Source organism: Eutrigla gurnardus (genome assembly GCF_963514095.1).
Source record: "Eutrigla gurnardus genome assembly, chromosome: 9".
Taxonomy (NCBI): Eukaryota; Metazoa; Chordata; class Actinopteri; order Perciformes; family Triglidae; genus Eutrigla; species Eutrigla gurnardus.
In genome coordinates this window covers 27,222,723-27,294,811 of record NC_139923.1, presented here as the reverse complement: position 1 = coordinate 27,294,811, position 72,089 = coordinate 27,222,723, and the positions used below count along the sequence as shown (strand labels likewise).

Sequence of the window (72,089 nt, the reverse complement as noted above, 5' to 3'; positions counted from 1 at the left end):
AATTAAGTCTAAACATAAACTGTAACTAAGAAGTGGACGTAGTCTTGGTGACGTCACCCACTGGTGTGTGGACTACGGCTTTAAAGCCGCAAGTTCAGCATTTTGGCTGTGGCCATCTTGGATTTTTTTCAACCAGTGAAAGGATGTGACCATATTTGGACTGTGGAGGAGTGACGGGTGGATCTGATGAACACAAGGGCAGACCGGCAAGCTAAATGGATCGTCCACGGTAGCAACGATAGCAACGGTAGCGCTTTACGGTCTATTTGACTCTAAATGGACCATAATGTACTAAATGAACATCATGCTGGATTGAAGAAGACTTGAAACTAGAGATTGAGACCATAAACTCATATTTACAAGAAAGAAGTTGGGTCATTTTCTCACAGACTTCCATGAAAACAGACTTCTTTTTGCAACAAGCGAAGCCGCACCTCTGATGCCAGCAGAGAGAATGCAAGTTTAAGGCACTTCAGCATTGGCTTCACTGGGGAGGAACGGGGTCTCCCGGTGCAACTGTAAACCCGTTAGCAACCCACCCAAGCCACCTAAAAACAGTGTGTGACTTGATACAGCCAGTGAGTTTTCTATGCTCCTAACGTTGCTCTCAAAGTGCATCAAATTGACACCTTTGACTTTAAAATATACATAAATGTCTAAAAATTACTGTATTTTTTTCATATCGCAATACATATTGCAGACAAAAAAATATTGGAATGTCCGTTTTGTGCAGATATTGTGCAGCCCTACTGCAGCTGGCGATGTCATAAAGGTTATACAGTTTATGACTTTACCACATCAGACGTGTTGACTTAACAGCTGGGATCGGCTCCAGCCCCCCCGCGACCCTGAATACAGGATAAGCAGTAGACAATGGATGGATGGACGGACGTGTTGACTTATAGCAAGAAAAGCATTGCAGCAAGTATAAATGAAAGCTTGTTTTCCTTATACTGTCGAGTTGAGCTTTTCCAGTAAATAACCCTCAGGACCGCCACATTCATAATTACTCATAATGTCTTAATGACGGCAATGGAAAGGGCACACTGCACAAATCAACTCATTGTTTATTTGCTGGATTGCATTTTTTAGGACTCAGGTCGCCCAGCTGACTGTACGTGTGACACAGTAAAAAAAAACAACATGGTATTTGCTTCTAAGGGTGATTTCGTCCTTGTTTTGCTATTATTCTGTGCAGTGGGAGGATGTGGGACTGAGGAAGACGGCTTCTGATTCCCAAACATGTATCAACGCGTGTGTAACGCAATTTAATGCATAACTACCATTTAAAATAAATAAATAAATAAAGCAATAGAGCAAAAGAATCCAGTCTGATGAATGTGCACCACATTCACATTATTTCTCTAAAAGAAAACCAATGCAGCCCCGCCTCATGCTATCATATAGTCTGTAGTTTGATCCAGACTTGGACCCCAAATGTTGATATTTTTTTTTTTTGCCTTTTTTGTTCTCTGGGCTCTAATGTCGGAGTTATGTTTTTACAAAATGTAGATCTGTGTTGGTCTGTGTTTAATTTTGAAATACAAACATGAACAGCTGGCCCTCATCTGGCTCTTGCGGTCTGAATGGACCAGAGACAAGGGACTAAATATAGACGGTACAGGCAGTGATGCGGTCGCACTGGGGCCCCCGTAAAGAGAGCCGGCCCCTCCAACAGGGTGTTTGAGTGAAGATCGGGCTCTCGCACATTGATTCAGATTAGCATCTCAGAAAAACACCTGACTTACATTTTTGATTCGTTTGTAACAAGGCGAACCATCTCCAGCCAAGTCTGTAACAAAACAATACGCTTGTTCTACATGAACAATGAAAAACTAGATTAAAGTATAAAAACTGCACAATTAAATGATTTGTTTTTTTTAATTATATACTGATACTTATATACGTGCTTAATTGTACTTTAAAGCAGCATTCTACTGTGTGTGTGTGTGTGTGTGTGTGTGTGTGTGTAAGCTGCACCATGCATGAGATGCACTTGAAACAAGCACACTGCCATTAATCACCTTAATAACTCTGGCTTCCTGCTCCCCGAGGGGAAGTTTGTCACATTTTGGACTCTTTGTCGGCAAAGAACTTCAGCAGGCCTGAACCATTTATTTGTTTTTTTCTGGGTATTATGGTGTTAACTGACTGACCTCAGACTTTAACTTTGTTTCATTTGGATTTTGCTTTTTGGGTAACAGGAGCCAAAAACCTCTTCCACACTTTCACGGTCCCCGAGCAGAACTCCGTACCGGGTGTCGAATGTCAGGCCTCACTTTCTGAGAACTGACTTGTAAAGTCACTGGTTTATACTCCTGAATTACAGCGTGGCGTTACATGAATTCACAGCTCCGATCAGACAAGCTGTGACAGATCATTCTAAATGAGGGTTGCAGCTAATTATTATTTTCACACAAAAATAGTGGCGTTGTTTGCATGTTTTTTTAGTTATGGATGAGATCCGTTTGTTACATAATAGTGAAAAGCAGCGCTCGCAACCATCCGCAGAGGCCAGCTGTCACGACTTGTAAAATGTCCTTGATAGATATTCCATTCACAAAAGTGTTGACTGGCAAATCCAGAAAAACCAACTCATGTCATGCTGTTTTATTAAGGGATGTCTGTTATTTTTGCCTCCATTTTATGAATAGGCTCAGTGCTGCTTGATAAAAATGCTCTTGTCATCCTAATTTGTGTTTGTTAGGAGTTTCTCAATCTGTAAATGCTTTCCTCCAAAGAGCACCTACATTTTGAAGCAGCTTACACTGCCAATTTGTCACACGTGGTAGAGAAATGAAGATTTGAAGCTTTTGCAAATGATCATGAGGGACGGCCCTAAACCCTCAAGTGTGTGGATATAGGAATTGGGCCATTAAATTGCTAGAAGTGAACATTTCTGAAAAGTGAAACACTTAATGCCTTACACTTGCATTTTCTCTGCTGGCCACCAGGGAAAGAAGTCTGATTGTATAGAAGTCTATGAGAAAACGACCCTACTTATTTCTTATTATCTCAGTAAACGTATACATGAGTTTATGGTCTCAATCTTTCAAGTCTTCTTCAATCCAGCATGATGTTCATTTAGTACATTATGGTCCATTTAGAGTCCACCAGACCAGAAAGCAGGGGATGCTTTAGGGGGCCGGGCTATCTTGTGACTGACTTCAACACTTGCTTTAAAGTTGACCTTGAGTTATGGACCTAACTTTGTTAACAGCTTCGCTCCAGAAACCACACGGAGACAGATGCCTTAATGCTGCCGCTCGGGGTGCACAAATACAATCCAAATATGGTCTCTTCCGTTCACTAGTTGCAAAAATCCAAGATGGCTGGTGGCTGTCGCTGTGAAGGAATTTCCTCTATTGGCTCACATTGGGATTTATGACCTAATTCATCCCTGTTGTTCGGTGCTCGTAGTCTACATGTAGGACGTGGTGTTTGGTCTATGTGGTATTTGTTCCACCCTCCTCCATTGTGATTGGATGGCTAGGTATAACGTTATCAATAAAGTGTTTTACACCGGAAATCTCAGTCACCTGAAAATTGACACATAAATGTGGAAGTATGAGTTCCTGATTGAATTCAAACTTAAATTTGGAGCAAGTCTGTATTCTTTGTGTTGGACTTGGAGGGAAAACGTGAAACTAATGACTGCAGAGGAATAGACGTTGCAGTGAATACCAAGAGCTTCGGGGGCCTAAATCCATTTTATGTAGTTTCCCCACATACGTTTTTGGTCTGTCAAAAATAATCAGCATCAAGATCAAAAGGTCACAGAGCCAAGGAGGTTTGCTGGATCGTGTTTCCCAGCAGCACCCTATGGAAAGCAGTTGTTGCGTTTTTAGGGCTTTGCCTAATGTTTCGCGCATGGACCTGCGTGCTCGGGGTCACGAGTGAATGTATCGCTGGCAAATAAATTAGGTCCTACGTGGCATGCACGAGGTGCCTTCCCAATGTACTCGGACTGCATGGGGATCAGCTAATAAAAATGTATTTTAACTTCATTCTGGATGGAGGGAGTTACCCCCAAAAAAAGGCTGCAAAAAGAATCCGATTTTTTAAAAATAATCCAATGCACTTCAGCAGTGACCGCTGAGCAGGTAATTAGTGGTTGAGGACAGATCATCCTTTGAGGAAAAGAATGCCGCTGCATTTTCTTCACTTATTTTTGGTCGAAGGAATGAAAGGTTGACCACCAGTATTCGCTGATCTGCAGGGACTTGGGGTCACAACTTTTTTTGCTTTTTACAAAACCAGAGTAACTTGTTGATGCATGTTATGTTGTGTGTGTGTTTTTTTCTTCTTCTTTTCCCCAGAGATGACAATTTGTCAATGCCAGTGAAGGCAGCCTGTCTGTGTTGCTTTGAGTGGATACGTGTGATCTCCAAAGTTGAGACCAGATGTGAAGACAAAAAAACCTGAAACATTAGGACTAACTTTGATTGCTTAATTAACCAGATACATATAGACAAAACAATATAGCGAGAGGGATGGACGACGGGTGGGGAAAACGCTCGGCATGTAAACTACAAGAAAACGTGGTGTTGGTCAAGACTTGAATGTTTTCTTCCAGTCATCATTACAACAATCATGAGGCAGGATGTTCCTTGACTGTTGAACAGATTTGTAACGGTGACTATCCAGTGAAAGTATCCATTTTATGAGATAACCCTTAACGCCTCTCCGCAATTATAGATTTACTCAGATCCCCGATAAGCCCGGCAACTTCATGCGTCAGTGGATCCCGTCTCAGGATGATTCAGTATCCAGTCAGTGGTTTTCATGGCGTGCCTTTCTCTTGTTATTTGACCTTTGAATTTACATCACAATTTCCCTTTTTAAATGGTCCTTCATCTTATCACTGAGGAAAATCAAAGAAGACACATCACAAGGTTTCCGCTGAAATATTGAAAAAAAAAAGCATATCCTCTAAATATGCAACGTCTCTGCAGAAGCCTACTTGTCTTGACAAGTTGCCAGACTTTGGTAAGGGACCCTTAGGCAAAGATTTACCCTTTCATTGATTTTCCTCGGTCCTAAGATCATGTGGTTTGGAAGATGAGATTTGGAAATATTTATGGGGGAAAAGAAATTCTCAATACAAATGTCTCAGGGGATGTCTCCGCGTGAGCATGCATAGCCTACTGTTTGTCGAGGGTCAGACGCCTTAGAAATACTCTCAGGAATCTGTTGAAACATTAACATGCAGAGTTGAAACAGGCGCAGTGGCACGGAAGAAGAAGCTGTTTTTGGCACCGTGCCGTGTTCGACACCCACGTCTGTTTACAATCTGGATGATGCTCCAGCTGCTACGTGTTACCTGCTCTTTCAAGGTTTACTGTCCACAATGAAACTGCTGCTGTCTTTCATCATTCTTTTTTGATTCAAATGCCTTCAACATGATTTCATGTTTTTCTTTAATGAAATTTGACGATGGCCATTAAAGTTCAGTTGGCTTACCAAGAAGGGAGCATTCCTCGGTTATAGCTGCTGTTTTGTGATATCATTCAGGGTGGCCTGGCGAACAGAAGTAGGTCATACCAGGTGAAACAAGGTGGAGTGAAGGGATGAATGTCTCGGGGATGCAGACGGTTGACCTGAACTATCAGGTCCTGGCAGGCCAGGGAGGTTCCCAACCTCAAGTCGGTTTATTGTTGTTTCTAAGGGGTCTGGGTCTGTTGTTTCTATTGTCTGTTGTTTCTACGGAGGCTGGGTCTGTTGTTTCTACGGAGTCTGGGTCTGTTGTTCCTACAGAGGCTGGGTCTGTTGTTTCTACGGAGTCTGGGTCTGTTGTTTCTACGGAGTCTGGGTCTGTTGTTTCTACGGAGTCTGGGTCTGTTGTTTCTATGGTCTGTTGTTCCTACAGAGGCTGGGTCTGTAGTTTGGTTAAAGCGGAAGTTTCACTGAGTGATTCACTCCTGTGTAATGTTTCAAGTCCAGCTGGGAACACAGTGATACAGCAGGTGTACAGTTTATTTGTCGGTGAATGAATGCTTCTTGTCTTAAAAAGGGCCGACCTTTTAAAGTGACCCAGCTGTTATCGGCCATGTAACTGATAGCATTAATCATTTAAACGTAGTATTGTCGGTTCATATCAGCAGTTAATCATCAACATCCCTAGCGTCCGGCTGCAGCAGGAAGTCACCGGTAATGTGAAACAGACAATAAAAGGGGAGTAAAGTGTGAGTCACTGTAACCACCAGACCTAAACCACCTAAATCATTCTGGAGTTGTGAAATAAGCTGTGGACAGACACAGACATGCACCGTCACTCACGGACGCAGCACAGACGTATGCGTGGGCGATCACATGACTCTCCTTTAGGACTTTATTAAGATTTACTGCAATTTATACTCCCCTGGTTAAAATGTCATGTATGTACGTCTGTCTGACTTTTGGAATGAATTTTTTCCCCTTTCCAATGCTTTTAATGTTTTATGTAAAGCACTTGTTGTGGAAAGCTGCTATATAAATGTAATGTAATTGACTCCACCACACACTTCTAGTGACTCATAAGTGATGATGTTTTGGGGGAAATCCTGCTCAGTGATGCGTTTGTTGCCTAAATCAACCACATCTTGATGCAAACTACAAATTGCAGTTTTTCTCAAACAACAATGAAAAATTTCTCTTCTGGGGGTAAAATAGAGAGATACTTAACTAAACCGGCTGTTTTCAAATGGCCACCGTGAATTGTGATGATCAACCATATTTAATCATTGACCATATAAAAGACCCAATGCTGGGCTGTCTGTAATCTGTAATATGTATAATATATATGTATAATAAGAAAAAGAGGGACATTTAAAAGCAGAAATGCTAAATCACTGTTTGTTTTGTAAAAATAAGCCCAAATGTTAAAGCATGTCGTTGAAACAGAACGGCATCCGAAATATGCTCGTCTGCATTGAACTTAACATACCTTTTTCAGTCGTCGTAAATTTAAATTCACACCTAATATAAATTAATGGCATCATGTCATGGTTAACGACTTTTTGTTTATGGGTGTCAAGTCTTTACAACCCGACACACAAGCAAACCAGCCACCGGGGAGGCCTTTGATCTCAGGATCGTCCATGAGTTCACAGGCTCTTTCAGGTCAAAAGGTTGCAGGAATCCACGTCTTCTCATTCAAGCTAAGCAATCACCTATAAAACCCCAAATCAGAAATTCTTCTGAGTCATTTCCGAGTCGTGTCTAGCGCAGGGATGTGGTGGCCGACGGCGAGCAGCACTTAAGCAACGCTTCCAACAACACAGCAGCAAATGAGCCGTACAGTTTAGGGGAATATAATACGCTGGTGGAAAGGATTTGATAAATAGCAGGCAGATTTGTCTTGGCTTCGTTTGCAGGACAACGATCACTGGTGCTCTGTTTTAGAGGACATTCTGCTATATTTAGACTCTTCATTGGGTTTTCCACTTATGATGCAGTGATTCAATAAGTCTCATTTCATTCCGCCCCACGCATGAGCCCGCCGCCTTACTTCATTATAAGTTTTCATCCAAAACGTAATGATGAAAAAACACTTGGCAGACGGACACGTGAATTTCTTAAGTTTGCCGCCACGTTGACTGTGAATGTCACGTCCAGAAAAAGCTAAAGCCACAATTTTTAGGCGGTATTTTTTAAAGAAAACTACAGAAGGATGTTATCTTGATGCTGGGGAAAAAATAGCAGGTAATAATATCAGTGAAACGTAGATTTAATGTGAAAACAACGAATGGATCATTTATTTATTTTCTCTGAAATGACACAAAATACGACCATGTGATTTCTGAACGACCACAATCTCCCTCCTTCTGATTACTTGGGCTCCTTTTATGCAACATTTGATCATGTTTCAGATAAACATTATATTTGCTTTCAAGCAACTTACCAGAGAGATTCTTGTCAAATTCTGCAATTTCTTTCCCATTGTAATTATCGCGTTAGCGCTAGCTAGCTCACTGTGTTCCATGCTAACGACCTGCTCTTACGCTTCACCTCACACCAAATCTTTTGCAACACTTCATTATTATTTCCTGCTGATACCTTAACACATACCAAGAGCTTAAATGTATATTGTGGTGATTCGAATGGGTGGAAATGTTTACATTGAATGCTAAATCAGCGACTCCATCAAGATTTATTCAGTCGGGATCTTTTTATACAAACATCCACTATTAAAAAAAACAGGAAAAGGGGCTTTTTATGACTAAAACCTGCTTCGGACGGACATATGTATAAACTCTGGGAATCTGGAGGCAGAACGAGAGAGTTTATGTTCAGTGCATTTTATTTACAATCTTGCAACACGACTGCCGGTGGCTTAAATGTCTGGAGGGCGAGACACATACAAAATAACACGGTTTGCAGTTAATTATGTTTATCTGGTGCTCAAGATGAAAAATAGCACTACATCGCTTGGAAAGATAAAAATGCACATTTTCTTTATGCAGGTTTCTCCTACATACATTTTACAAAGTGGAACTAATTCTGCTCAGTTGAATGTATTACTTAATGGCATTATTACTAAGCCTTCCACAGCTTGGACCACTAATATTAAGCTCCCTGTTGACAGCAGGAGGTTTTGTTGAGGCTGTGGGACCAGAGGGGTCAGAGGTTATGTGGCCTTGCTGAAGGATAGGATTTGTGCACATCAGACATTAACACTTATTTTATAGTCCACGAGTGAGCAAACACTCGTGCCACTGGCCACGCCTCGAGCTTCGACCTGTAGAAGTCATTGGTGGCGAGGCTCGACCCCCCCTCCCCCCCCCCTTGGGAAAATACTTGACTTAGAGCTCTGGACGCAGACGCTGCTCTCCAGTCCAGCGACACAAGGACCAGATGGCCCCAGCACCATCTGTTTCGTGACGCTGTACTCAGGACTCCGAGTGGCAGGTTCATACATGACCACCACCTACAGAAGCCTCCCGCCAATTCTCCTGTTCGATCTGCGGATGACAAGGGGGTGGAGCCTCTTCTCCAGCTCCCCGGGGAGGCATTTGTAATTGGTGCACGCCCTCCAATCCCAATTTATAAAAACCGGGAACTTTACACTCTCCTGGCGCTCAGTAGACTATCTTATCTATAACTTTATCCATTCTTTGTGTCCTGGTGTTTTAGAATCGGGGAGGGAGGCTTCTCCTTCAGGCTGACTCCTTCCTCAACTGAGTTTTTTGTTTTTGTTTGGCACAACCACCTGACTGAGCCATGAGGGTAAAAAGGCTGGCGAGTTTCCCTACATGTATGGGTATCCCAGTGGGATGTGGAGATGATGTCACCACGTTTGGTTTTTCAGGGTCGGGTCCAACTCAACAAGAGGTGAGATTCTACTTTTTCCAAACTTTTCTGAAGAAATTGTTTAATTATTGGTTTAGTATCTTTATTTTTTAAAGGTGTAACATCGTCATTAGCCGGTATTTTGTGGACGAGCTGGAACAGGTAAAGAGTTCTAGTGTGATATTTAGTCACCAATCAACACCTTCCCTACTAACTAAAGAGTCCATTTCATTTGATGACAGATATAAGGCCCCTCGACGGGCGTGAGTGCATTTCTAACGCAATATAAAATCTGTATTTATGGACAAACATTCTTTGTTTTCTTCTTCCTTCACATTATATTTTCATGTCTCACAATAAATTCAGCTTGATTTAATCTGCCATTGACTGTCACTCCTAAATGACGTTGAATATTTAGCGTCGACGCAACGAGAACAAACAACAAGATGAACTCTTGTCCCACACTCCAGTCCAGTGGTGATAAGTTTCCTGCTGGCCTAAGGTTTGTTTTTTTTAATATTAACAGGTAATCGTAGACTTTCACGACCCTCTGTAACTCTGTAACCGACTCTGCCCGTCTGTCAGCAGCAGCTCCTCCGGGGCTGAGTGACCGCTTCTAACTGAAACACTGTGGTTTAGTTTGTACTTTCAATTAATTTTGTATTTTTTGTATTTTTTACCGTTTTGTGTTCTTTCAGCTGAATAGGACTCGTGTTAATTTACCGCTCATGGAAACCCGACATTTCCGGTTTATGCCTCTTCACAATCAAAGCTTTAAAATAACAAAGTAATGGGGTACTTTGTTGTGAATAATTTATAGGAAATTAATGTTTATTTGTGTTAGACCTAATCCTCCACAGGTATGCCACACCTTTGATTTATAATAATAATAATAATAATAATAATAATAATAATAATAATAATAATAATAATAATAGGCTAATAACAAACATAAGTATCAGAAGAAGAAACTGTTGAGATGTTACCCTCTTTAATATGTACTGGTTTTATTATTGTTTTATTATTGTTGTTGGTCTCATTAGTTGGCCAAGTGTCATGATAAAGAAATGTTAACACATTGAAATATTAACAACTATCCAAATTGTTTGAATAGTAACATTAATCATGTAATGTGAAATAATCGATGACTGAAAAATACATCGTTGGATTAATCGATTCATTGAAAAAAAAATTGCTAGATAAATCTTTTGAAAAATAATCATTTACAGCTGAGGACTTACGATTTCTTAGGGGAAAAAAACTAAATTCCAAATAATCAAAATTTCCAAAAATGTTAGTTTTAAAGTGAAATAACTGCATATCTTTGACCCAATCAAACAGAATACAAAACTAGTGGCACAGCAGTGTTTAATGTCTAACTGCCATCAGTTATTCCTCATATTTCAATGTATGAAAATCAAGTATTAAATCATTTAAAGGCAGAGAGCTCTGTGAACCTCGGGACTACTGCAGCTGTGCACAAGCTGTAAAGCAATAAGCTAGCAGGTCTGACAGGAGTGTGACAGGAGGGCAAATATAGCAGATGCGCAGTAAAAGACTCACCAAGCTACTTGGCTGTATATTTATATTAGTCGTAGTCAGGAATTACATGCACATTTTTAAGATCCTCCACCGTGTTGGTGTGAATGTGACCTTGTTAAGTGATTGATAGGATCTGAAATATAACAAGATGTAACTAACTATTTTTTGAAGTTATTAAGTAAATACATGATAAAACATTTTGCAAATTGGAATTAAACTGAATAAACAGATACTTAAAAAAAATAAATAAAAGAAGCAGTGGAGGGAATTAATCAATGGTCTTAAATTGAATAAAAGACAGGAGCATCTGGGTTTTCTGTGAGTCTGTTGCAGATCTGGAATAAAAACTGAATTCTGCTTCATATTTAGCAACAAGTTGGAACAGAGATGAACGAGCGCTTTTGTTTCAACATCGTAGACGTTCAAGCCAAACTGTGATGTTTTTTTTTTGTTGTCGTTTCAATTCAAAAGCAGTAACCACATGTTATGAACTGTTTAAAGCGACGACACAATGTTTACCTCGAAAAACATAATCGACTGGAGCCGCTTAGCTGTGTGGGAGCGTAATTCTGCAGAATGCTCCCCGATAATCTGATCCGGGATGTGATGCATCATTCTGGTTTCTAGAAGCTGATGAATCTGATCCACTTTGCAGGGTGAAGTTTTGCTGCTGGGATAAAATTCTTCTCGAGGCTTATTCCACCATGCGTTACATCAGGTGAGGAAATTGCATGGGAGCAATGTAAAATAATAAATATTATAATAATACGAATAAATGAGATATGCAGAATAATAAAATGTAATAATAATAATAAGAGATGGAGAAATATGAATTAAAACCCAGCTGTGTTTTGTGTTTTGAATTGAGGCCCATTAGAGGAAGTTGGTGGCGTCCGTGTGCAGCATCACAGCTGCCTCCTGAAGATCTACAAGGTTATCGTCCGACCTTCTCTCGGTAAATACAATATTTGTTTCGTCTTGTAATTTTTTATTTTGTTTTTTGTTTCAGTTTAGCTTGACCCTGAGTCGCCTGAGTGGACTCACCATAGAATAGATTCCCCATGATAAAATAAATACCCATATAATGATAAACAACAGAGTCATGGAGACATCAAAGTCTACGTAAACAGAGTAGACTTATATTATATAGCTCACAGCATATTGCTCACGTTGTAGGCGTATCTGACCCCGTAAAAAAAAAGATTTACGTGAGGTCATGCTGGCCTTGTAGCAGAAAGTGATGTAGCTGAAGTTGCTGGTCTTCTGCATGCGGTTTGGTGATGGGGCTGGCTCGAGAGGGACGGTACATCTGGGTTCTCTGGTCGATCTGGTTATCAGATGCCTGTTTATCAACTCCTGTCTGAGTTCACCAGCCATGAAGGCTTTCGCTGCTGACCCCCGTCACCCGAGTGTGTGTGAATGCCAGGCCATCAGACACCGACTGTAACACGTTTTACAGCACTTTAAATTTGGCTGTGTCAACTGCCGGCCTAATGGGTTTGCAAGGCATTGTCGTTTTTTCTGTCTGCTCATTTTGAAGCCACTTTAAGTGCGTTTAATGCGTAATAAGGTTGACAGATTGGGGTTAAAGTGAAGGGCCACTGATAGAGTGAACTGAATCCTGATAATCAATAACATCGGCCCCCGTGCTCCCCGAGGTAACGCAGCTGGAAAATACTACATGCACTTTATTTCATCTGTCATCGTTTGCACCCCTTCTTCCTAGAGAAACATCTTTCATACTTTAATATCTGTGAAATACGCAGTGTTTGAGGTATTTGAAACAGAGTGTACTTTCCCTCCGGTTGTGTCCAGTAATTATCACAACAACAGCAAATAAAATTTGGCATAGTAGATCAATTTTGATGCCTCGCAGCCATGAATCCGCTAAAAATGTTTCTTTATTTCCTTGAGACTTCAAATAACCCACACTTTTTTTCCCCGTTTACAACAGGAATCACATGGCTTCACTTTGAGGTGCACCGATGTTCTCTTTTATGTGCAACAGATATCGTTTTTTGTCCTAAAGCCAAAATTAGGATTCGGAGAAAACACCATCACGCTTTATACCCTTTGGCCTGGCGTAGCCTAACAGTGTGAAAATATTTGTGCTTGAGATTTGTAATGAGTTCTTTAGGAACCATGAAGAAGAGGAAAGAAGGTAGCTTGGTGGCTGGTATGTTTTCACCTCATGGTTTGATTGGTACGTCCGTCACTTGCCTGCTGACGAGACGTCGTTACCGTGGTAGCCTCACGACTGATGCTGTGGTTATAGAACAGTGACGCGATCTCTTGACACACGTGGTGCAAAACGTGTGACAGTTCAACTGGGACTAACCTGCCGTGGCTCTGCAGCCGGGAGCCCAGCTGCCAAAACGAACCAGTCATGCTGCACCAGAGAGCAGCTGACGAGAGGCTTGTGAGGCAAAACGTTGCTGAAAGTGTATTCGCTAGTCATGTTGATTATTTTTGCTCTGTCAATTTACTCTATATATATATATATATATATATATATATATATATATACTGTATATATACTGTTGCCTATAAAGTTGGAGTATTTTTAATATGTGTGATTGATGTAGTGAATGGTTGTCTGTCTGTACCCTGCCTTCGCCCAATGACAGCTGGGATCAGCTCCAGCCCCCCCCCCCCCCCCCCTCCCCCCCAGGATAAAGCGGTAGATGATGGATGGATGATGGATATGTGATTGATGTATTAACGATTAATGTTGTAGTGTATAACCACTTTCTTTGAAGTCATTTCAACGGGATGACTTATTATAAAATGGTACTATTTGAGAATTTAACAACTTTTTGTTTGCAAATCCATTATCTCCCTTTTGGTTGACCAGCTCTTTCTCAAAATAAATAATTTTAAAATCTTGCCAAAAACAACATCAAAGATGAACGCATATCTAAATGGAAATATTCATTTTTAAAAAACATATAAAAACATATAAAAACAGTGGGCTTTCCCATGTGAGCTCAGCAGCCAGTCTGGAGTGATACATGCGGTTGTGGTGGAGGTTTTGGCTGAAGGCTATAATAATCCTCCTCCATCATGCAGGTCTGTGTGCTCGGAGTCGGCCAGATAACCCAGAAACCTCACAAATTTATTGCAAATCTGTAGTAAAATAAATAAATAGCATTTTTTGTTCATTCTCCCCACAACGTTGTTGTGGCAGTAATCTGGCCGCTGCCACTAAAATGGTAGCTGATTTTGGCACCATGTGAGCTGTAGTGGAGAGTTTGGATGTTTTTTTTTTTTACCATCATCAAGTGGATGCCAAAACAATCAGTCAGAGGCCTGTACTATGAAGCAGGATTTGGGCTTTATTTAACTTTCTTTATAAAGGCTTAGTGTTAATATCTTTTTTATATTGTACTTTTCTTGTCAATGCATGTTTATTATTTATTATCCTTATTTTTTGTACTGTCTTGCTGCTGTAACGCTGTAGATTTCCCCACTGCGGGACGAATAAAGGACTATCTTATCTTATCTTCACTTCAGGGTTAACCCTGGGTTTTCCGTCCTATGATGCTGGTTCACTTCTTACCGGGGTACATCGCCATAGTAATTTACGCTGCAGAGCTAACCTGCTCCGTAGCAGGTTATGTTCCTGATAAGAAAAACACTGCCTACTGACCAATCAGCTGTCTGGCTCGGGTCTCTTAGGAGAACTAGAGTGTACTTCAGAGACCGGCAAAACCCCTTTTCTTCCCCTGACGTTGTTTTATATGAGAGATCCAGATTCTCATTGGAGGGAATGACTTTTCTGTGTCAGAGTACAGCCTACTTACCACTTTGAATTATGTTTTTATATTTATTTGATTTGCTCCCAAGTCTGTTTTACACCGCTGGGATTGCAGCTGAAAGAATGAGGTTGATATTTTCATACACCACGTCATAAAACATCTCAGCAACACATTAATTCGTTTAAAGTTATTTTTTGGGCGTTTTATTGCTGGAGGACAGCGTGAGAGTTAAAGGGACGAGAGAGAGGGACGACATGCTTTAAAAGAGGGCCACAGGGCAGATTTGAACCCGGTGACCTCAAGGTATGGGCGGCTGCTCTACCACTCAGCTATCAGCTCAGTTAACATCTTAATGTAATCAGTCAGATCTACTAGGTCCCTAATGATGGGGCAGTCATATTATCTGATTATTGATACCATTCATACGACTAATGGAACTCACACATTGACCATGCCAAGCAATCAAAGTGCAGAGATGAAACAGGAATTTAGTGGCGGACCTTAAATCACATCTGTGCGGACCCGGATTAGCAGAGGATCCGGACCGGCTGCGAAAGTGTTTAAAGAACTGGGGAGGTCTGGGTCGTGTCCTGACATTCATCTCATGTTTTATAGATTTAATATCCAAAGGAAACGTTTCTATTTCGTTTTTTTAACGACTATTTATTTATGTTAATTAAATAATAAAAATAGGCGACGAGTGAGAGTTTACAGACTCAGTAGATCCTTAATGTAAGAGGAGGATCTACTGCGTAATGAGAGAGAGAGAGAAAGGAAGAGAGAGAGAGAGAGAGAGAGAGAGAGAGAGAGAGAGAGAGAGAGAGAGAGAGAGAGAGAGAGAGAGAGAGAGAACCCCGGGCTGCGTGTGCTTTTATTTTGAAAGCAGGCTGTATTTGTGCCTGGTGGTTGAAGTGGAAGGAGCGAGGCCAGCCTTGTTGCGCACGTAGCGGCACACACGGGCAGAGCGCACCGCAGCTGCGTAAATGGACGCAACCACTCAAGGACTTCCTTTGCTGACTTTTACATGATTTACTTTTCATAGACTTTTTTTTTTAATGATTGGATTGTGCACGTGCCACCTCTGAGCGGATATATAGCCTTTACGCATCACCGGGAACCCGGGCAAAAAGGTCTCTCTCTCTCCAGGTGCGTGCGTATCAGCGTGTGTGTGCGTGTGTGTGTGCGTGTGTGTGTGTGTGTGTGTGTGTGTGTGTGTGTGTGTAACGTGTAACTGAAATGTCTCCAACTTTTTCCTCCTCGTGTGTGATGCATGTGGCGGCGTGGTGATGGGTGATGGGGGGTGGGGTGGGGGGGCTGCAGCCGGCAAACTTCAGGCACCAGTTGTCCGGCATTACTTTCACTTTCGTGCAAGTGCCTAAGTAATTTATTGGCATCAGTGGCGGAGGACGGCGTGGCTCCACTGATGAGGTGTTTGAGGGGAAAACAACTCTAAATTTGCAGCAGCTGTCACAAGTCACGTAGGATGGCTGAGACCGTATTGATCCCTCAGATGAATGCGTGCTTCATGTAAGAGGTAGTCAACTCACTGAGGCAAGACTAAAACAAGAAAGAAATCACACTAAAGTAACAAAAGTAAGCCTCTCTGATGGACGTGGCATCATGCGTCCATGCGCACTCCAGTTGTTCCAACGCTCATTAGAAGCAGAGCTGTGCTCATTGTTGTTGTTGATGCACTTAAATTAGCACTTCTTTTGAACCAGGATATGCAAATACGGCAGGTATTCTCTCCCAAGTGCAAACTTAGACGTCACACCTACAAGCTTATGTCATATATGTCCTCTTCTGGTCTATATTTGGCTCCAGGCCACGTTAAAGGTCATGAGGATTTTAAAGGAAAACTGAGCCAAGCCAGCCCCAAGCAACATGAGTGTGTGCGCGTGCGTGTGCTCCTATAGCCGCCTTACCAGGACCACATTGTGAGGTTGGGTCAGGCCTAGAACTTGGATGTGGTTTTGACATCTAGTGTTGATGGATAAATTCAAGGTTAGAGGACTGTGGACTGTCTGGGGCATGAAGGGGCTTCCTACACACACACACACACACACACACACACACACATGAATAAAAGAGGGGGGTTTCACAGACCCTGTAATGTGACCCAATGTGCTACTGACTACAGTAGGTTGCATATGCCTGACATGAGAAATTTGCAGACCCAACTATATATATATATTTATATATATATATATATATATATATATATATATATATATATATATATAAATCTGCAAAAAAAAACTCATATTTCTAATTCACTTTTTATCTCCATGCAAATCCATCAAGGTAAAAAAAAAAGATTGATGTTTTAGTTACTCATATGTGGGCATGTTTGAGCGGGGCCTTTTTTCTTGTCGTTGTTGTTGTTGTTGTAATAACACGAGGCACTTTGACAGAATCTGTTTCTCCTCTTTCAAGCGTATTTTTTCATGACGGCACACGCTGCGTTTACAACGTACATACTGTTCCACTTTTACCGCCTGTCGAGACAACAGTTGGGTCCAGTCCAGTCACATTTTGTCTATCTCCCGCTGATCGCTTGGCCGCCTGCCCAACGGTGACTTCACCACCGGTGGCACATCCATCCAACCAGCCAGCAAATCATTGAGTTTGTCAGCTGGCTGCTCTGCTGGAGTTGGGCAGTGTGCAGCTGTGGAGTGCTGAATGAGTTTGGATGAAGAGGTAGAGGGAGGGTTAGGAAGGTAAATATTTGGTAAATTACTTATTGAGATATTTGTCATCTGGATAAATGGAGCGTGCCAACATTAAGACATGTAGCTGCAAACAAACGTTTGACATGACAGGATGGACCGCGTTGAAGCGTGACGGTAACCCATACTTTTTGTTTGAGTGGGTGTGACAAATCAATGACATCCGTCAGTGACTCCACGCCAGCGAACCATCAGAGAGGCATTCCTGAGCTCCGAGTCGACCGGAGGATCAGGACGCCGACAGCTTCTCCCCCCAGAAGAAAGTGTGAATCACACCTCTCTCTTGAGACCACGAAACCACATCCACAAGAGCTGACTAAGAACCTCTCCGACGGACGTGACATGAATATACTTGATCATCTGTTGCATCCCTCTCTGCTGCTCATTATAATGAAGTCACACCGAGCTCCAGCATCGCGTCTATAATTACCTCGCAGCTCGTTGGACGTTGCAAGATTTTTTTTTTCTCTTCTATGCGCCCAAATGTGATAGGACAAACATATTGTCTATATTAGGGGCATGTGTGTTAACCATATGTGCAGATGGTGCTGAAACATAGGTCAGAGTTGAACACGTGCCAGTGCAGCAGGACTTCCGTGAACTGCAAATAGACCTTATGGTATAGAATCGGCTGATGGGATGAAGGATGGGGGGGGGGGGGGGGGGGGATGGTGCTTTCTGCAGGTTTTCCTCCAGATATGTGGCACAGATGCTCGGATTGTCTGGTTTAACTATTCCTGCATGTTGTTCCTTATAGACCCGGCATTTTATGCCATTGCTATGAAAGATGTGCTCACGATGGGAGCAGCGATTTAAAGTTTGTCGCACCCGAGTGTCCTTTAGACACCAGCTGCACATTTATATACATTAAGGAACATGTAAGTGACATGAGGGAGGTCCATGTTGTGAAATAGAAATTCAGCAATGAAATCTAAATTTAGATTGGGTAAAAGAATATCCAGCCTGTGCAGTTGCTCAGCGTTTTCAACAAGCCGCTCACACCATGGGCGTCGCCACCGTATATCTTTTAAAAAAAGGTTGTTTGGACCCCCCCACATTTGCCATTAAAAATATCAGTACATGACGGGTCTAATTTGTCCATTAGGCGCGTTCGAGATGAGCCAGGCCTGCGCAGAATCGGTTGCTGGCGATCGCAGCACAGTGCATGCTGGGTAGTTTTGTGTCCGACTTGCTCTGACGTCATGCACACGTGGGCAACGATAGTCTCAAGATCAAGGCAGCCGCAGTTTTTAGAGCCAGGCGACGCAGTTGCTCTCAATCGACTTGCAAGCCCCGGGGTATGATGGGAAATGCCTGGCTCTTGCCTCAATCTAAGAGCTGATTGGCTCTTAATTTTGACAACAAACAGAATGTTTAGTAGAAAATGCAAATTTCCTGTGTGAGTCTAAAATGTAACGTTCAGTCTGTTAACAAACTAATCTCATGTAGTTGATAATATTAATAATCATGATAAAGACTTCAGTGTGCTTTAAGAGGCGGATGTAAAAAAAAAACACAATGCCAGAAACACACACATTTAATATACTACAGTATAACTGTATATATATATATATACCTCATCTGTGTACTTCCCTTCTGACTTCCCTCTGAAGTTACACAAAGAAAATGATGTTGAAACGAAAAAAAGGTGGTGGAGATGAGAAAAAACCTTGTGCAAATTAACAATGCACTCTCAGATCAATATTAAGGCTTTCATGAGTGTATGCCACTGTGTGATATGTGCAAACGCTTGTTTTGATTCTGTAGTTGAATAACTACTATTGCAATATGTCAGTATAACAATGATAGGTCTATTTAATTCTCATTTTCATTTCTAGGACTAAGAGACATTAGATATAGAGACAATGCAACAGAATGTGGGAAATTGCATCTACTTAATTCAAAATTTGAGCTTTGAATAGAATGGATCGTCAACTTAAATCTATATTAGATTTGATCCCACCACACCCAAACTTTAAAATCCAATTAACCCCGGGACTCGACTGGATTGATGCTGCTGAATTTAGATCAAGATCCTGATTGAGCAAGTTTGCTGAATCACCCCCAATATATGATCGTTCATTGGGCCCAACCCTAACCCTACTTGACATTTTAGTTTTTATTGCACTTACGGCGATGAGGCTGGTCATCGTCATATCATTCGTATCAGTCGCTCTGTTTGTGTGTTTGTGTGTTTTTAGTCGGGAAATCTGCAACAGAAGATGCAAATTAGGAGATGGGTCATTGATATAGGCAGTAGGTGGCGCCAGTCAGATGGAGGGTCGGCTGTGGTTCAGTTCAGTTCTATCACACCTTGATGGGCACCTTGTATGGCAACCTCTGCCGTCACTGTATCGATAGGTGAATGCTGACAGTCAGCCCTTTGATTGGCTGGAAAACCAGGACGTCGAATATAGATTCAAGGCTATTTACCATTTACCGTCTCGAGGGTTCTCAAAGTTTCAAGCTAAGAGCATAGCATTGACCCGAACGTAAAACACTCTGCTTTCTGCTAGTGGTCATTTGCTAACCTGACAGACACTTTTAGGGACGATGCAGCTGAATAATTTATTATAAATAGGCCATGGATGATTTTAAATACAATACATGCATTTCATGCAGTTATATATCAGGCCACCATTAGCCAGTCTGCTTAATGCTCGCACCTATCATTATACTGTGATGAATATCCTATAGCGTGGCAGAAGAAGAAGCAGCTGCATCGGCTCTAATCCCCGATGCTCATGCCAGCCCGGCGCTGTTTGCAGGTCCACAATACTTTACAATAAACGTTTGTCATCAAGATGCATCGTAGGAAACAATCGAACTTCATAAACCCTACAATGCAATCAACATCTGCACAATGCATGTTGGCGTATGAATGTCTTTACATTGAGTAATGTGTAGTACTACGTAGTGTTGCACGGTGCTCCAATACTAAACAGTATTGTATTGTATTGTATACCCTGCCGTTTGAAACGGTCCGATACCCGGTTTTATGAGACCCGGTACTTGAAGGATGACAGAGGAGCAGAGATGTGTGTGCAGCGCTCTGCTGGAGGACTGAATGGGATCACACGAGAGGACCATTTTTTTTCTTTGCATCAATCCAAACATTAACAGATTTGTTGCACTGATGCTAATGCGCCAGCTGGGGTGCTGTTTTACTAAAAATAAGGCTTATTAAAGGCTGTTTAACGTGCTATGTAGTTGCAAACTGAGAGAAATCACAGAAATTGAAGTATAGGTACATCAGATTTCTGCACACCATGTGCATTTTTGAAAATAAATACATTTTTCATGAATACTTAAACACATTTTAAGTTCCATTCCATTACTTTTTCTGCCATTCTGCAGAGTATCGTCACACTATATTTCTACGTCACTGTGTGTGTGTAGTAAAATCATTTCAACAACTTCTACATAGATTTCCAATTGATTTCCAAAAAGAGCACCTGTATTTATATTGCAAAAATAACACTGTATTTAGCTATTTTTAGATTTGGTGTATCCGTATTAGCACCAACAATAAGCTAAGCTGCTATGAGCAACTCTGTTGTAAAACTCCATTAAAAACACACTTAATATTAGTGCTGTTTGAGTTACAGAAGCACTGCTGATAATACATGAAGATATATTATATATACAGGGAATGATGGAAACCAGGTGTAGCTGATATGCTGATGAAGTGAAGTGGAAACTCTGCTTTGTGTTATCTTACTGTAAACTGTATCGGCGTGTCTACCTGCAGATCAGCTGTCTTTCACAAGAAATATCGGCCAGATGTTGTGAGGTGGTTTATTAACCCACAGCCTCATACATGACTGGAGTTACCAACAGGAACGTATGGCAAGAAAACATAGAAATCCAAAAATAGACTTTAACCATTGTAACATCAATACTAATTCATGCAGCTGTTGTAACTCCACATTTGTTAGCTGTTGAATAAAGAAAAATCAAGTTAGACTTAATGCCTTTGCTCACTGAGGAAGATAGATACTCTTGAAACGGCGTCTCGGCTCGACTTAAACGCGGTATTAATTCAGACGTTAACGTTAACTAACTTGTGATGTAACACTGCATGCATGCAAGATTACATTCGCTTAGAATTAGTCTTTAAAGGACGAGAGGAAAATGAACCCAAGGTGTCATGTTATTTTACATTACTTTATTTTTTATTAAACAAAATAACACAAATGAAATATAGTACAGTCGAGGCTGAATCACAAATAAAATATACAATATGATTTTGATAAGTTAAATTAGAAAGTGCATACATTATATATTTTTAAAAATAAATATGTCATATTTTCTTGTTTTTGTTGTTGTTGAAGAAACCAAAACACCAGATCTTTTTCAAAATATCCTTCATGACAAATCTTACAAAGGTCTTGGAGTGAGAACAAAACCGTTATGAAAAGCAGCTTCTTTTGTCCTTTTTTAATTTCTGCATGTGGTGATCAACCTTATTCACCATGAGGTCTTTGTGAGGAAGCATCCAGACCTTTTTCCAGGAGCCTGTATTACATATGTTTGGACGTAGCTTTACAGCAGGCTAACTGAAGCTGAAACTACAAATGTTTTTTTAAAGTTTGAAATTGTGGCTTTGGTGTTTTCAGCCCAGTCTCACTGTCCCAAACACACTTTCTCGCCTGCCCTGCAGGTGTTGTTCTTGAAGCATTTAAATCACAATTTCAGTTTTTTTCCCCATAGAACAAATCACACTGAGATTTGGCAACGTTTTTTGCCAGGAACCAAGCAGTGAGGAAATAAGGAGAACAGGAGTTTTGTCAGAAAAAATATTATTTATTGGTACAAACCACGATACAAACCAAGAGCTTAATATGTAGGCCTAGAAAAGAAGTCGACCAACTAGAAATATACTCAGAATAACATCAACAAAACAAGCTGAGATATGAGGGATCATCTTCACAGGCTTGGCCCAAGCAAATATCACACAAGGGGGAAAACAAGATGGACGTCAACTACAACTAACAACCCCCTCTAACATCCAAGCACTGGATTTAACAGTCCTCCACCCTGGGCCCCGCCTCTGGCTCCACCAGAAAGGGACTTCCTCCCCCACATGGTAACTCAAAAGACAATGAAGTAATAACTATGTGACCGGAAGATTGATTGTTTAACTTCATTTAAGCATTTAAACAGTGTGAGGCCAAAAGTAAACCATCACACTGTTACACCATTGTTATTGTTAATTTGTGCTAATTTAGGGTCAGATTTGTCTCTTTAATGACTTACAGCGATCCGTAACCTTTGGTTGGGTAAGGTCAGAAACAATTTATTGATTATTTGGTAAAAAAAATATCTAAACACACTTATTGAATGGGCTTTTGAGCATCAGAGAGTTGCATGCAATCTTCCCACTTTTCATCAAAATCCGATATGTGAACGAAACAGTCGAGACTATTTTTGACCTGAAGAGAACTCATCTAAAGATCCAAATATTCAAAAGGGAATTTATCTGCCTTTGGAAAAAACACACCCCATTCCTGCAGGTCTCCAGCTCAGATGCTGCAGTGTGAGGTGGAAAAGGCTGGTGGAGGTTTGATATCATGATATGCTCTCAGATTGCCAAGGCTTTTTGAAAACTTTCTGGATCATAAATATTTATGAAGTGACAGAATAGGCCAGAGGGTGTTGCAGGTGTCGGCCTGGACTGAAGTCCAACTTTCTTTGTTTGAGTTCACTTTTCCAAAAAAAAGAAAAGAAAAAATAATATCTGAACATCAAACGGGAATTAATGCTGTTTCTGTTTCATCATTCTTCATTGTCACATTGATATTTGTTGCTGGTATATGCTTTTTCATTTACACGTTCTAATTATTGGCAGAATTCTGAAAGGTATTGGTTGATTGATTGATTGATTTGAGTCTTAGCAAGGCAGCAACCTCTGGGTCTGAGAAGTGAAGGCAATTCGTAATTGCCTCAAACCTGCATTCTTTCTAATTGCCAGCAGGGGGCGACTCCTCTGGTTGCAAACAGAAGTCCGATTTTATTTAAGTCAATAAGAAAATGGTCCTACTTCTCTCTGCTGGCCACCAGGGGGCGACTCCTCTTTGGTTGTATAGAAGTCTATGAGAAAATGGTCCTACTTCTCTCTGCTGGCCACCAGGGGGCGACTCCTCTTTGGTTGTATAGAAGTCTATGAGAAAATGGTCCTACTTCTCTCTGCTGGCCACCAGGGGGCGACTCCTCTCTGGTTGTATAGAAGTCTATGAGAAAATGGTCCTACTTCTCTCTGCTGGCCACCAGGGGGCGACTCCTCTCTGCTTGTATAGAAGTCTATGAGAAAATGGTCCTACTTCTCTCTGCTGGCCACCAGGGGGCGACTCCTCTCTGCTTGTATAGAAGTCTATGAGAAAATGGTCCTACTTCTCTCTGCTGGCCACCAGGGGGCGACTCCTCTCTGGTTGTATAGAAGTCTATGAGAAAATGGTCCTACTTCTCTCTTGATGTATTATCTCAGTAAACATTGTAAACATGAGTTTATGGTCTCAATCTCTAGTTTCAAGTCTTCTTCAATCCAGCATGATGTTCATTTAGTACATTATGGTCCATTTAGAGTCCACCAGACCAGAAAGCAGGGGATGCTTTAGGGGGCGGGACTTACCTGCTGATTGACAGGTCCATTTAGAGTCCAACAGACCAGAAAGCAGGGGATGCTTTAGGGGGCGGGACTTACCTGCTGATTGACAGGTCCATTTAGAGTCCAACAGACCAGAAAGCAGGGGATGCTTTAGGGTGACCTTGTTGTCTGGTCTGGGAGTTGTTCATGTTTTCAATTCGACTCTGAGGGATGAAGCCCAGTGTTAGGACCTCAGGGTCTGTGTCTATATAAAAATTCATGGATGCAGATTAAATTGTTCCTGAACATTCGGATTGGAGCATCCTCTGTGTGGAAACACAACAACGCACCTCCACAGGGGGGTCTTTCCCCCTCCCCCATCTGCCTGCAGGCCCGTATCACTGAAAGTGTCACGTACCTGTGAATTTCAGATTCCATTCTGATTGATCAACTGCAGTGGAAGGTGGCTTCCTACCAAGCAGACCAAATTGGGATCTCTCTCTCTTTGACCTCAACCTGAACAGAGGTCTCCTCTCTTTCTACTGAGATGTCGACCTGACAACAGGTCTCCTCTTTCTCCTGGGTTCCCGCCCGGACAAGCGGTCTCCCCACCTCCCTCTTTCTCCTGGGATTTGGACCTCAGGCCTCAAGTCCCTAGGCAGCGCCCTCAAAACAGCCAACAAGCTGGCTGTTGGAACCTGCTTCTGCAACAAAGACAAGAATTCCTAGTCGAGACGCATCTCACTAGAAATTCCTCCATCTACACCTCCAAGGACAGCAACTTTCCTGGGACTGGTAACAATCTGGGCATAGTTTAGGACAGAAACTGAATGTGATGACATCGTTTCCAAGTGATTTTCTATTTGATGTATTGTTGAGTTAAGTGTGTAACCTTAGTTCAGTTGTTAGTGATCTAGAACTGACAGTTTGCATGCTCACTAATCCAACTTTCCTAACGGTTCTACATTTATTACACTAATTATACACGTATATAGAAACCTGTTCTCCAAGCAAGACCACATGGCCTCCCACAAAGAACACCCCCACTCCACATGGCTGACTGGTCGACACCCACTGCCACAATCTTGTAACACACACACACACACACACTTAATGTTTGTTTCTTTGTATATTGTTAATAAACCCCCTTTGAACTTACTGCTGTGTTATTAATGTTGTTATTAATGAATGATATTCTTCTCTGCAAAGAATTCACAAACCCTCCAACTATTTGTACTCATATGCTAATAGTTATTAATTTTTGGCATTTGAGTACAGGTTTGGTTATCTTTTCCCTGATTTCAGTGTTGGGCCCCGTTTATTATTAATTTGTATTAATAATCCTATTAATATCAATAATTCTATTGATATTAATAATGATCTATTAATAACCAAATCTGCTCCTGCTTGCACCCCAACACCAGGCAGACACACGGCTGACAACCTTGCAGCTAAACTAATTGATAGTGTTGAATAAAAGATGGTAGTCTTCTGTGTGAAAGCAGTCACTCCTCCACAGGAGGTCAGGGCTTCCCCTCCCCCATCTACCCGCTTTCTACCTGTGAACTCCAAAGTCTATTGTATTGGACAGCTGCAGTAAAAAAAACCTGCTGGGAATCTTTCTCTTTCTCCTGAGATGTCGACCTGAGCACATGTCTCACCTCAAGAGGTCTCATACCTCTGTCCCTCCTCCAAACAGCCAACCAAGCTGAACAGAGAGAGACCCATACATGCTCACTAATCCAACTTTTCTAGCTCTACATATATTTCATTAATTATACACACAATCTGATCTCAGAATTATAACAATTATCTATTAATAACTGAATCTGCTCCTCCTAGAGCCCCAACCACAGTGAAATAACTTTGGTCACGCTCCTAACTTTAGCTTTTTTTTAAATGGCGAACATCGCTATGCCGGCCCAAACTTCAGCATATTGGCCTCGTCTGCCCCAAACTTCAAGGCATTCTATCATAAAATTATTCTACAAATGTTTGCGAGTGTTGAGGCTCAAACTCTGTTGTCTGTTTGACCGTTTTGCTTAATTCTCTTTCTGACTGTTTTTTGTCTCTTTATTTTCAGACCGTCGGCAGCAATAAGAGAACAGAAGCACAAAGAGCCATTAAATACAGACTCTGTCTCTGCTACCATGTTCCAGAGATGCTCCACGGTGCGATGAAGATCTGAAAGCCCCGACCAACCCCATGTGTGTCCCACTGAACACACGCACTGAAGACTTGCAGACGCCAGTGTTGTGTGAGTGGCCGGCCCTGTGTGTGTGTGTTTACACACTGTGCTGAGATTAAAAGCACCGTGGAGTTGAGGACTTAAACTCAAGAGTATGGTCCAACTGTCCACCTCAGTCTACCTGCTGGGAGGCCTTTTGGGTAAGAGACATCTGTGTGTCTGTGTGTGTGTGTGTGTGTGTGTGTGTGTGTGTGTGTGTGTGTGTGTGTGTGTGTGTGTGTGTGTGTGTGTGTGTGTGTGTGTGTGTGTGTGTGTGTGTGTGTGTGTGTGTGTGTGTGTGATTGCCATTGTACTTTGCGCTGAGCTGTTTTTTTGTTCCTGTCCCAGTGTAAAGAAAATGTAATTGTATACTTGGGTGTGTACAGAACAACCACATCCGCAGGTTGAGCTGAGTCTAATATGACGCTTCAGATCCAACGTTCCAGTCATTTCTAGTATGACGTGCCTTCTTCGGTCCACTATGTTTGCTTGCTCAACCGCAGCAGAGGGGATCGCAACGCAAAGAGGGAAGTGTCATCTTCTCAGAACCGTCACAAAATCTAAAAACAATTCATGACGGGCAAATATCTGTGAAATAGCTCATTTAGCTTGTCTTAAAAAAAAAGAACAAATTGGTTGAACATGTGGAAAAGAAAATGTGTTGTTTGGAACCATTAGTGAGGCGTATGTGACGGGATCTGTGTTGTGTTAAAGTGCGGTCCGAGTGTCATAAATAGGTTGCTAGTGTTTAAAAGTTCAGAGCAGAGCCTGGTGGAGGTTGGTTTGATCATGAACCCCCCCCCCCCCCCCCCAAGAAAAACCCACTGCATTATTTCCAATCCCAATGGGTGGGCTCTGCATCTTCGACCATAAAAATGCCAACAGTCTATACCTCAGAAGCATGGCGCCTCAACTGACCTACTTACCTCGAGCCATAAAGAACAGGGCCGCTCGTTGTCTTCATTGGAAAATGCCTGAAAAGCCTGAAGAGTTCAAATACGGTGAACCTGTATGTGAAAAAATGAATCACAGCATTCAATTTAGATCCACCACCCAAAACCACAAAACAATGTGCATTTTTCTCACTTACCACTAGAAGTATCCAGACGTGCATATAGTTTGGCTTGATACTTTCAGGTTCTGGGGCGATCTTTGTTTGAGATTTCTGCTAAAATGAATGGAATGCCTTGTGTTGTCCAGGATTTCAACGTTGAATTAGATAAAAGTAACCCCAACCTGATATCTTCAGGAAGGGTGTCACGGTTCCCCCGGGTCATCCAGACTTTGCTGTCGAACGTTTCTGTCGGATCTACTTTCACCTAAAGAAATAGCCCTGAAAGCTTTTCCTCACTTCCGGCGCTCCTCAACTACCAACTCTGCATGTCACGATTTCCCCAAAATTGTGAGAGAACGGCAGCATTTGAAAGGTGGAGTGATTCAGACCGCCGTGGAGGTGATGGAAATCAAATATTAGTCACTTGTGTGGCAGCCCTGTACCTGCAGATAATTGGATAATCGGTCTGTTTGCCACAGTCTTTTTTTATGTTGTTTCTATGTTACATCAATTACTTTTTCAGACAAGTTTCTCCATCTGTTTTGGATATTTAATACATAGTTGACCCTCTATAATACACAGGCCAACACAGCATAGAATAATATTTTCTCTGATTCCTCTGTGATATGCAGATGGTTTTGTTTTAGCTTCTCTCCCACTTGTCCTCTCTGGATTTCTGTATTAGGATGTAGCTTTTTAAATATGGACAAATATTGTTTGATCTTCTCATTCATTTTGTAGATTTATTTTTTAAATCTTTCATTTTGTATTTATTTTTTAAATCTTTTTTTCTAAGTCCCTGCAGTGATGCAAATTGTGTCGTCTGGTGACTTTTAACGGCTTTTGGCGCTATTTTCATTGAAAGGCAAGGCAAGGCAACTTTATTTGTATAGCACCTTTCATACACAAGGCAGACTCAAAGTGCTTCACATCATAACATGTCATACAATAAAGTAACAAAATAGAAGAATTTAAAAGAAAATAAAGGCAAAGTTAAAATGCATTACAGAAAGACAAGGAGAATAAAAACATATTTGCAATAATATAAAACAGTACAGACATTATGACTTAGCAGAAAGCTAAGGTGAACATAAAAGTTTTCAGTCTAGTTTTAAAAGTGGTCAGAGTTGGGGCAAGTCTTGCATCTTCAGGAAGTTTATTCCAGCCATTTGTTGCATAGTGACTAAATGATGCTCTGCCGTGATTGTTGTTTACTCTGGGAATCACTAACAGATTGGTCTCAGAAGATCTTAGTGGTCTAGAAGTCTTATGTAGTGGGAGCATATCAGTGATATACTTCGGCCCTAGACCATGTAGTGATTTATATGTGAGCAGGAGGATTTAGAAATCAATTCTCTGACATACAGGGAGCCAATGTAAGGATTTAAGAATTGGTGTAATGTGCTCACATTCTTTGGAGAGAGTTGGCAACCCTGACATAATGCAGCCATCCAGCTAGACCTAAAGAACAACTTAAATCAATCTTTATATTTTTTATGTGTTTCCGTGAGTTGGGGCTAATTTTTAACATTCCAGATAATTCAGTTGTCTGGCAACGGTCTTGCTAAATGATGAACTTTCTTCATGAGTCACGTGTAAACCTGCTGAAAGTTGTACATGGCTGCTTTGGCCTCTGCAAGGTGTGTGATACATGATTGGGCTGCGAGTCGGCCCCCTTTCTCAAGAGAACAAAGAGAAGCTCAGATAGCAAGGGAGGGCAACTGCACTCTCTGCTCAGGTAGACATCACACCACTACATTAGAACTATTGGCCATTGGCTCTTCCTTTACAATATTGACCCTTTTAGTCCTTTTGTACCGCACATTGCTACATTTGGTTTTAATGTCCAAAACCTGCAGCAAAGGGAAATATAAATCTTCCTTCATCCCCGACAAATATGTGTAATCCTTATAATTGTCAAATTGTTAAAGCATTCTGCCAAACTCAAGTAAGACAAGTGGTCACCAGGGATGAACCAGGACTGAACTCATTCCCATTAAGGTGAAAGTTTGCCAATCCCTTTGTTCTCTAATTACACGATACTCCCAGAATACCAAATAACTCATGTTTTAGTGCTTTACTTTAAACTGTCACAATTCATAAACAGTATTGCAAGATGCATGTCATTTTCAACAAAATATTTACATGCATGCCAAATACATGTCAAATATTCTTTGTACGTTGGGGTAGGTTAACACGTTCCTGTTAAATGGCCATCTGTTATATATTTGTTTCAGATGTCCCTGTAGTAAGAATAAAACATAGCACTGTCCAAAGAGAATATTGATGCAGGCACACTATGTGTGGGAAGTGATACGGTCAATGCATCCTGGCAGTCTTACAGTTACTCAGGAATACCTTCTGGCGGCTGACGATCCTGGGAGTCGGGGTGGCAAACGTTCTCATGTAACGTTCAAAGGAATGCGATGTAGATGGGAAACTCTAACCTGTGACGTGTTAATGTGTTCATAAGTCTTCCCTGCCTCTTTGTCAACGCGCGCTGTGATAGGATCCAGCTGTGCTGCAGCGCCAAACAGAATAAGTGACGGAAGGAAAAAAGATGCATCAGAAAATGTCATTGAAAGTGTTGGTGAGATTGTTGAAGTATGTGTCACTTTGGATTCTTTCAAGTTCAGAAGCACAATGATACTTGAGACTTGTCTGTAACTGCAGATGCTGGCTGGATTGATAGATGTTCAAGCATAAAACAACATTTACTTCATACATTGTTAAGCGTAGTGTGTGGCGTAGTTTGGTGTAGTGTACGATGTAGTTGATTTAAGAAGGAAATTCTGACTGATGGTAGTCTGCTATTTAAAGATGGCGTGTGTGTGCTGGATTTCACGGGTCACGCTGATATCAATTCTTGAAAGACCAAGTAGGGGCCTGCAGTGTTTTAACCAAAGTGGTACCCAAAGCAGTGCCGGGTACCGTCCACAATGAAAACAACACCATGCATCAAAAACGATGTATTTTAGTGCAGAAGTATGATGAGGTTCAAAGTGTCCAATGTGGGTGAATACAATGCAAAAAAGTATGTAGAAAATGTGCTCATGAATTACATTGACCAGCTGTTGGGATAATGATACCAGCAAAAAGTATCTTTGCAATTTTCAATTTTAGGACTGACTCATAAACTGCACTGTGTCAATATGACTTTAAGTTCGCTCTGAATACCTTCGTGCCAAAACATCTATTATGGGTGCTGGGGTTACTGTAACTGGGTGAAGAGAGAAGAGGCGTGAACAGTTATAGGCGGGTGTATTTATGGATATACTGGGCCACAGCTCAGTGTCCCACACTGCACAATGGAATATGTTTTTGTAACATATGATAGTTTTTTATATTTTAAAATTTGGTCCTTCCACCTTAAGCCTTTCCTCTGCAAATAAAGTCACATGCAACTTGGCAAACATGTGTGCTCACTCTGTGACTTGTGAACAAGAGTATAAAGTGTCTTCCAGAAGGAACTTCCTTCCAAATCTTCTTGGAATTGACTTGGGGTTGTGTTTGGTGTTAGTTTTACCGTAAATGTTTTTTTTTGTGGTCGATAATGTTTCCCGGAGAAGGTTGTTTGATCGGCACAGATTCCATAAATATATATATTTTTTTAAACCTTGCACTGGATTTAAGACCCAACTTAATTTTAAGGCTATAGCCTTCTGTGCGCAAATCAGAGGAAATTAGTTTCAACTTGCTTTCTGATGCCCCATCCATGTGGACCATGTGGGCCAAAGACGTAAGGTATGGTGGACCTTTTGGCATGTGGGGTGGATGTTCGATTTTATACAGATGATGCATTAGTGTACAATGCTGTCCACAACCTGCAGCATCACCAATTTCACATAGCTCACTGGCACAGGCTGAAAACTATTCGATTTCTGGGTTGGCGGCATTAGTCCATGTTTAGTGTTGAACCCATGGTTTCTCTTCCGCGATAATCTTTCTCTGGCAAAGAGAGAACCAGCATTTAATTTTGTTGGCAAAGAGAGTCGAGTCACATTTCAGGTTTAAATGGTGTGTGTTTTACTCTGTGTGTGTGTGTATGTGTGTGTATGTGTGTGTGCGTATTGTAATGTTTGTGAGTGTGAGGAGAGAACAGGACATTTATGATGGAAAAAAAGCCACAGTATATATAAATGGACTAAAAGTGGCAACTGTGCAACCCGCTTACACTGCTCTGCAACCATGAAGCCATACCTCAGGGAAGACTGAAACCACACAATCTGGTCTTTCTATTTTCACAATAAGGGGTGTGTTTCTTTAATCAGAGAAAAAGGAGCAGAGGCTCGAGCCTGAAATAGAAGGTACTAAGTAGATCGTAACCACATATTCCTCTGTCTTGCCAAAGGATTATCTTTCTTCACCACACTAAAATATGATCAAAAGCATTGCTTAATGGTAGTGTTGGATCCAAATACCTACTGTATGGCAAACCAGGGGCTGCTACGTGGGTAAACTTTTCTGGACCAATGCTGGGATGTTTTATTTGAGTTCAGTTTAGTTAGAAAATCTGTATTTTCCAAAGAAAAGGCACATATTAGCTAACCACATCATGTTTATCATAAACGTTACCTGATGGCTCTTCTTTTAGAATATTGAGCCTTTTAGTCCTTTTGTTTGATGCATTTCTATTTTTGGTTTTACCGTCCAAAACCTGCATCCAAGGGCAATAGTAGACGTTAATATGGCCTAGCTTGAAAAAGCACAAGAGAGAAGCAATGAAGGATTAACTAGGATTGAACTCTTCTCCCCTTCCATCCATCCTTTATCCAAGTAAACTAAATGTCACATTTTTAGTGCCGTTTATATAATATTTATATAAAAACAATATTGTAAAATGTGTTTAATCAAATACACGGAATTTGCAATTGAGAAATACACATATTTACCTTCATGCCAAATACATGTCCAATTGTAAATAAATGGGTGTTATGTAAATGCCTTTGGCAGGTAATACTATCATACATTTTCCGTATGTACTGACTATCTTTCAAAGGTATTGGCCAAATATCTATGATCAAAGCACTACAGCCTTTGGAAAAAATGCAGACCCGGTGTATTTACTGATGATTGATGTCAAATGTCGAGACAAGAGTCAGTTTTCTATAAACATCTGTTATAGATTTGTTTCAGATGTCCCTGTAGTTACAGTTTTTTCACAGTATATTACCTCATGTAAAAGGCTATATGCTCAAGGCTAATTGAGCAGAAACAAAATGTGACAAGTAGTTAAATCATCTACAGTTTAATCCTTGCAAAACAATTTTGCACCCACCCAGAAAGAGAGGAGACTGGTGTCTTAATGGTCAAATAATCGTTTTAACCATTTATTGCATGACCATGTTCTGCTACGGCCCTTGACACTTGTATGACAAAATCGAAACAATAAGCGTTGGGTTAAACCCGGTCTTCTGTAGAGATGATGAAGACAGATGGGTTACAGCTGATTTATGTGATGCTTGTTGTATTTATCAATAGTGGGACTAATTGCAACAAACAACATTGGCATTTTTAGACCGACTGACATTTATGACAACATTATGCCTCTTGCTATATCGAACAACCCCAAGAATATACTTCTCGTTTGTGGAACCAACTTATAACCACACAACTCAATCCAATAAAAACCTTGGAATGCAAGTTTCAACAAATCCAAACAATATATTCCAACTTAATTTCATCCCCAATCACTACATAGCATCAACGAAGAACTGGACAGATGTAATAAACACCCACTCTCCTTAATTGCATTTCTGCATTTCCATCATCAAAATTAAATTTGTGAATTTCTAAATCTGCTTTCCATTACCGCTGTAAAGCGACCCCTGTGCTGGTTCTCCTCTCTAAATCCAAAAGTCAATACATTTAACTTGAAAGGCATAAAGGCCCAGGATCAGATCACTGCATTAAAAAAAAAAATCAAAAGATTTAAATACTTCCTATCCCATCAGGTTCAATGTATACAGTACTGGATAAAAGCAGCCATTTCAAATTCAATACCATACATACAAACTCACTATATCCTTCCACTCTCTTTTATCTTGCGTAAATATTTGTTCACAATCAAAAAGGGAACCCATCAACTTGGATGGAGAGAACCATTCTAGTGGCAGCTCTGTCATGACATTTGACCTTTACATGCAGTTGAATGGGACCATAAACAAACAAAAAAACACCTTCGCTCCTTCCTTCATACTAAACTACATTCATTTAAACCACCAAAAGTACAACAATAGTGTTTCACTACACAAATAGACGTCGGACTTGGATTTATCAAACAGCAAACCCATCATTCTGAAAGTCCCCTCATCAATACAAAAACAGACAGCAACACATGCATGCGCTGTCCCATTGCATTAGATGATCACTGGATCACTTCCACGCATTCTGGCTCTGATCTTCAGTCCTGATCGGGGGGGGTGCTGTCCAAGATCCTCTCCGTTAGTCAATCTGTCTTGTAACTCAACAACTTCTCCAAACTTTTATTTTTCATGGCATCGACTGCAGACAAGAGAAACACTTTTACTCATCTGGAAATACGGAACAAAATAATCAATGTACCACTGGCTCAATCAGTTAACAGGCCACATGTATCCAGAAATCACATCACAAAGCACAGTCTGATTCCATTCAATAACCTCCATTCATCCGCAGCTGATGCACCAGTGCGATCCATCTTTGTAAGAGCCATATCATTGACCATCTTAATGAAGCTTAAATGCAGATGAGGATGGGATAATATAGGATTTTATCATGAGTCACGATAGCTTTATCGTAGTGAATTTCCATTCTCGACAGCCTTTAAATATAATTAAGTCTCCTCTTGTCAAAAGTTCTATGCAAAAAATATCAAATACATTTTAGTTGCAATGCAAAGAGGTTTTTTGGCAACGAGACTCCATGGTGGTGTCACTGTGTCTTCGGTTTTAGAGACACGCAGGTCTTGGTAGTAGTCCTGTACTTATAAACAGAAGATAATTTGCTGCACAACAGCTGTTCAAATTTGGGGTTCAGGTCAAAATTCAATTCCAGCCCCCACCGATGGATTGCCATGAAATGTTATTAAATATCTACAGTTTGAATTGCCCGTCCACAAATCCCATTAAAAAAGGTGGTTGTCATTACAGGAAATATTGCTGGAATGTCATAAGCCTGTTGTTCAGGGTTTTGACACCTCGTAAACATTTACACGTGTTGATTCGTTACTCAAACTGGACTTCTTGGATCACGGTTTTAATGAGGTTGTGATGGACCTGAAACAATGCACCCCCACCAACGTGGCTCTGCTCCGTTGTAATGCGACTATTTTCGGTCTGAATCCCTGCCAAGTCTTGTGCCACGTGAGCTGATCTGTAAAATTGTGGTATCACATGTCGCAGCGCTGCACAAGGTAAAGAAGTTAACTTGCTCATATGGTAATTAGTATTGGAAGACGTTTGCTGCAGGCATTAAACGAGGATGCTGGTTGAAATCCAGAGTACATAATTTCAAACAGACAAACTTAAATGCATAAAAGTAAACACACGGTGTCAGCTACAAGTCATATGCCCAGCAAGTAAGACGGTAGGGAAACAGATCTTTTGGAAGCGCTTACAAACACTGATTGTATTTTATTCGAGCCCATAAACTAAGTTTTCAACGGCGCTAATTGGGATCAGACTGCAGGTCTGTATGCAGACGACTCCACGCTGCAGGGCCACGGAGCACAGAGGCCTCTTTGCTTATTTCATTGTGCGCCTGAGGAACAGTGAGTTGTGTTATTTGAGCAAAAATCAATGTTGGGTTTCTATTTACTACACTAAGAAAAAAACCTTTTTGGCCAATAAATCTCCCCTTGTGTGTTTGCGGTGCAATTGGATCCAATGGAGCGAAACACCTCATGAAAAGTTCTTACTTCCTCTACTGAATCCAAACAGACATGCAGACACACATATACAACAACACACACACTTTCTCAGGCGTGAAAATATGTATCTCCACGCTGTCCAATCTGCCTGGTATTCGGACCATTGAGTGCTCCTCATCACTCACTGCTGAATCCAAAGCCCTCCTCTGTGAATATTTCCTTGATAAACGCCCGCTCTGTCCAGGACTGCGTACTTTGCTGACTTAATCTCCCCCTCTAAGAGAAATCCTAAGGTTTTATTCAACACCATTAGTAAAATTGTGTCATCTCCTGCCACTGTTGTACCAACATCTTCCCAACATGACTGTGATAACTTTCTATCATTCTTTGTTGAGAAAGTAAACACTATTAGATCTAGTATTCTGCTGTATAAGCTCTTGTAAATGCCTCACTAGCTACAGGCTTAAGCATGCTATCATAAAACCTATACTCAAGAAGCCTAATCTTGACCCACCAGTTTTTAAGAATTACTGGCCCATATCGAAATTGACGTTCTTATCCAAGATATTAGAAAACGTTGTGGCTAATGAACTCACAGTTTTTCTTGAGAAGTTAGATCTCTATGACTGGCTTGACAGTCTGGCTTTAGAAAAAGACTCAACAGAAACAGCACTGTTAAGGGTACATAATAATATTCAGATGGCCTCTAACGCTGGATACTGCTCATTACTTGTGCTCCTTGATCTTAGCTCGGCCTTTGATACTGTTGATCACCATCTACTGATCAAGAGATTACATGAGTGGGTGGGTGTTTCTGGAACTGCTCTAGACTGGTTCATGTCATATCTCACTGACAGGAGTTTTTCCGTTTCATCTGGAGACTTTCTCTCCACGTCCTCACCTCTGTCATGTGTTGTTCCACAGGGTTCACTGTTAGGCCCCATACTATTCACCCTATATATACTGCCTCTAGGTCAGATCATACGCAGTTTTAACATCAAATATCACTGTTATGCAGATGATATACAACTTAAATTCACTTTTAAACGAAGTAAGATGGCCAGTCGTTCGAGACTTCTTGACTGCATTGACGCCATAAATTAATGGATGGCAGAAAACTTTCTGCAGTTAAACACTGATAAGACAGAGGTGCTAATCATAGCTCCTGACAGTAGTCTACCCATGATTAAACATAGCATTGGGTCCCTGTCACTGTCGCTTGCTGTCCGCCCAAGCCTGAGAAACCTAGGGGTGACATTTGACAAATCACTGTCATTTGAAACTCACATTAAATCACTCACTAAAACAAATCTTCCATCTGCGCAATATTAGCAAACTTAAGCGTGTGGTCTCCACAACTGAGTTGGAGATGCTCATCCACACCTTCATCTCTTCCCGTATTGACTATTGTAATGCACTTTTCTCTTCTCTCAACAATACTGTCCTCCACCACCTACAGCCCATCCAAAATGCTGCTGCTAGGCTACTTACAAAATCAAATAAATACTCCCATGTCACCCCTCTTCTCCACTCCCTTCACTGGTTACTGGTATGCTACAAAACACTCACACTGACATATAGGGTCAGGCCCTGCTTACCTTTCCGAGTTAATTCTCCCCCACAACCCTGCACGCTCCATTAGGTCAGAAAATCTGCTGTCGGTCCACACCCATCTAAAGACCTGTGGGGATAGAGCATTCACAGCTCTTGCCCCCAAGCTGTGGAATGCTTTACCCATCCCTATGAGGTTGGCTGATACGGTGGAAATCTTTAAAGGGCACCTTAAGACCCACTTATTCAAGCTGGTGTTTGGGTAGACCTCTGTCTCTGTTTTTAATTGCTTGTGTGTATATCTGTGCATGTATGCTTTGTTTTTATTGTAACTGTTGCACTTTGTTTAATGTGAAGCACTTTGTGATTTTATCTGTGAAAAGTGCTATATAAATCAATTTTACTTACTTACTCAATTTTACAACTTACTACCCTAAATATTTTATCTGTAGAAGTTCTTTGGTAGCAAACACGATAACACTAACAGGATTTCTTTTCCTAAAAGACATGTTTTTATAATAATAAAAAACCCTTTTCATGCTATAATGTGAGTGAATAAAATGGCAGTTCTGCCTTGTATGCACCTCCCCTCCCAAATACAACTAAAAAAACACCATTCATAACTAACTGATTTTTATTGACACATTTGGAACAATGTCTATAAAATTTTATATATGTGCAATTATATTCAATCATAAATACCAAAAGTAAAGTGCAAAGAAAATATATAAATGATAGCGTGCAGATGCACATAAAATGCAGAATCAAATTGCTACTTATCCTAATTCAATTATACCATATTCACAAAACACCCGGGGTCCCGGGGGGTTTGAGGTGGATTGAATGACAAGAGTCACCGGTTGTTTTTGATGCAGCAATAACAGCTCAACATGTGGCCTTGATTCGTCTTTATGGAAATACAGGATGTATGAGGAATAGGAACCAGGAGTCTTTGGCTAGCAGAGACCCCCATTGAACCTATTCTTTCATCAAGTCTTGATCCACATCTGAAGAGTCTCCCAAGACCTGTCCTGGGGGGCCACTGGAGGTGGAGCGCTGAGGTGTTTTTGGGAAATATTAAAATGACACCTACCAGCATACCAGGAAAGATCGCTCTGATTGGTAGGCGAACAGAAATCAGGGAGAAATCTGATAAGCGGAAGAGAATATGTTACCTTTGTTAGATTTATGCAAAAAAACAAAAAAACAAGTGAGGCACCGGGAGGCAACGTCACGTGGTCGGTCCATCACTTTGATCCAGACTGAAATAATAAACAATAAAATAATAAAAAAGAGGTTCAGTGTTCTACTATGTGTTGCCTGAAATTCTTCCAAAGATAATACCCATATTACACTGGATGTGATTAGAAATTAATGTTTCAAAATCAATAGATGCTAGTAAACGTGGTCTAGGACGCGGAATACACACGAAACACACAGATGTTCAACCTTTAATCCCTGGCAATTGCGTTTTCATAAAAAACATAATTATGTCCCCTCTCTGATTAAAGGAGTACACATCAAATCTGGTGATTAACGACTTGCCTCCACATGGCTCTAAACATTTTGACAGCGCAAAAATGACAATTACTGACATTAAAGACTTGTGTTTGGAATATAACACAGGAAAGTTAACGCCACACATGTGTACACACATCTATGAAGGATGAAGCTGCAACAGTTAGCACAGACTAAATGTTCTGAATGTCATAAAGAGAACCTTTGTTGTGGTGTTTTTATCTATTTATTTCTGTAAATTCAAATGCCATCTGCTCTTCATGCTGTTTTTGAACGAATTCCTGTTCTCACGCCGATGTGAGCGGAAGGCAAATAAAGACTGAACAGAACAGTTTCCAGTTTGTCAGGTTGACTGAACTCATTGTATTCTGGCCAGCAGGCATACATACCAGTCACCTGTGGGAATGATCACTCTCTTGCTTGATTGGCTGGTTTGTCCAGTGACCCCGACCTCTGTCACCCCGTTACCTGTGGTTATTTTGGAGTTAAAAAAGAAAGCCCCCTTCTTGACACAGCACACATCTGCTAAAACAATGATGAGACGGTCAATTGCCCACTCTAAGATAAGTGTCCGTCCCCTGAGGAGGGGCCTGGAATCCGAAACTGAACCGAGGGTCTGGGGGTTGGATAGACAGCTGCAATGTATTTTACACATTTAAGCATCATGTTATTTCAACCATACATGAAAAATGACAGCTAATCTCGTTTGTTTGTTTTTTTGCCCCCGTAGGCCTGTTTCTGCTATCGCCTGTTCTGATGGCGCCGACGCCCGCCAGCATGTGCACGCCCTTGAAGACGCTCAATGACAGCCTCAGCCACAGGCGACGGTACATGGTGAGAGAATGATGGCAAGCTTGCGAACGTGTCTCAGTCGACTTGGAAGCAAGCAAGCAAACGTGAACGTTCTCATCCGTGTGTGAATCTTTTTAGAAGCTTTGTCTAACTTGGTCGAGAGTCGAAAGTGTGATTTTCCACAAAAGAAGTTTTAAAAGCACTTTAGTCAAATTCCATAAATTCTGGGCATTTGCAAAAGACAGATTTTTTTTCAAATGTAATACATTCAGCTCTTTATTTGGGATGGACGCCATAAACAACTTCTTTTAAACGCAATTCCCATAATGCAACAGTAGTTATTTATTTTCGTTTCTGAGCTCCTTCAAATGAACCTAAACATACTGGAGATTCACTCAACATATGCTAACATCTGTTGCCGGCAGGAAGTTCTTTTTTAAGAACATCTTGTAGCGTCTGTGGTGGGTTTTCTTTTTTTTTTTATTGCTCTTTTATTCTTATGTGGACGGCTCGGCTTATTGTGGCAGCGAACTTAACTTCCCGTATGGTGCAATGAAGCTGAACTGAACTGAACTCTCTACAGCTGTCTGAGTTATGAAATGCACATGTTGATTCTCTCTTTCTCTCTCACTCTGCATTACAGAAGCACAACTTCCCCATCAACTACACCATCAGGGTTCACCATAAGGAAGTCTTTAAACTGTCAAACATCAACAGATTGGTAAAAGTCACAATCCTTGTTTTCTCGACTTCTCATACGATGTTCTTTGCCTTCCGAGACTCAAACTTTCAGACTTCTTGTCTGCAATCGACGGTAGTGTGAAGTATTAAATAAGAAATCCCATTAGCTCTAGCTCACCACACCAACAAGGGAAGGCAAACTTTTGCTCGTCGTGCACGTTTACACGACTCTTCAAACCAAGTAGTTGGAAACCAAGTACTTGAGCGTAGTTTTATTATGTGGCTTGAGTATCTCAGCCTTGCCACGTACTTTGTCGTAATTCCAAAACCTGACACATGATTAACTTATGAATGTTTTTGTGTGCAATATAAGTAGAGGTGTAACGATTCATTCGATAAATCGATCTGCTAAAATAAATAAATAGAATGAATTGTTTTGGCTTCACCAATAATGAATATAAATGCATTTAATTGTATGAATCGTGATTCTTAATTATGATTAATGTTTTAATATGTTTAAGACACTCTCTCCCCTGCCAGCATGTAGTTTATTGAAAAATGTAAAAAAAAAATAACTGAGCATTACATTTTTGTATTCAGCATAAAATATTATGCAGGACTACTTTTTTATAGAATAAATATGTTAAATAAGTAATTATGTGGTCTGTTTTTCACCTTTCAGAACAATACAGATAGTCTCACTCGCATTATTGCATGTTTATTTAATGGATATAGAATTTTGGTTACAAGTTACTGAATCAAATCATGGTTTACAGAATCAAATCAAATCGTTACAAAAAAAATTGTCCTTGAATCGAATCACCAACTACTGTATCGTTAATCGAATCGAATAAATATAAGTGTTTCATTTTTCCAATTTCATATGTGAATTCAACCACTTAGTCTGTCTACAATTACATTCAAAATAAAATGTTTACTGTTTTGTACATTTTTTTTACTGACGCACATTTCTTATCTTATCTCTGATCTAATGTAATAGATTCACATAATCTCACAAACCTATTAATTAATTACATGTTTCTCCTCTCCTCTGCTCGACCCATCAGAGGTTACACCTGGTGGACTTGGATGAGCTGGTTCTCCAGAGGTTGTGGTTCCAGGTCAATCAAGGCGTGTTAAAAAAGGTAAGTACCTTTCCCCCCCCCCCAAAAAAAATTATTTTATTTTATGTGTGCAATCTTTTAAAAACAAGAGCCTTATTTTCCCCCAACTGATCTTTAGGTATGACTGTACTACCTGCATAAATAACATTATCAAGCACGGGAAGATCATTCTTTTATTTTGTCCGCTATAAAAAGCTTATTTTAAGTTGGTTAAGGGTCATAAATATGCTAACAGCTGGAGCATGACCATTCTGCAGCCGTTCATCGTTCGCACACAAATCAAATCCTGTTCACATCGGGATGAGTTTTGTAGTGCTGGTCCTCTTTTGACATGTGTCCTCATGTGTTTTCCCCAAATGGAAAATTCAGTTTGGAGGTGAATCATAAGACTGAACCTCCATCAATCAGTCAATAAAGATCCAACACATGTCAGCCATTGACTGCTACAGGGCAGAGGCACATACTTTATGCTTACCAGGGATCGAGGTGAACTTCCATTTCCAGGATCAAGATAAGGTCACCAATAATCTGGAATAAAAATGTCTATTTGCCTTCTTAGTAAAGGATTTAAAAAAAAATCAGGATACAGAAAATATCTATTTGTTTTATATTTTTCTGCAGGGAGAACTTATTATTATTATTTATTATTATCTTATTTAAGATAATTTTTTTGCTCCCAAAAAAGAAGCCTCTTATCTTCAACAAAATATTTTTTAAAATGTAAAGCAATTCCAGTAAGTTTGAGTGTCATTTTAAGAATTTTAAGCATATTTTGATAGATTTGCCATTCATTATTGCAAGGATAATCACCTGAAGCCAGAATTGCCTACTGATTGCAAATAACTACAACTGAAGACTGAAGAGAGTCCATCAGAGTGGACTGTGAAACGCCAGCACAGCAACCGACAGCGAGGAAGCTGGTTCACATATAACCAACAGAAAAAGTGGATTGAATTTGATTCGCCGCATGTTGTCACTGTGATGATTCTAGTTTTAGGCGATTTATTACTTGTTTGTCTCTGTATCTGGAGATCTTGGGAAGGAAGCTTCTGTTTTGCATGAATGACAGGGTCCTCAGTTAATTACTTTATTAGCCTGTTTTAGGGGGCAAGTAGTAGTAGACCAGCAGTTCAGACTTCATGTTATAGGTCTCTCCTCCTAGTGCAAATACAAATTGTGAATTTCAATCCTCTCACTGATCCAAGTCAACAGTTTTGTTTTTGTCTCTGCACAAGGAGTCAAAGATCCGGCCGATTGGCCGTCTTTGAGTGAGAAAGCATCTTGTCAAACTAAAGACAAAATGTGCAAAATTACAGATCATCCGGGTTTTGCCAGAGAGACATCCGTCGCGTCCGTACACCACCGAGCTGGAAAGACGCTTCAGGGACGCGGAGGGCGTCTTCGTACAGTCGCACCCAGCCGAGGTAAGCTTGAGTTCACATATCTGGGGCTGCAGCTGCGTTTGGTGCCTCTTCAAATGAAGAAATTCCCTAAGTAAGTTAATTTTCCTCAGACTCTGGGTCAGAGGACATTTGACGAAGAGATGCATGTCACATTAATCCTATTTAATCAATACTGGCGAATGAATGGCCATTATCATCAGAAAATCAAATGTTGCTTCTGGTTGGTTAATTTAGTGGAGTGCGTAAGCGGAGTGCGTATTTTGCAATGTAATGACTACTTTGGCAGTTCCCTCACATTTCATTTTCCATGATCCATTCCTGGAATGTTTTCAACAATCTAATATTCCACCTAATTTAGTTTGAGTACGTGTTCTCATCAACCGCTGCGTTAAAACCATGTTGTCCCAATGGGTGCAGCCAAATAAAACACTTTCTAGATCGTCATGGGGGTGGGAGGCATAATGAGAAGCATGCCGGACTATTTCAGTCGTAGATTTCCACAGATAACACATCAAAAAAACTAAATAACTAAAAACAGACAATTTACATGCTTGCATACCATCGTTCCTATCATTCATCTATCAGTCCATGCCCTGTGGCCAGTGTCGAAGTAGACTGCGAGTCTAAAGTCAGCAGACAGTCAGTCTGGACTGATCACAGACAGATCACATGCCTTAATTGAGATCTATGTCTGGTTTGTTCTATCTTGTTATTTGCAGTTGGACGTGTGTCCTCTCTCATCATTTTTAAGTTGTGCCTTCTTTTCAAGTTAGCAGGGTTTTGGCTACTTGGTTGCCTTGTTTCTCTTTTCTTTCTTTTTTTCACGTGGACGTCATAGTTACCAGGATCCTGCTAGTTTCCCAGCTCAGTTTCTACATCAATCTGGCTTGAAGGGCCCGACTTCCCCAATGATAAGAACATCATCTTATCTACCTTTTTCTTTCAGCTCCAGAGCTCTGGCAGCAACGGGAGGTTACGGTTCTGCTGTGAGTGGAGGAGCGCTTTGATCTCCTGATTAGTAGGAAGAATGGATTTGTCATTAACGCGGCACCTTTCCACTCAGAGACTTGGTCTGTATTTTAGAAGAGAGGCAAAGTCACCTTGGGCTCTTATTTTGGAAAGAATATGGTCACACCTCTTCCAGTGGGCCACTATGGGCTCTTATTTCGGAAAGAATATGGTCACACCTCTTCCAGTGGGCCACTATGGGCTCTTATTTTGGAAAGAATATGGTCACACCTCTTCCAGTGGGCCACCATGGGCTCTTATTTTGGATGAAATATGTACGGCAGTCGATGGCAGGAGATGCCTCTTTTTTTTTATCCTGTATGAATTGTGGCATTTATAAAACATACTGTATGTTTGTCAATAATAATGACAATTTTACATGTCTAGATGGAGGTATATAAATATTACGTGGTAGGTAATAAGAAAGTCACGTATCTAGCTGGAGCTCGATGCTTGTGTGTTTTTGTACCAATGGCCTTTACACTTTTAAGCAAGTGAGATTATCTTCAGATGAGATAAATAGTCGGAGTCACGTGAATGCCTTTCACTCAACAGGCTCACTGCGTTGTGGGAAAAATGCCTGCGTCGGCGAATTTCACACAACTTTTACATGATGAACCGCCTCAATTATCGCATTTTGAAACGTGCTTGCGGTGAATGGGATTGTTGAGGAATTTGTTATGAGATCTGACATTTCTAGAGGCCCCTTTATGGATCGCATCTAGCCTCTGCTCCGTCTCTCACTCGCTTGCATTGTGTTTCCATATGTGTCCAGGCGTTTCAGCACGAGCTTCCAGAGACCATACAGGACACTTGGGATCATTTAACGGAAGAACCCGACAGAGTGCCGGAGTCCAGCTGGCGATTTGCTTCCCCAAAGTCTCTCCTGGACAATTTCTGCCACACCATGTACTGCCTCTTCAGTGAGTGCTTTGTCAGCACGGAAGCGCCGCAGGACTGTGAGTATGACGAAGGAAACCCTGTGGCGACACTGCAAGCTTTCACTAAAACTTGAGAGCAAAGAAGCATGTTTTTTTTTTCTAATGCGACCGCAGTATTGTAACTAGACTAACACACGAGCAGCGCCAGCTGCGTTCAGAAGAATCGAAAGCAAGGAAACAATTAAGTAGGCTAACCTCCCCTGGGAAGACATTACAGTGTGTTGCAGTCCTGATGTCAACAGGTCCGTCAGCAACATTTTGCATCAGCCAAGACACCTGAGCCACGATCTGTCTCTGGTTTTCGAGTGTGGGAAGCAAACATGTTGTAGTGGATGTACATTTTGTTCCGTGTAACATACACAAACAGACGAGAACAGAATTAAGTTGAGTCAGTGAGTCAGCCTCACTACAAAGGATGTGGTGTAAATGTCCTCTTGTGCTCTCAAATCAAATTGACGCTCCAGACAATTTGGACGAATCATTGTGGCTCCAGATTCCCAAAAAGTGATATTGTTCGACCGAAAAACACTTGAAAATGACATTCCTACTTGTCCAAAACATTGCCACACATTCATTTTATTCTTGCATAATAAAAGGAGCAGAGGACATACGGGCAAACTCATCACCTTCTGGTGACAGTCGCCATTTTTTTTGTCAAACCAGGTCATTCACATGAGTTGTGTAGATCTGGTCAGTATTTAAAAAAGTAATAAGGGGGTGGGGCTTGGCTGCTACGTGATGTCTGCTTGGTGAATGTGTCTTTTTATCTCTTTGTAGTGAACATTAAAGAGGACCCATTATGTTTTCCTGCTTTTTCCCCTTTTACTTTTTGTGCATGTAAAAGGTCTCCGGAGTTGCAAAGCCAAAAAATTCAAAAGCACAAATGGAGAAATATCTGGTCTCACTAGGAGGGAGGGGCAGGAGCTCAAACAGAGCGTTTTGAATTCATTGAAGCATGTAAACATGTTCTAGCAGTAACCTGAAATATGAGTATGCATAGGAGCATAACCGGTCCTCTTTAAAGCGCATTGGTCCTCTTGCTATCTTTGGACTCGTCATGTTTGGAGGCTACTCAGCTGTTCAGTAAAGTGACTTACGGGAGAATGACGCCTGCCTTGAGTTGAGTTTAGTTACCTGCAGCATATAAAGCGCTGGTAACAACAGCAGTCGCTTCTTCTATTCCAACATCTCAAAGGCTCCGTTTACATGAAGGCTTTTATCACTGGTTACTTTGCAAATTCAGATTAGCAATGCAAAATCAAATAATAAAATGAACTATGACCCTGGTCTACAAGTGACTCTTTAATGTTACAATGAATATGATCCAATAATATAACAAATAGTTATTCTGGCCATTCTGCATAACGAGACCTTTTACTCTTGGCACTTAAAGTATACCTTGATGCTACATTGAATGTTTAAGTATATATATATATATATATATATATATATATATATATATATATCCAATATATATATATATATATATATATATATGCAATGTATTTACATATACAGGATATACTGAAATGATTCAACAGTATTGGCAGCTTGGTTTGGGGAGTTTCTGTCTGCATTTAATTGGGCGGTTGCTTAGTAACCATCCCTTCCATAGCCTACGGAAGTCTGTAGACGTTAACTCACTTGGAGATTCATGTCAACGGCTTCCACTGAAAATGACTCGTAGCCTGATGCTGCGTTGCTCAAAGTGTTCAACGTTGCATTAGACACTGTGTAGTGGAGCTGTAATTTATCATCTATCCCGGATTTCACTTTTGATTGGCTCAGACGTTTTTCAATGTGTATTTATTTTTGCATTTATTTGATATTTCACTCGACTTGAATTGTATTATTTGATAAAGATAAATATAAATACATTTTTATTTACTATCCTGGATTTAATTTTCACTGACTAGAGGCTGTAATCTAATTGCGTTTGAGTTAGAAGGCAACCCTTGCATTTTCTTGATGTTTTTCAATGTGTATTTATTATTTGCTTTGATTTGATATTTCGTTCAGCTGGAAGTGTATGATTTGATTAAGATTCTAAAAGGTCTACAGTGACAAGGGCACTATTTCTTTTTTCACGAAGGCTCTTGTTGTAATTTATTTTATGTTATGATATTATTGCACATGTTGTAGCAGTTTGAATTTCAATAAAAAGGAAAATCCTCTCAATCTGATTCTTATCGTGATCTCTCCTTAATAACATAAGTAAATAACGGCCGTTATAATTTTCATTAAATCATCTGTTGGCGTTAACCGATCCAAGGTAATCAATGCTCATATATGCTCAGCTATGTTGCGATTGTTTAGCAAGGTAGGTCTAGCGCCAGCTGTTTTTGGCAGAGGGGCCCCAAAGATTTTCCGATACCTAAATTTCCAGCACTAAAGGTGTGTTCATACTAAACACGCAGGATAATTAGTGTTTATTCACGTCACTCGCGCTCGACGCGCCGGAGAGGACGGGGGTAGACACCGACAATGTTTCGTCATCAATCATGGCATCAATCAAACACCGTCCTGTCTAAGTTCAGAACATCACCCAGAGGTGCTTGGTGAGTTTCACCGAGCTGTATTCACTGTGGCCATTCGTAACGCTGTAGTAAACCAGCACAGTGAGGACATCAATGGAACGGCACCCATCTACCTTCAAACACTGGTCAAACCACATGCCCCGACGCGAGCATTTCGCTCCTCTGCTTCAGCTGGCTGGCTGGTACCACCATCGCTGAAATCAAACAAATGTCGCTCAGCAAAGTCCAGACTCTTCTCTATTCTGGCGCCTCAAGTCTTTCTTTTGACAAATGTACTTATTGTAAGTCGCTTTGGACAAAAGCGTCTGCTAAATGCCCTAAATGTAAATGTAATGTAAATGTATAGCATGCCACACATCTGCTGGTTTACTACAGAGTTACGAATGGCAATAAACGGATAAAAAAGAAATAACAACTTTTAAAAATGCTTGTTTTCTGAGCGGTGTTCGGATCGATGTTTGTACCATAGACACTCTGGTTTCTACTCATAGTTTCGTTCGGTCTCTGCACCAATGTGAGGTTCTATCCTAGAGCACTGGGAGACCACAGATCGCTACCATATTTTTTGTCTCCATTTCTGATTCTGAATTTTGAGTGATGACAGGAGGAGACTCTCAATGCTGATGGGCTTTCACGTCACAGCGGAACACAAATATTTACGCTTCAGTTGAGCAACCAAATTCCCTTTACGTTTGGTGTGCCTGCCTGCCTGCCTGTTCAGTCATCAACCTGTCAGCTGTGAGTACTAACAATAGTCGTGATTACGTTTATTATCATTTGGGTGGAGCGGATTTGGAGGGAAGCCTGATGGGGAGCTGGTGCCGCTTGCTCCTTTCATTGGGAATTGTCCTGGGTTTCTTTTTCCGTTTCTTTTCATCTGACCTCGACTTTAACAAAGAAGTCAACGTTTACAACCGTGGCACTGCGGTATATCACCCAATATCAAATGGTAGTGTGCATCACAATCACAGGGTCTGTTAGCAGCATGCTTCAGTAGCACAAACATCACTTCAGCAGCCAACAGACGTCAGACTTCAACAGAGGGTTTTTTGTTGCTTCTCTAGTATCAAGTCTTCATATTAGCCCGCGTTGAATCAAGCTCTTGTTCTTGAAACAGACAGACTCAGATTGTTAATGTTAGTGTCTGACAACATTATGGGAAGGACCGTTGAGAGATTATTTATGTCCAACCAAAAATAGCAGCTACGTTGCTCTAGCTAAAGACGCCAGACAGTAACATTACATTGATCGTAAAACATACTTCATTGGAAGTTGACAGAAGCAAAATAAAACTCCCCAAACCAATCTTCTCTTCCAACAGTGTTCTCAGCGGCAGATAAACCTTTCATTCCCCTCGTTGGATGTGAAAATATTCTAGCTATAGTTTATAGCTTTATGTGGACTGCGATGTTTTATTGTATGTTTGTAAATGTGGAGCCCAGGGAGGTTAGCTTAAAGATCACAGCTAACGGAGATCCTTTAATAAACTAATCTGAACCAACCACAAACCTCCAAATCTAGAAAAAACAGCCTGAAAATCGAGATAATCTGAAATGACAGTTGTTGGAGCTGGCTGATGCTACGCTACCATTAGCCAGTCCATGGTCAAGGGGGCGGGGCTTGGCAAAAGGGTCAATTTGAATGTTAGTCAAAAAGCGCAATGGAATAGCTGACATCGACCTAGTGAAGGAATAGTTCAACCTTCTGGTTAAAAAAAAAGTGTACTTCCTTTCCTGTTTAATATGAAGCTACCTGCCTATTAACTTTTAGCACAAAGACGTCAAACACCTTATATTTGTTTAATCTATTAATACTCTCAAGTATAACAAATGTATGCAAAGTGTCAGACTGTTTGGTCAGGATCAAAAACTTCCTTTGCTGACTTTAAAGTGTTTTCTCAACCTGCAGATCGGACCCACGCAGAGCCGCGTATCTGCGGCCCAGATGGAGAATGTAATAACGTTCCCTCACGTCGGTATGCAATACATTCAGACTCGTAGTTGGGATGTGGCAGCAGCGTACGCTGTTTGAGGCCCTCGCACCTGGAGCACACACGGGTACCGCATTCCTGGAGAAAACGCTTCCACAGTGTGCGTCTCCAGCGGGTGTTAAAGTGATCGTTTAGCCAAAATCTCATAATCGCTCAAGGATCAAATGTTCAGACCCATGTGGAGCCTGAAAATCTTCTACTTTTGCGCTCAGCTTTGGGCTTGTTGCACGTGATGTCATTATCATAGAGTCCAAATATCCATCCATCCATCCATCCATTGTCTACCGCTTATCCTGTATTCAGGGTCGCGGGGGGGCTGGAGCCGATCCCAGCTGTCATTGGGCGAAGAGAGTCCAAATATCTGTTAAAAAAAAAAAAAAAAATTCTTGTTTTGATCGCAATTTACATACTACTACTACTACTACTACTACTACTATTAAGTGCTTAAATAGTACTTATTATGACCAACCCCATTATAAAAACAGAATAATCCGGCTAGCTCTTTCTCCCTGGCTGCCAGTCTTTAGACTAAACTAAGCTATGGCTCATCCTGCGTGTATTTGATGTATTTGGAGTGACCAAAAACTCTACTTTTTCAAGTTGTTCAATCATGAAATAGACACCACATTGTCTAAGGACGTCTGTGCATGGTTTTTGAAAGTTACAAGATACTTAGTCGCTGCGGTTTAGACGCAGTATAAATACCACCAATATACCGCCGTTTTGAGAAGCTACAGCTGCAACTACTTTGTACGTGACTCCTCAAAATGTTGAAACCTGAGAACAGAGATGCTTAAGTCGAGTGGCTCTGAATTGTCCTGAGGCTCGTATCCATACGAGACGGAGACGCGGCCCCCGGATTCACGGCGGGCCAATAAAGCATGTGGTATTATAGATTATTTTGGAAGTTAATCCAGTTTCTCTTTTTTGTCTACTTTTCAGACTGCGGTGTTTCCCATTGGAGGAAAGGCAGGAAGAAAGACTTAAATCCTGAAAAGCTGAGAAGAGGCCGGCGGGGTGAAGTTGTCCCTGTTGGTACTGATGATAAGGGATTGTTATCGTATCTCCCCTTGAGCTGATATTAAAAAAAAGGGGGTATAAAAAAAGGACAATCCACACGGAAATGAGAAGGTTCAGTCCCGATTTGTGAACATCAATTAGTCTTTTCCAAAAATCTGTCAAACAGAACTAAGTTTGTCTTGATGCGATGACGAAGCAAACATTTTGTTTCTACAGGATTTTTTCCCCAATTCTCCGTTACACAGTGAGCCCAAAGTATTTGCCTCTCAGCTCAGATGACATGTTGTTTCAAAGTTTGGGAGAGAGATTTTTTCATGTTCACATAAATTCACTCAACAGATCATGAAAATTGATGTCACTGGGGCGTTGCCAAAATTCCTGCCCCCCAAAAAAGCCTGCAACGCGCTCCAATGGTTCACCTACCGGGACGAGCGAGTAGCAGTGAGAGAGGCTGCACAATATAGAGATAAACTACAGCTGAGTTCTCTTCTATTAAAGCCGTCGTCAAACATCGTACACAAGCTGAACTTCATAGCTACAGGCAAAACTGACTACTGTTCTCTTTTCTTTCTTTCTTTTTTAAAAAAAACATATTTTATTATTCAGCGAAACAAGACGGAGCCTAATACGCACATGCATTACAGCGTAAAAAACAAAAAGGTGTGGGTTGTGTGTGTATTGGAGAAGGATTCGTGTGTGTGTAAGTGTGCATGTGCATGCAAGTGTAGAGGGATGGGTGGGGGAGGGGCGTGGGGGGGGGGGGCTTGGTCTTTTGATTTTATACATTTTTGATTATGTTGTGTTGTGGCAGGCGTTTCCCTCCTTCAGCCGCTACTGCTTTCAATTCCCTCTTCAGTTGCTGACTGTGCATTTATGACCTACAGCTTCCATTTAAGATCCAGATCCAGAGCCATATCGCAGAACTCAAAAGCTGCTCGTTTTAGCCCAATTTCATGCATTTATCTTTCTCGGCGATACGTATTTATTATGCATGAAGAGTGAGAGCTGAAGCTGGGCGACTCGTCACTCTCCATCCAAGTCATGCAAAGAAAATGTTCATGCCAACCCTAGATCTGTTAAGGGTTTGTTGTTTATTCGTTTGACTTTATCACCCTTGCAAAGCTTTAAAGGTTGACGTCAGCTTTTCAAATATGATGTAATGTCATGGTCTGATTTGTTTGTACTTCACACTCAGGCCTCAAATATATTTATAAAACTAGAATTTATATATTTTTAAACAGATGGATAATCTAAAAAAAAAAAATAGCATGCTGAAAATGTGCAGTTTGAATAATTTCATTTCATCCCAGGCCGGTTTGGGGTATTTTTTTCATCGCTGCTTTCAGAATTTCAGCTGTGAACACGCTGTAAAAGTGAAACCTGAAACTCAACTATTCCAACATATTATAGTGTGGAATCGTTATTCTCAACTATTCTTCAACTCAAGGCTATCTGGTCAATTAAATGTTTAAATCGTCAGGTTTGACTAAAATGTGCAGTATACACACACATATCAACATGATCATGCTTCAGTTTAATAGACGCGATATGATTACAGGGCCTTAAACATGTATAATGCTTTGGGCATATAAAGGACACTGTCGGCCTCCTCTGGGTCTTTTTCAACATTGCAAGATTTGCTCATATTTTTGCTGTTTGTGCTGACTTTTAGCTTGATGCCTGCAAATCCAGACTTCCCAGTGTTAATTTTATAGTGTTAACACATCTTTAACCCTCCATTACTTTTGAGCCAACTGTTTATTATGATATCAACAGATGTTACCAGAGTTGATTTTTTTCCAAAAACACTAAAAAATCCTGTGCAGATAGGAAAAAACATATAGTTGTTAAGAGTACTCAAAAATGTTGTGTTATATCACTTAATTAAATAAGATTGAAATTAACTGCTATGTTGCACTTTGTATGTGATAACCAAAAGGGTATGAATTCAGTTATAAAAAAAAGTAAGACCTACAAATGAACTAGAAATGGCTCTTACTGTACACTATTTATGTTGCCCGTCTCTGCCACTCTTCAGGGCGACAACGAGGATTTAGATACGTACACAGCGACGGGTTGAGCCTGATTCTGAAAGGCGCTGTGGTGACGCCAGCATTTAATGATGTAATGACTATGGGTGTATTGCTCTGAATGCAACAAGTGTATTTTTTTATTATACTTAATCATATATAAGTGTATGGTTGCCCTTTTTATAACCGTAACAGCATTTTAAGTTGTATTCAAAGATGCCTTATTGTGAACATTATAAGTGATATTTCCCAAAGCAACAGAGAGGTGACGACTGCAAACACATGGATGGTATTTGTCTGTGGTCTTCAGAAACACATCTTTTTTTTTATACACAAAATATTGAATTTATTTATTTTTTTGAAAATGTATAATGCTATGTGACAATACTTTAATGAAAGAAATAAAATGAAATAGCTATTTTTATCAACTAACCTCTGTTTCCAGTCATTATTAATCTTCATAAATATGCTGCTGTTTGCCAAATAAAATGCAGGTCTTTCACTCCCAGAATCTGCTTGACCCACTGTCCCGGTTTGGGGGGTTACAGCCCTGTGTGCTCCGATTTCCACCGGCACCATGATGCCTTTGCTCTCCATGTCATTTCTAGCTCCTCTTTTAGCCCCATGGTATTTTTCAAGCTTCTCGTGTTTCTTCTTGCTGATGTCACCGTCGCTTTGGAAGGCCACAACCGCGAGGCTGGTTCGCCACCTCCAGTTGATCAGTCCGGATCTGGAAGTCCCACAGGTTCTCCACCACCTTTGGAGGTGTCTTTGTTTTTTAACCTCGGGACTTCCAGTCCAACTCAGCACAGATGTTCCTGTAAACTATATAAACAGTGTATAAATACATTCATGATCATGCTTGGAGGTCCTTTATTGGTACATGAGTTTGTTGGCAAGGGATTCTTTGTTTTAGTTTGAAACAAAAATAACATAAATATATCTTTTAACATTCATTTTGAAACAAATATCCATTTTGAGCCAGGTGGGACAACAGTTGGTTACCCTGGGGTGTTTTTTAAGAGATTGGAGGACATGGCTGGTTTCCAGGAAAAGCTATTACTCTAGTATTGAAAGAATGCCGGGGCCCCAAAAAAAGGTTGAGAGTTGGGGTGACCAGAACCTTTCAACATGGTGGAGGACAGATTCAGTAATGGACGGCACATTATTCCTTATTAGCTGTTTCTTGTGTACATCATTTTAATCTGCACTTAACCTAATGAGCTTGATTTCTATCCATAACAAATAGACTATAGCCTGCTAGCGTGCCCAACAACAAAGCACTTGAACGTTTCACTTTCTTAGTTAGAGTATTTACCTTCACGTTCAAAGCGCTGGAGTCCGCCGCCAAATGCTAATATGCAAAGAAATGCAAATGGTTAACCTTGTACTTTCACATAATTAAAGATTGTAATTGAAATTGTGATTATCTTGTGACTTCGTAACCCATGAAGAAACAAACCTCTAACAAATGCTGATTTTTTTTTTTTTTTTTTTTTATGAATTGAGGGTTGCATAAAAATTATGTTATGGGTCCTTCCCAAAATAAAGTGACTCTGGCTACATCGAGACATCACCTTACCAATGGAAACTGTCCGGCTCCGCTACTGACTATGTGAAGACCCTCAAAGAAAAGATAATATTAAACATTTCTGAATTAAGGGAACTGCAGTGTTTTGAGAGGAGATGAACGATAAATATTGGCTGTGATGTCAAGTACTTGTCTCCAAAGAAAATGGGGTGGGGGTGGGGAATTAAACACACTAAAAGGTACCCCTGGGCCTGGAAAAGTTATAAGCCAGCTTTTATTCATCCAAAAAGATCCTTTAGAATTTGGAATGAGATTTGCAATGTATCCCGCTTTCACCTCTGCTCAGCACTTTAATTATTTTTCTTATATTTCTTTCATTAAACCACGATGACGCCAAAGTTTTTTATTATTTTGACCGGTTTGTAAAGCCAAATGTGGTCGAATCAGTAAAGCTTAACAATGTGACCCTGTGCTCATAAGCAGTGATGGGAGCCTCTCCATAGACTTCTGCAAAGCCCCAATGGAGGTGAAAATCATCTATCACAGGGTTGATGTTAAAAAAATCATATGTTATATATGATATGTATCTTGAAATTCTTCCTCCATGACCTCAAACATCCATCCATCCATTTTCTACCGCTTATCCTGTATTTAGGGTCACGGGTGACCTCAAACAATGAAAGACAAAATAAAAGCCTTCTTCAAAGCATTTCTTAGTAATGGTTCAAAAACACTACTTTAACGTTGCTGGAGGTGAAAGTATCAACAGGAGCTTCACAGTCTGAGACAGGCTGTTGTTACATCACGTTTCAAGGCCACCATCATCATACCTGTACCAAACCTGCTCCATACAGCTTCAGTGACTATCGCCCTGTGGCACTGACCCCCATCATTATGAAGTGCTCTGAACGCTTAGTCATGTCACACATTAATCAACACCTCCTTCAGTAATTGGCTGCTGGACGTCCTCAGTGAGAGGCAACAAGCAGTGCGAGTTAGCAACGAACCACTCGTTCAGCACAGGGGCCCCCGAAGGCACACCAACCTACAGCACAAATCACACGGTGAAGTTTGCAGACAAGTTCCCCTGTGCTCATAAGCAGTGATGGGAGCCTCTCTCTGGACTTCTGCCACGCCCCTAATGGAGGGCTTTATCCAAGTGGTGAAGATCATCTGTCACAGGGTTGGAGATAAAAATCATCCATCACAGGGTTGGAGATAAAAATCATCCATCACAGGGTTGGAGATAAAGACCTGTATCTCAGGTATGGCCTTTAATATGGGTCAGGCCAATAAGAGCTTGTCAGAGACCAAAGGATTCAAGTTATTTATAACATCACGGGTTGTGGCCGCAGGGGGAAAGCAAAGAGAATCAAGCTTTTAGAAGCAAAATAGAGCATTCGGGGTATCTCTTTGTGAATCACAGCGATCCTCGACCACTTTGCACACGTCCAACTCGTTCTGGTGGCACTTCGGAGCACTGACCAAGTTGCATTATTTTGGGCAATCGGAGTGAGATCATGCTTACATGACAGTGAGAGTAGCCGGAAGGGCGTGGCTTCAGTGAGAGGTTGAGAGGTCACCAGGGGTACAGACAGTTGTTTTGGTGGGAGACTGATTGGAATGTGATTTACAGGTAGAGGAGCTAAATGTTAGTTTGACAGTCCATGCTTATTTGTTCACTTGAGAAATGTCTTGTCACTCATTCCCTCCACTTGAATAGAATTCACACAGTTTAATTTGATCAAGTATTCATTCAGAAGTAATGCCTTCACAGTCCGGCATGGTTTTGATAGCCTTTCTGATGCGTGAAAGTTTATAAAACAAACAAAACAATGTACTAAAAGAAATCTTCCAAAACTGAGCTGGATTTAGTACCCTTCTCCGACCATTGGAACCTCACAGCATATACCCAGGGGGCAAAATCCCATTTTTTTGGAAAACAGACACGGAGCGTTGTAAAAGGTTTGACACCAGAAATGATATCTAGGACCTTCAAGGAATAAAACCTGGGTGGACAACCCGGTCAACTAGCTGCTGGAAAGCTACAGGGGGCCAAAACCCCTCTATTTGGGTAATTTTCCTGGCAAAATTATGTAAATGCAAATATTTAGGTACTACAATGGAATAAATAGTCATACAACTATAAAATTTGACAGAGAGTATCATGACACATAGGGGGAGGCATGGAAACAAGATTCTGGGGCTTGTTGCAACTCAATTTTAAGATATCACCCTCAACATCCCAAAAAAGACAAAAAAAAGTACTGTTCGCCTGACAAATTCTCATGAACATTATTATTTTTCAGCACTTTATGGAGAATATCTATGCCCAACATGTATATACAAAACTTCCTTAATTCATAAGCTTCCATTTGAGTCCAAGATGGCCTTTCTATCTCAAAAGCCTCACTTGCTGTGGCCAACGGTCTTCTCTCTATCCCAAATCGAGAATTGTGCTGAAATAGAATTTCCAGTCAGTGTTCTACCAGATGGGGTTAACTGCTGTTTCTTCATTTTTTCTTCTATCATTTGTACAAATCAATGCCTCAGTGTTTATGAAAAATATGCAATATTGATCAATGAAGAAACAAAATTCCTGGCAGCAAAACATTTATTTTCATTTAAATGTTCATAAATTGAACATAGAATAACCATCCTCATGGCCAGAACTAGAACATAGGATTGGGATTTAATAGGATTTAATAATAATAGGATTTAAAAAAAAAAAAACCATGACATATATATGTCCAAATTACAGCAGGTACAACACGTTTTGGTGTTAGTACCTAGTTTTCTGATTCACTGCTGCTGTCACTGAGCTCCAATGTCACAGTGTTTAATCTGTTGCATCTGGTTGTCAGTCCCTGGCAACGGCACCCTATGTAGCATGGAACTGCCTTCTTTGCACAGGAACAGTTCTTCTGGCAGCCTTTGACACATCCACATGAGATTGTCTTGTTCATTGACACAGGCCAGGCTGGCTTTGTAGAAGGGATAGGAACTGTTTTTCCATTATCCATAGACCATCCAAATTCTGTGCATAAGGGAATATCTGGCTTGGATATGTGTGCACTCTTGTCAATGAGTGTTGCTAGAGCAGCCCTTTTCAGGTGCAGGAGAAATGCATCTTCTGTTGGGGGTAGTAGCTTTAAGAGTGTTGATTTGTTGTTCAGGAACTTGTATGCTCTTAGTTTGCCCAGGTCTGAATCCTCAAAGTGATCTGCTGTGGCTGTATACACAGCTATGGTGAGGTCCCGTGCCTGCTTCAGGACGTCATCTGTTATGGCATCGGTTGAGTTCTCACCAAATTCTTTAAGTGCAGGTATGTCCAGAATCATGCTGTTCTTAAACCATGCCTTCTTCCCAGTGAAATATGGGTAACTAGTTGTATCTCTGCCACTCAGACTGTGGACAAATGGCATTGCACAACACTGTGAAGGTCCCAGTGCCACAACCATTTCATGGATAGGCAGGTATGCATTTTGGGCTGTTCTCACCCACAGCTCTGCTAGATCACTTAGATGCGTTGCACCATAGTACAGACACATGGTAATGACGTCAGTGTCATTTGCATGTATGACAACTCTGTCAACTCCTTCATTCTGGACACTGTAGAGGGTGTGGAGTATGATCCTGGTGTCAGCCTCCTGCTGTGTAGACTCCAGAGCAGGAACATGCATAACAGACCCTTCTGTCAGCACCACACTCTTGGTCTCTTCTTTGAAACCACCACCCAGGTAGAGATGAGTTGGGCCAAGAACAGGCCCCAGTTGCTCATTCTCACACCATTTATCACAGAGGAAGCTCAGAAGATTTGCTTTGTTAGCTGAGACTGCAAAAAACTCATTTGGGTCTGGAGCTGTGAACTGCTCACTGACTTCATACACTTTGGCTGGTTTTGATCGGGCGTATCTCTTCTCCTGCTCAGCTGATTTAAGGCTGGGCCCACTGTACCTGTCACAACAGAAGTGTATGATCTGAGTGCAAGCAGGCACATCATTCAGCAGCAAGCTTTTGTATCGCTTAGCAATGGTTCCAAATAGTTCACCTTTTTGAAAAGACCAGTGTCGTATGGCACACATAGCATCAACTACTACTGCTGTCTTTTTGCCATCTTGAAGCAGATTAGGGATGCTGTTCACTTTGGTCTCCTCTTTCAGAATCTTTACTAGGCTTGCCTTGGTACCATTTCTCATACTGCCATCTTCCTGGAAGAGGGATGGGGGAAAGTCACTGCACTCATGGTTGCCGATGAAGTCCACAATGTTGAGTTCGCCACCACTAGCAATGATCTGTGTCATGCGCAGAAGGGCAGTAACTTCATTGCTCTTGCCAGATGAAGATGTTTTACCCTCAGACTTCTTTGAGACTTTCGTGTTTTGTGTGTGGAAGGTGTTAAGCTTCACAATAGTTGTCTTCTTCTGATCACTGGACAGTGACTCTGACAGAGCCTTCAAACCAAGTACTTTCACATTTGTCAGGTTGTCCTTGACTGTGGAATCTGCACATTGTCCAGTTGATATGTTGATCAGGCATGGCGTGGCTGTTGTGAATGGGTTGGTCTCTACTGCTGCCATGACCTTGACTACCATCTCTGCATCCCTGGTGACACGACTCCAACCAGATTCATGGTGTGGGCTGGAGGAATGAATGTGCAACATAGACTTGAGCTCTGCAGAGATGGCTGCAGTGAGTGGTTTTGTGAAAAGCCACTTCATCCGGGCAGCAGGGTTGAGTGTAATGCCATCTAAACCGCTTGCCTCCTTGGCATCTGCATTATATGTCTGCTCCAGAAGCATGTCAGGGGAGACCCCATTGTGACTGCCATCTGCTCTCCTCCCAACAAATGCACCTGCCATCAGTGCTTCATGTACCTCTGGAGCTGTTTCAGGTAGTTTCTTCATCTCGGCCAAATACAGAGGCAAAGATTGCTGCCCATATTTATAGTGACCTGCTGCAGTGAGGTAAGGCAGCATTTGTGCTGATTCAGAGAGATGGCCTACCCAGTTGCCTTCTCGTTGGTAGTAAATGAACCTGTGAAGAATGTCGGACATCTCCAGGAAGATTGACCAGAAAACGGATGTTGGTTGTTCACTCAGTGATTTCTGAAAAAGCAACATCTGCTCCCGTAGAACTGATAACTGTGGATGTGACATCTGGATGATCTCCAACTTCTGAGTGGCAGTAGCATCTTTCTCAAACAACCTCTTCACAACATTTTCGACCTGTGATTGCCAGTGTTCTGTTTCTCTGTCTGCTGCCCATGTCTCAAATGCTTCCCAGTACAAGCGCCACATTGCCTCACTGAGGATCCTGAGGGCATGTAGTGTTTGATAGTAGTCAGCCTTCTCACCAAACATCTTCTTGACAGTCCCTTCCTGACATAGACCAGCTGCGACAAGAAGATCTTCTGCACCTGCATCCCTGATGATTTTGCAAACAGCCTTCATATAGTTATGAGCTTGGTGAAAGCCCCCTAGCAGCAAGATTACACTGTCAAAGTCATCTCTGTGCTTGTCTCTGATGGTAACTGCAAGTTCATATGTAGCCTGGTCTCCAGTGATAATGGTATACTTGTCTCCCAGTGCATGTGATGTATTGACCAGCCGTTTCATCTCTTCTTTCATCACTGCGGGATCAGTTGGAGATGCTGGGATGAGAGGAAGATAACCAATGGTGCTGGCCTGTCTATGTGGATGGAGGTCTGCACAGAAGGCAGAAAATCCAGGCAGTACTGCATCTGGAGGAGAATTCAACAGCTGTGAAGTTGTAACCATTCTTGCTAGGCGCCATATAAGCAACAGGTCTTCAGCTGTACCATCTGAGGAAGTTGCCAGACTCTCTAGCTTCTCAATGTGCTCAAGTGACCTGGACCTCTGCCTGTCTTTAGCTGAGATGTAACACATGGGAACAGGTGGGTCAGCAACATCATGGAGAGTCTTTCTTCTGTCACGAGTGGAAGTGGGAAGACTGGCACCCTCTTGGAATCTCTCAATCTGTTTGTTTTCAATTATGATTGCAGAGGTGGCATTGAAACTCCCACCATCTAGTGTCTTCTTCTTCCAGTCCAGATTGTCCATGGCAAACACATGGGGAATCTTGCAGTTTTTAGTCATTGTCTCTGGGACATAAACACCAACAGTTTCAACCTGCTGCATGATCTTCTCACTGTGTGCAGTCAGCTGACGCTGCAGACTTTCATAACTGATCCCAAGCCCCAGCCTGTTGTTCAGCATAATCAACGATTTACTACGTGTCTGATTGAATATGTGGTAGGCAGTGGCTATGCCCAAAGGTGTTGTTAACCTTTTACAACGCTCCGTGTCTGTTTTTTTGCTTGGCCCCCTGGGTAATATGATCATTTTTTTTCACAGAAGAGTGCTTTATTTTGGAACAGCTACTTTCTTGTTCACCAAATCTGTGATGAAAATCTTGTCAGCAGATTGATTGGAGACCGAAGAAGCAGCAGGAGACTCTGGATGTTTTATTGAAGTTTAAAAAAGAGAGAGAATTGAAATTCAGCAACACAAGTGAAATACAGGAATGCCGACGCAAGGGAATATTAAAAATGCTTGACAGAATTGGGTCCAAATGGTCATTAGGGCTGTCAAAATGAACGCTTTAATGCACTGCTTTAATGCTTTGAGTTAATGCACTCATTTTTTAATGTAATTTCGCAAAAAACAAAAAGATTGAGTGTCCGGTGGAGAGAGAGAGCGTGAAAGAGTATGAAGTCAGCAGCTGTGACATCATTACAGCTGTGAATGTAGCAGTTAACCTGACATTAGCAACTGCCTCAGGGATAAATAAATTAAAAAAAACTCTGGCTCAGTAACACTTAAAGTGTAAAACCGGCGAAATTGGACCCCATAGTCTTTTTCGCCATGAAAAAACATCAAATAAGCCATCCAGACATTTTGTTTTCAGTGATCACCTATGTATCGAGAAAGCCTCGAAAGACGCTAACAGCCCCATAGCGCTAACAATGATTAGATTGGGGCATGAGCCTAACGCATCCACAACGGCGTATTTTAACCACTAATATTGCTCAAAATAGCACCAAACCTCTTCAGTAGCATGATAAGGGTCCTTACACATAAAACCAACACCAACAACGTAGTTAGCGAACCCAGAGTTTATTAAAAAGGACTGTTTTGAAAGGCTTACTCACTGCCCAACTTCCAGGTACTCTCGTAGTATAGTCCGTACAAGTCGATTATTGAATGCAATACAACAGGAGATGATTTGTTCCAGCAAAACACGTAAACGTTGTGGTTTCATTTCCTTTCATTTCCGTGTCAACACTCGATAGACATCATCACAAACAGCCAAGTAATGCATTTTCCATGGAATTATAAATGCCAAGACTTTCCTCATTGAACTGAACTCCAGTGCATTCGGTAATCGACTTGTATGGACTACCTGTCAACATGGACCTACTGGTAAGGCACAGACTTGTAAACTAGTCTGGCAAAAAAGACTATGGGGTCGATTTTCGCTGGTCTTACACTGACCTTTTAAAGTGGGCTGATCCTTAAGGTGGACCAGCACTATTCTCCTTTCAGTGACAAGCTGCTCCTCTGAGTCTCTTTTTGAGCTTTAATATGTATTTTAACTGTGTAACTGACAGCAGGTTAAATAGTTAATTATCAATATCTCTACTGCAAACTCTGCTCTGTTTGTATCAGGAAAACACAAAGTGGAAAACTAGATATAGCGTGAGAGCGTGTGAACAGGTTGAAATGTGTGAGACTTGAGAGCCCTGTTTATATATATATATATATATATATAGAGAGAGAGAGAGAGAGAGAGAGAGAGAGAGAGAGAGAGAGAGAGAGAGAGAGAGAGAGAGAGAGAGAGAGAGAAAATCTTACTCCATGACCTCAAACAACGAAAGACAAAATAAAAGCCTTTCTTCAAAGCATTTTTTAGTAATGGTTCAAAAACACCATCCTGCTTCAATAACTATCGCCCTGTGACACCGACTCCCATCATTAGCCTTTGAAAGGCTAGTTATGTCAAATTCCACAACCATCAAGATTGTTTTGGTTCATTAACTTTTCATCACAGATCATCTTTAAAAAAGCAGGATGACAAAAAAAAGTGAGGGGTGAAGCAACGGGCGGCAAAATTGATTCTACAGCGTTGATCAACACAAGTAACGCTCCAACCGTACGGTTTGTCCCTGCGTGCTTTCCGTAGCCTTCCGGAGGATATAGGAAGTAGTATGAGCAGGATGAGGGGGGAATCGTAAATGTGTAATTTCAGGGTAAATAATGTCGGTAAAGTGAGAGTGAAAACAAAACCAACCGCGTTTTAATCGCGTTGTAATCTTTGAATGCGTGTCTCGTTAACGCGTCAAGTTTAATCATGTATTCGGGTAGCGAGTGGTGGGGGTTTTATTTTGAAAGGACCACTCGGAAGTGTTTACACTCGTCGGGCTGTTTTAACTTTTTTTTTGTTAGTGCTTGTTGTTTTAGTTTTTGTGCTACATACTAAGGTGAAAACGTCAAGCAATGGCGTCCGGCGGCGGGATTCAGATACCGAGCCGCCTCCCGCTGCTGCTGACCCACGAAGGGGTGCTCCTTCCGGGCTCCACCGTCCGCTTCAGCGTGGACTCTCCGCGGAACATGCACCTGGTCACCCAGCGGCTGCTGCGGGGCACCTCCCTGAAAAGCACTATCATAGGAGTGATCCCCAACACCAGAGACCCAGAGCACGACTCCGACGACCTCCCCACCGTGCACAAGTAATACAACACTTTCTTAAATGTCTATATATAGAGAGTGGAGAGTAAACGTGTATATTTTGTTTTGAAGGTTGGAGACCCCCAACAGTCTCCCCTCCAAGTAGACACAACTCAAATATGTGCCATTCACTTGTGAAATCCCAATGTGTACATTTTTCATATATTTCTCTAAAAATAATAGAATAAAACAATTTGAGAAAAACATGAAACATTTGTTAGATTTCAGACACACAGATGAGCATTTATCAGGTTGGATCTACTGGCATGTGTGTGTCAAACGACTACAGTGTTTACCTGCCATTAATATTTATTCTAATGTCTTCATTAGTTTGTGTTTGTTGTTTTCTCACTGAGTGATTTTTGTTCTAGAGAATTCTGATCACTCATCACAAATAGGATGAGGTCTGTTTGTTTCACAAGCATTTCCAGGATAACAAACAATCTGGCGCCGATCTGCTTTATCTCATTATTTAAACATGTAGTCTGGCTGAAAATGGGGAAACTGAGATGTGAAAATAAGTCTCCCCCGCCTCGTGTCAATGCAGCATTCTCCCTCTATTCCCACCCTCATTAACAGCGAAGCTCTGGATGTTTTCTATATAAATATGTCAAATGTAAATGTCCAGATGATTTGCTGCTTGAAAGCTAATCTCCGGTACAGGAAAAATAAAATAGATTGATGATGTGTGCAGTTTCCCTGCAGCCAAGCACAGAGCTGGACTTGAACCTTTCACCAGCCGTCTCATAGGTCAGTCTGGTTTCTAAGTACTTCAATCCAATCAACTTTATTTAAACAAACACCAGGTGCACAACAACATGAAACACATTATATAGAGTAACACAATAGAAAGATACAAGTAATAGAATAAAATAAATAAAATGCACATGATGAAAATATGCACATATACACACAAAATCACAACATCAACACCCTGCATGGTGCCAAAAGCCAAAGAAAAGAGGTTTGTCTCTATCTCGACCACAGTTTACTGGAAACAAACTGCGGCACCCGCGGGTGAAGCACTCATCTTGGTGTCTTAGCGCTGCATTGTGGCCTCCTAATCAGCCAGCTCAGTTGGATTAGAGGCTCCAGGATGCAGAGAGAGAGCTTATACATAATAATAATAAAAAAGAGAAGAAAATCTGATGTCCCTGTCTCTCTTGGTTGTTGCCGTTGTGGTAGACCACAGTAATGTGGATCTTAAGGGAAAAGAGGGATTAAATGGTGGTTATATGCAATCTGCTTTCCCCCTTAAAAAAAAAGAAAACCACGGTACATGTGTGTTCAGAAGTCTTGTACTCTGCGGTGGTTTCCACTTCACATGAAACCCAGGAATTTGTGTCCTCTGTAAAGCAGAAACACATTTGTTTGGGTGCCAGAAGCTGTTCATGGGTTTCATGAATGCAACGCTAAGAGTCTCACAACATCCTGCTGCAGCGTCACGCTCATATTTTGAAGCTGCTGAAGAAGCCGTCAGAGCTGTCACGGGTTTATTGCATTGTGGGAGTCTCATGTATAATATTTTATTGTGTTCTATTTCAGTGGCCGAGGCCGTCCCGCTGCATGTTTTGACAAACGTGTCGGCGTCACCAAAGCGACTTTAAATTAAGCTCGTTTTCCTGGAAGTTGTTGTTTTTTTAAACCGCTTCCCTTTCGGCCTGAGGCGGAATAAAAGTTGCCGATCGATGATTAGAAGTCTGAAAACAAGCAGAAGTTTTTGTCAACATGTGAATCATCCTGCGTGACGGAATCGGTTTAAGATCTTTGTTTGAAGTTTACTGCTTCCGGTGTGAAGCTGGCAAAGCTCGGCTCTTGGTGGTTATTGACATGAGACTCAAATTAGAGACTTGCCTTGATCGGGGTCAGCAGGTCACGATCTGAGCGAAACGATGGGAGGGGCCTCACGCTGCCTCTGCCGGTCATCCATGATTCAAAGAACCACAACACTCAAACCTTTCAATTTATGGTTGAGTGTGAGTTGATGAAGCTCAGGCTAAACTGTCATCTGTCTCCCCCTCTCTGTAGAATTGGTACGGCCGGCATCGCGGTGCAGGTGGTGGGCAGCAACTGGCCGAAGCCACACTACACCCTCCTCATCACCGGATTGTGCCGCTTCAAGGTGTCAAGTCTGCTTAAGGAGCGACCCTTTGTCCTGGCAGAGGTAAAATATATATATATATATTTTTATATATATATATATGTATTCAACATCAGTAAATGGTTTAAGATGGAGTTGTGTGAGAGAAAACAAAGCTGGGAGCCGTTAGTGCTCATATAATCCATCTTGTGAAACTAATTCATATTAGCCAGCACAGCCTGTTTTCTATTTAAATGAAAGTGTGTATAAAGTAATGGGTGGAACAACTTGGAAACTATGTCTTTCTGAGTTTGTTTTTCTGTAACAATGACAAGAATAAAACTGAACTGAATCTCCTCATTTAGTTATTTCTGGTGAATCGGTGTGAAATATGTGTTCCTGGTTGTAGTGACTCACAGCTTCGTATATAACAGACCAAAAAAACCCCGTCGCTCAGCATTTCACAAATCCAAACGTGGATGAATATGTGCCTTCTCTAATTGGGTGAAAAACACATGTTGTTGTTGCAGGTTGAGCAGTTGGATAAACTGGAGCAGTACACGACCCCGCCAACGGAGGGCGTCCCAGCGGAAGATGGAGCGCTGGGCGAGCTGTCCCAGCAGTTCTACCAGGCTGCAGTACAGGTGTCTTCATTTCAGATATCTTTATTTACCAGACAACAAATAATTCAAGATTAGATTATGATAATTACAAAAGAAAAGAATGAGCTTCCTGAAAAATGACCTTTTATTTCTTTTAAACCCACAACATTCAGTGTTACTCCTCTCAGCTGCCTTCGCTGGTACGTCACAGCATTATCTTGGAAAAGTGGGCACATAAATATCCATCAGGATGAATAAAGATCTTATCTTATCTTAGCTCACTGTGGGATGACTTGCAGCTTGCAGGTGTGCAGCACACATGGCTTCATCGTGTGTTTTTGCATTCTTAATTTAATCCACGGTTAAGCCTGAATTCCTGGAAAACCATAAATAAATCTGTGGAATGTCGAGGGTTAATGACAAGAACACATACGGCATTCATCATCATCCTCCAGAGGCGAGATAAAGGGACATGGATTTGCATTGCACGTATATAATTGTGTGTGTGTGTGTGTGTGTGTGTGTGTGTGTGTGTGTGTGTGTGTGTGTAGCTGTTGGGTATGTTGGACATGTCCGTTCCAGCGGTGGCCAAGTTCAGGCGTCTGTTGGACAGTCTTCCCAGGGAAACTCTCCCCGATGTGGTCGCCTCCATGATCCGCACCTCGAACAAGGAGAAACTTCAGGTGAAGCCGACTGTTGCCGTCTTACTCATATTTTTATTTATGTTGTATTTCTGTGAAACAAACCCTTGGGGAAGGATTGTCGTGGCTTTTGCACAAATCGGACAGAAAGAGGAACCTGTGTAAATCTCAAAGAAACGCAGCCCTCACTGCGCTGCAAAGCAAATAGCGCTCTGATTGCATGTGTTTGAAATTGAGTAGTAGACACTCGTTTGGCACAAAAACGTTCTCTGCAAAATGAGCCTCGTGGAGTTGCAGTGTCTTCAGAGAGCTGGTGGTAACGGGGCGTCTCGCCCACATCGCTCTGCTTCAAAGCGCCCTGTTTGACAGGCTTGGAAGTCGAGCGCTTGAACACATCATCATCACTGAGAGACAGACTGACTGGGATGTTTATTCCCCAAAAGGTTTCTATAATTCATTTAAATTTTTGAGGAATGCCTCTGTCCATCTCTGCGTCGGTCATGACCTGCAGCTTGTGGTCTAAAAAAATAACGTTTTTCTTCTTCTTCCCATTTTTCTATTGTGTTCTTGGCACAAGGGCAACGTTTTCACTTTGCGGCATGGATTATTGCAAACAGACACCAAAAAAAAAAGGGTCAAATTGCCTCAGCTGTCAACATGTTTGGCCGTGGTTTTGCATGAACACTTAAAAAACAAAACTTTACATTTATCCCGGTCTAATTTTTCTAACAGCATCCACTGTTAGTTTAGACAGTGAGAGATATCCGATGCCCTCCCCCCCTCCCCCTACAGACCCGACCCCGGGACGCAAATTCACAAAGAATGGAATGCGGCCGCTGATAGCAACATGACCTGCCCATCGCCTATCCATCCCGTCTCCAGGCCACGATTCACTCAAACGATTGTGTGAATAACATCCCAGCGTTTTGAAATCCAGGTTCTGTCCTCTCTCCCTGTGAAGGTTCTGGATGCGGTGACCTTGGAGGAGCGCTTTAAGAAGGCTCTGCCCATGTTGACCAGACAGATAGACGGACTCAAGCTGCTGCAGAAAACCAGGAAAAAAAGTCCCGACAATCAGAAGCAGGTAAGGAAACATTCTTTCCTTTCCAACGACGTCTTATCTTCTGTGCCGGTCACCTCGCCTGTTTCTCCTCGGTTCAGGTGCTGTCGGTGCGTAAAGGCGGCGTGTTCCCAGGCCGGCAGTTCAACCTGGACGAGGAAGATGAAGACGAGGATGGCGATGACACCGCAGCCTTGGAAAGGAAGGTCCACGGGGCCAAGATGCCCGAAGCTGCACTCCGAGTTTGTCTCAAAGAACTCAAGAGGTGAATCATGCCTTGAGTTTGAGCAATAGAGCTCCTATTGGTCAAACTCAACATGTCACAGTGCCGAACATGCTTTTTTAGATCAAGTACTTATAATTTCATTTTAGAAAAAAACTTTTTTTTATATAAGAAAACAACATTTTAACGGGTAAAAACATAATTAACTATCAGATATCGCCATGAAAAGCCCCCTGGTTGATTCCTTACATTGAGAATTATTAATTTAATGTTTAATTTAATAGTCATTATCTTATGATATATGTGCTGATGTGCATACATTTCCAGGGAATAAGTCTGTGAATGAAGCAAGAAAAAAAAGTTCTTATTCATTTCATTGACATATTGGAGTCAAAGGGTTTTATGTTTTGCATCGCTCCATAAATCAGAAAATACTGTAAATTAACAGCCATAAAATCAATTTGCACTCCGGCTTATAGGGGATATAATGTAACATATAAGGCTGTGAATGATATATGAACGACTGTAAAACATACGTATAGATGAGAATAAACGAGTTTAACATGAATGAAAGTAAAAATGTAACATTTCATCATGGAACTTCCCCGTTTGATTACTCACATTAAAACAATATTTTTTTAAATGAAATGTTATTATCTAAAGCTAAAGTCCGGTCAATTAAGGAGAATAAAAAAATGAGAGTTTTGAATGTTTTCGTTCCACTAGTCTGAAAGGAGACGCGTTATTGATACAAAATCACCCATAAACTTAAAAGAAAATGCATTAAAAACATGTATTTGCCCATTAAACCAAAGGTTGATCCCTTCACATCATCACTCAGGTCTGTTTTTGTCTTAAATCAATGTCCCTGATGACTGATCCGTGTTGGATTTAATCTCATTCATGATTCATTATTTTTGTTAGATTGAAGAAGATGCCTCAGTCCATGCCTGAATTCGCCCTGACCAGGAACTACTTGGATCTGATGGTGGAGTTGCCGTGGAGCAAAAGCACTAAAGGTAAACAAAGTCCAGATCCACAAATACAAATGTCACATGCTTTAAATACCGTGTGACATCACTGCGCTGCTGCAGCAAACCATCGCGTGTTGAAAACGCAGCGTGGTTCGGCAGTGGGAAGCCACATTTTCATTTTTTAAAGAGATACATGTGCTGACGGCAAGTTAGGGGTGATAACTGCGTGGTATTATTCCATTTTTAGAGATTTAACTAATAATAATGATTAGTAAGATCAAATAATGAGGCTGAAATAATAATTTTATCAGATCAAAATATTATTTCAGCATCATTATTTGATACATCCACATTTTAGTCCTTTTATGCTGAAATTCTGGTGAGGATGAAAAGCTGGACAAGAAAACACGGCCACGCTCCCGGGAGGAGTCGAGTTAGTAATCTATAGACGGCCGCCTTAATAATACTAGGAGAAAGCACAAGGGCTCCGGGGAACAGAGAGAGGTCGAGAACGAGGCTCAGTGTGTCATTATGAATCCCCCCGGCAGTCGAGACCAATAGCAGCACAGCTCGCTAAGAGCTGGTTCAAGGCCAACCGAGCCAGCCCTAAGTGTTGTCAAGGAGGAAAGCCTCCTCTTAAATGTGTCTGCCTCCCGAACCAGAACCAGAAGATGGTTCCACAGAAGAGGAGTTCCATGGCTGAAAGCTCTGGCAGGAGCGACTACGTAACCCTTTATTCTGAGAGCGCCTGGTAGAGACAGTGGGGTTTAATGAGCTTCCACGATATGATGGGGCCGGACCATCTTTGTAGGTGAGGGGAAGGATTTTAGACCAAATCATGTGACTTTGCCGCCGTGACTTTAATCGGTAACACTTTAGATTAGGGACCACATATTAACCATTTCTTATTAGCTTATTCTTATTAAGTGGTTTACAACAACTCACTATCAATAAGCAGTGATTAGGAAATGATTGATGGAAAACTCTCTCAGTAGTTAATGGCCTAGTAGTAATAGGATCATGCAGAATAAGGCATTAGTAAGTGATTTATAATGGCTTAAAAACAGCCAATATGCTACTAATATGCATGCTAATAAGAAACTAGTTCATGGTTAATATGTGTTCCCTCATCTAAAGTGTTGCCCTTTAATCACACCGCTCCTTCCTCCCGCGGCCGTCTGTCCTGACCCACGCAGCCTAAACACACCCACACGTCACAATGAATGGGAGGCCTGTTGTTTTTCACCCAAAACACCTGATCCGGTGCCAACGCAGCCCTGAGGAGTGTTTTAGCATTCACGGCAAAATATGCTCCGATTTAACCGGATCGACTAGCTGGGGAACACAGAGGGGCATTTAGAGAGAAGTGTGTGGATATATTACACATTAATAATATAATAAAAGGTGATATATGTGAGTGTATATGCAGCTTTAAATGGCTGACGTGACGTCGACGCCGTCTTATTCCTGTTATCTCTCGCGTCTAAATGTGAACCCCGGATTAATTTCCATAAAAATCCCAAAAGGAGTAATATTTTGTCTTTGACGGGAAACCACACAGAGATGGATTTGCGGTTGCATCAGGACCGCTGGCTGGATGAGTTCATGAATATGATATGATGGCATAAAGATGTGTCCTTCTGGCTCCGCTCGCTGACCACGTAATCAGGTTCAGCTGATTGCAGGGGTCAGAGGTCATACTGAAAAGTACAGCATGTCCTGCACAACGAATCCCGGTTTGGGAGGATTGTCTGTCTCCCTCCTCCTGTGTCCTCACCTCACACCTCACCGTCTTCACCTTCGCTAACTAACCTGTCCTCTCCCTCTCTCTTCTCTCGCCCCGCCCCAACACAACGCCCTTCAGACTGCCTGGACATCCGAGCTGCTCGCACCCTATTGGACAACGACCACTATGCCATGGACAAGCTGAAGAGACGCGTGCTGGAGTACCTGGCTGTGAGGCAGCTGAAGACTTCCCTGAAGGTGCATCAAAAAAGGGGATTTTCTCTTTGCTTATTTTTTGTTTCTTTCTTTATCGTCACCGTCATTTATCCGTTCCATCTTTATAGGGGCCCATCCTGTGCTTCGTGGGGCCCCCGGGGGTCGGGAAGACCAGCGTGGGACGCTCCATAGCGAGGACCCTGGGCAGAGAGTTTCACCGCATCGCTCTGGGAGGCGTCTGCGACCAGTCGGACATCCGAGGACACAGGTACGGCGGGATGCAGCAGATGTCTCACACACTTCATGGAGAGTTTACTGCAGCTTAAATCCACATCAATATAAAAGTCCTGAGACGTCTCAAAGACAATCATTTATGGACTTTTATTAATAATAGACTGCAGTTTTGTTGTTATATCCGAGTCATAAGTAATGGATAAAGTGGGATTCAGGGAGTTTGTGGATGTGGAGCTGACTTTGGCGTACTGGAGAACAGCGCCCTCTGCTGCCGACTTTAAGCTCTCTTTCAAACCCACTCCATCACACGACCACATCTCAGCATTTCAAGAAGACTTGTGTTGGAGAGGAGCAGTGAAAGAATCTTCATCAAAACGTCCAACAAGCTGGCTGCAGGTGTGTCGACCGCTCGGGGAAATCATGCCAGTAGCTCTACCAGCAGCTCTCCGGGCGGTCCGGCCCGGGGCGCTGCTGGTAGAGCTTCACACAGCGAGAGGCCTACGTCGCCATATTTACACGAATAGTTAATATTCTGCAGAATAACAACTCTCCGGGTCTCCAAAATCGCAAAAAACACGTTTTTCGCTCATGCTACCTCTGAGAAAAAAACACAGAAAACCATATCCATCCATCCATCCATCCATTTTCTACCGCTTATCCTGTATTTAGGGTCACGGGGGGGCTGGAGCCAATCCCAGCTGTCATTGGGCGAAGGCGGGGTACACCCTGGACAGGACGCCAGTCTATCGCAGGGCTAGAAAACCATATATTATATAATATATATATATATATATAACATGTCAACATCATTGTTCACATTCGTCACTTGTATTGCACCTTAAAAAAAACAAACAAAAAAACGTAAAAAAAAAGGGTGCAGAAGGTTTGGAAACACAAACTGTTTACACAACTTCCAGTAAATCAGCCATTTCTCTAAAGTTTCCGTGGAGCTTTTGAGCTTTTGCAGCTGCAGCTCTGAGCTGCATTTAAGGTTTTGAACGTTGTCATTTCTAATTCCCGTAAATAAGACGAGACATATCTATTTTATTATCATGGGATCCCATCGGAGCTTGCATGTGGAGAAAACAACATGAATCGTGTTCAACAAACAGACGTCAATTTGATAAACGATGCCGTAACGTCAGATAGAGGTCAGATGGAGGTCATCTGTTATTTCCTGGCAAAAAAAAACCCCGGTGTTAATAGAATACATGTTTGTTTGTTTTTACAAAAGACCACATCGGTTATGGAATTAAAGATACATCAGGGGAAATTACTGGAACACAAACAGTGAAATCCTAATGAAGTGCAGTGAGTCTTGATGGTCTCACACATGTTACACGGTTTCTTTTGGGTGGGTCAAAAGGTCGTCAGAGGTCTCAGCTGGCCTCGGATCAGTCTGTGAGCAAACATCTGTGCCGAGTCTGGAGTCAATCGTGCATATATCGTTAGGTTGGACGGTTCATCTCAGGATGCAGAGTTTGAAAGAAGCGGCGTGGAGATCCGGACTCGGATCCAGATGAGAGGCACATGTCTGACGTTCTACCAACAGCAGGTGGTCCGAGCCATAAAGAGATTTGAACTTTACAGTCAATTAATCAATGTGTTCAACGAACATCTATAAACCTCTTGAGAGGTTTATTTTATTTTTTTATATCTTTTCTTTGAACCCTCCGAAACGGCACATTTCACGCTTTCGCCATCGCAAATGCTCGACACGTGCTCGCATTCGCCACGGAGAACTCCCTGTCGACGTTCTGCTGTTGCTTAGTGATGCGATGAGTCGATTAGTGTGTCAATGTTGCACGATTTAAAAAAAAAACACACAATTCTGCACTTTTGTGTCCAGGCGCACGTACGTGGGGAGCATGCCGGGTCGCATCATCAACGGGCTGAAGACGGCGGCCGTCAATAATCCCGTGTTCCTCCTGGACGAGGTGGACAAGCTGGGGAAGAGCCTGCAGGGAGACCCCGCCGCTGCTCTGCTGGAGGTCAGACCCCCTTCTCCAAGACCACTTTGTGTACTCAGATCCACAGAGGAGGATTAAGGCCACATGTGATCCTCCTCCAGATGTCCACTTTCTGAAACGTCTCTCTCTCCACATTCCCCTCAGGTCCTGGACCCGGAGCAGAACCACAGCTTCACAGACCATTACCTCAATGTGGCCTTTGACCTCTCCCAAGTGCTCTTTATCGCCACCGCGAACACCACGGCAACCATCCCCCCCGCCCTGCTGGACAGGATGGAGGTGCTGCAGGTCCCAGGTGGGTTTTAGCACATACAGACTGGATAGTGTTTGGTTTCTAAGATTCGGTTAGGAGATGTTTTTGGTGGCAGGGAAGTAAATTGAGCGTGTAAATCCGTGAGTAAGTGTTTAATTTGTCAGTAATTGGAGAGATTACGGGCTGGAAGAGCCGAGTCGTGCTGATCAAATTACAATTT

The 72,089-nt window shown here is 41.5% G+C and overlaps 2 protein-coding genes across 3 annotated transcripts in view; both read left to right on the top strand.

Annotated features, from left to right (window-relative positions):
* Positions 1-15,490: 15,490 nt before the first annotated feature.
* On the top strand, positions 15,491-50,221 carry il34 (interleukin 34). The gene is made up of 8 exons (XM_084017348.1): positions 15,491-15,716; positions 25,969-26,273; positions 38,815-38,918; positions 39,520-39,597; positions 40,625-40,702; positions 41,998-42,105; positions 43,868-44,051; positions 49,503-50,221. Exons 2-8 carry the CDS (start codon positions 26,228-26,230, stop codon positions 49,637-49,639), a joined length of 735 nt encoding a protein of 244 aa, XP_083873474.1. The 5' UTR covers positions 15,491-15,716; positions 25,969-26,227; the 3' UTR covers positions 49,640-50,221.
* An 11,162-nt stretch (positions 50,222-61,383) lies between these two features.
* The window catches only part of lonp2 (lon peptidase 2, peroxisomal), a 14,912-nt gene continuing 4,206 nt past the window's right edge, over positions 61,384-72,089 (top strand). Inside the window, exons 1-11 of one of the 2 annotated variants that reach the window (XR_014597736.1) lie at positions 61,384-61,893; positions 63,920-64,055; positions 64,502-64,615; positions 65,125-65,256; positions 66,176-66,298; positions 66,376-66,539; positions 67,422-67,516; positions 69,336-69,454; positions 69,541-69,680; positions 71,496-71,637; positions 71,761-71,911. Coding sequence is in view for 1 of the 2 variants with exons in the window: in XM_084017599.1 (XP_083873725.1) it covers positions 61,661-61,893; positions 63,920-64,055; positions 64,502-64,615; positions 65,125-65,256; positions 66,176-66,298; positions 66,376-66,539; positions 67,422-67,516; positions 69,336-69,454; positions 69,541-69,680; positions 71,496-71,637; positions 71,761-71,911 (1,549 nt within the window). In the remaining variant the exon portion in view is untranslated. The remainder of the gene's footprint in view (positions 61,894-63,919; positions 64,056-64,501; positions 64,616-65,124; positions 65,257-66,175; positions 66,299-66,375; positions 66,540-67,421; positions 67,517-69,335; positions 69,455-69,540; positions 69,681-71,495; positions 71,638-71,760; positions 71,912-72,089) is intronic. The other variant, XM_084017599.1, reaches the window with a different exon arrangement.

What these genes read in the sequence shown, in the direction of transcription:
- il34 (XM_084017348.1), top strand. Translation starts at nt 26,228, where the DNA reads ATGGTCCAACTGTCCACCTCAGTCTACCTGCTGGGAGGCCTTTTGG. An exon ending in CCTGCTGGGAGGCCTTTTGG is followed by an intron (nt 26,274 to 38,814) that starts GTAAGAGACATC and finishes TTGCCCCCGTAG; the next exon opens with GCCTGTTTCTGCTATCGCCT. An exon ending in TGTCAAACATCAACAGATTG is followed by an intron (nt 39,598 to 40,624) that starts GTAAAAGTCACA and finishes TCGACCCATCAG; the next exon opens with AGGTTACACCTGGTGGACTT.